This window comes from Neoarius graeffei, chromosome 1, assembly GCF_027579695.1.
Source record: "Neoarius graeffei isolate fNeoGra1 chromosome 1, fNeoGra1.pri, whole genome shotgun sequence".
Taxonomy (NCBI): Eukaryota; Metazoa; Chordata; class Actinopteri; order Siluriformes; family Ariidae; genus Neoarius; species Neoarius graeffei.
This window is the reverse complement of record NC_083569.1, coordinates 117258307-117330395: the sequence shown is the minus strand read 5'-3', so window position 1 is coordinate 117330395 and position 72089 is coordinate 117258307. Positions and strand designations below refer to the sequence as shown.

Genomic DNA, 72089 nt, shown 5'->3' with positions numbered 1-72089 from the left:
GTTGTGTTTGTAGAAGATCCTCCTGAGTTTCTCAGATAGGCCAGAAATGTAGGGAATGACAATGTTCTTGCATTTGTTCCTGTAATCCTTCTTGTCCGTTCTATTCCTTTTTCTGCTCTTTCTGATGATGGGAAGCCTTCTCTAAGCACATCAATGCAGTGGATATTAACATCAACTTCACTCGGGAGGACGTCAGTGGGAATAAGCTAGCCTTCTTGGATTGTGATGTACACATTAGACAAGACAGAAGCCTGAGCATCGAGGTCTACTGGAAACCCACACACACAGACCAGTACCTACTCTTTGACTCTCACCACCCACTGGAACACAAATTGGGGGTCATTAGGACATTGCAACACAGGGCTCAGAATATCCCTACAACGATAGAGGGAAAAGAGAAGGAGCAGAATCACATCAAGAAAGCACTTCAGAACTGCGGGTATCATTCCCTACATTTCTGGTCTATCTGAGAAACTCAGGAGGATCTTCTACAAACACAACATTCCGGTACATTTCGGACTCCGTAACACTCTGAAGCAGAAACTGGTCCACCCTAAGGACAGAATACCCAGACACAAACAGGACAACATAGTGTATGCCATTCAGTGCAGTGAAGAATGCACAGACTCGTATATTCGGGTGACAAAACAACCGCTTCACAGGTGCATGGCTCAACACAGGAGAGCCAGTTCCTCAGGCCAGGACTCTGCTGTCTACCTTCATCTTAACAACAAAGGACACTCATTTCAGGATTGCAACCTATGCATTTTAGCCAGAGAGGATCGTTGGTATGAGTGAGGAGTTAAAGAAGCCATTTTTGTCAACCTGGAACAGCCATCACTGAACAGAGGTGGGGGTCTAAGACATCATTTATCAGCCACCTACAATGCAGTCCTTGGCACACTTCCAAGACAACTGAATGCACACCAAAACCCAGCTGTTTTCAGTGACGCACAGGAGGACAGAGAGAATCAGCATTCCATTGATCACCCTAATGGGCAATCCATTGATCATCCTAACGACTCTTGAGGCCGTGCACAACCAGCCCCCAGTGACCCACACCAACAGGATAACTCAATGACACCTTAGATGAGCTTTTCATCCATGAGAGGATAAATACCTGATGCTCCCTACCAGTCAGACAGAACTGAAGAGGCCTTTCAGATGAGAGGTGAAACGTCTTCAAGAATCTTCAAGCAAGTCCAGTTGCTCTCTTTTACCACCCACAGTTTACCATGACCTGGATGACTGAGAATCTTCACAGACAGTTTTATCATTGCACAGTGTGGAACAATGAAGAAATATATATTTAGTCATGTGATCAATAAGAGCTCACAAACTTGCATATTGTTGAATTCTCTTCAGTTCTGTCAGGAAAATAATTTTGGACAACGTTATTTGCTGTTACAGTTTTATTTGGTGAGATTAAATGCTTGATTAATGCTTTTTCTCCATGCTTTCACGGAAGGCGGTTGCATTTCTCTGCCTCTCCCTCCCCTAATCTTTTCTGCTTCTGCTGTCTCGTCTTGTCTATTGTCTGCTTTTTGAGAGACCCTTTCCGCATTGGTCTTCAAACCAAAATTATGGATTTGATAAACTGGTCTCTTCACGCAATTGACACTATCTTCCTGACGAGAAGCCTGGGTTTGGGGGAACCAGCCTGTTCTGCCGGAACGTTCGCAGCTGGCTATACGATGGACGCATGGGAGCGGTGGCGGGTCGTGTGCCTGGCGACTCTTTCTGTGGAGGACATTGAGGATATCTACCTATTCGGAACCATGATAACAGGGCTTTTGCTGATTAGATTAGGCATTGCCCTGATGTATCGAGGAAATCAGGAAACGGTAACAGCTGTTCAAAGCCCCATAAAGCTGCCCGACATGATTGAAATGGTGGGCAGAGCTGTCGGCACTCAGACTGTGGCTATTCAGAACTTGAACCACACTGTGGATTCCATCTTGGAGAAGTTGATGGCTTTGCAAAGGGAAATGGATCAATTCGGGGGCCAGCATGGACAGGCAGGGTAGTCAGAAAAAGAACACATCTACCCGTCTGAAGTCTAAACAAATTACAATTTTATCTTCGGCTCTCTTAGCCAGCAATGCCTTGGCCAAGGCCGTTGCTGTGGAAACAACTCCCCCTGAAGATCACTGCAGTCAGACTCTCTCTGTATTTCCCCCTCCCCCCTTCCCACAGTCGCCATTCTTACCCCTAGTGTGTCAAGTCGGTAAGCACCGTCTGGCTGCAGGACCGGACTGCTTGTTTGCGCTGGGTTACCTATACCTACAGTGGGGCAAAAAAGTATTTAGTCAGTCACCAATGGAGCACTTGCATGTGACGTCACATCCGCTCCAGATTGTAGACAAACGCCATCTTGGCGGTCAAGCGCCATATTTCCGCCGCCTTCCCGACGCTGACTTTCTTTTTTTTTTTGCCGAAATATTCAAAAATTACCGTGCCACAATGCCGGATACTTGCATGGCATATAAATGCCACAACAGGAGAGGTCAGAAAACAGGAAGAAAGTTTCATAGGCTGCCACGGGACCCTGACAGGCGCGCAAAATGGATTGCTGCTATCGGAAGTTTGTGTGGATTTATATGTAAATCCACACAAACATATGTTTTTGTTAGAATTGTGGATGTATCGTAAAGGTATTCTATGATGGCTCTCTGTTTTTTTTTTTTTTTATGTCGTGGTCATGAAAACTCCGTCCGGTAAGCCATAAGGGTCACAAATCTGTAGACCGTTTATTTTAGACATATCTAATTATCTGATCCAAACAACAAGAACAAGGCATGGGTACCGACTGGAAGGAGCGATCACTGGCGCCTGTGCAGTGACCATTTCATCTCAGGTTCGTCATGTTTTTATTTCAGTATATCCATGTGGTTATTTGCAACATAAGTTTATGACTTGCTCTAATAAAAAAATTCCGGGAAGTGGGAGCCTGAGAAAAGAGGGTTGGGGCGGGGGGGGGGGGTGGATTGGGTCTTTAGCGGTGTGGTACGAAAAAAAACAGTAAAGAACTTATAAGAATTTACCACTGTCTTAGTAGTAAATCCTTATAAATATAAGGATCAATCCTTATAAGGACTTAAATATATATGCCATGTATGATTTACTCCTGAAAGTGGCGCTTTTTGCATTATCCTCATACAAATTTATGAAAATCTAGCGTGTATGAAGTGAACATTGTGCATGGTTTTTACAGATAATGTGTATGATGAATTACACCGTCTTTGTATGCTTCATGTAATGTTTGTAGTTTTAAATTATATTTTACAGTTTAAAATATATATGCCTTTTATATGTAAATCCACACAAACATATATGTTTTTGTTAGAATTGTGGATGTATCGTAAAGGTATTCTATGATGGCTTTCTGGTTTTTTTTATGTCGCGGTCGTGAAAACTCCGTCCGGTAAGCCATAAGGGTCACAAATCTGTAGACCGTTTATTTTAGACATGTATCTAATTATCTGTGCATTAGAAAAATGAGCCGTGTAGTCCGTCGGTTGAAATTGATCCATTCTGTACAAGAGTGCAGCAGTATTCAGCTGTGTTGTTGCCCGACAAGATGGCGTCTGTGTACTTTCCGGTCACGTGACTGCAAGATCTCTATTGTGCAAGTTCTCCCACTTAAAAAGATGAGAGAGGCCTGTAATTTTCATCATAGGTATACCTCAACTATGAGAAACAAAATGAGAAAAAAAAAATCCAGAAAATCACATTCTGATTTTTAATGAATTTATTTGCAAATTATGGTGGAAAATAAGTATTTGGTCAATAACAAAAATTCATCTCAATACTTTGTTATATACCCTTTGTTGGCAATGACAGAGGTCAAATGTTTTCTGTAAGTCTTCACAAGGTTTTCACACACTGTTACTGGTATTTTGGCCCATTCCTCCATGCAGATCTCCTCTAGAGCAGTGATGTTTTGGGGTTGTCGCTGGGCAACACGGACTTTCAACTCCCTCCAAAGATTTTTTTATGGGGTTGAGATCTGGAGACTGGCTAGGCCACTCCAGGACCTTGAAATGCTTCTTACGAAGCCACTCCTTCGTTGCCCGGGCAGTGTGTTTGGGATCATTGTCATGCTGAAAGACCCAGCCACGTTTCATCTTCAATGCCCTTGCTGATGGAAGGAGGTTTTCACTCAAAATTTCACGATACATGGCCCCATTCATTCTTTCCTTTACACAGATCAGTCGTCCTGGTCCCTTTGCAGAAAAACAGCCCCAAAGCATGATGTTTCCACCCCCATGCTTCACAGTAGGTATGGTGTTCTTTGGATGCAACTCAGCATTCTTTCTCCTACAAGCACGACAAGTTGAGTTTTTACCAAAAAGTTCTATTTTGGTTTCATCTGACCATATGACATTCTCCCAATCCTCTTCTGGATCATCCAAATGCTCTCCAGCAAACTTCTGATGGGCCTGGACATGTACTGGGTTAAGCAGGGGGACATGTCTGGCACTGCAGGATTTGAGTCCCTGGAGGCGTAGTGTGTTACTGATGGTAGCCTTTGTTACTTTGGTCCCAGCTCTCTGCAGGTCATTCACTAGGTCCCCCCGTGTGGTTCTGGGATTTTTGCTCACTGTTCTTGTGATCATTTTGACCCCACGGGGTGAGATCTTGCGTGGAGCCCCAGATCGAGGGAGATTATCAGTGGTCTTGTATGTCTTCCATTTTCTAATAATTGCTCCCACAGTTGATTTCTTCACACCAAGCTGCTTACCTATTGCAGATTCAGTCTTCCCAGCCTGGTGCAGGTCTACAATTTTGTTTCTGGTGTCCTTTGACAGCTCTTTGGTCTTGGCCATAGTGGAGTTTGGAGTGTGACTGTTTGAGGTTGTGGACAGGTGTCTTTTATACTGATAACGAGTTCAAACAGGTGCCATTAATACAGGTAACGAGTGGAGAACAGAGGAGCCTCTTAGGCCCACTTTACACGGGGACGGTATAAAACAAAAACGCAAAAGTCCGTTTTTGTTCTCACTTTTTTCCGCGTCTACACGACCGTTTTCAAGGAGGAAATCTGCGTCTATACGGTGACGCATAAATGTCTCCGCTATGTCTGCACGCATGCGCAACGTCTTCTGTCTTGTCTGATCTGCACATCTGCGCCGCTGTTCTGTCAAGTTATCCTACCAAGCCTACTACGCATGCGCGAAATCCAGGAGGGTAGGAAAATTCAACAGTAGTTTTGTCCCACCGATCAGCTGGGCTGATAGAAAATTGGTGAGAATTTCACGCATTTGCCGATTTTTATGTTTTGTGCGTATTGGTCGAGTCTTTGGCTGAGTCAAATAATTTGTAATGACTTGTTTTGAATAATAAAACGGTCTGTATGAGAACTTGCTAGGATAACTTTACAGAACACCGGTCCGGCTGAGGTACTTACTTCCTTACTTCCCGGGCTGGCATGTACAGTATATGACATGTATGACGTAAACGCGTACCCGACGTGAGCAGATCCGAGCAGAGTTTCGCGTATTGGGTAGTTTAGACGGATACGCAATGGGGGCCGTTTTTAAACTTATCCACTTTGGAAGGCGTTTTCAATTTTATCCGTTTTTCAGCCTCGGAAATGCCGTCCTCGTGTAAACGAAAGGCACTTCTGATAAAATATTTAGTCGTTTTTACCCGACAGCGTCCTCGTGTAAACGGGCCCTTAGAGAAGTTGTTACAGGTCTGTGAGAGCCAGAAATCTTGCTTGTTTGTAGGTGACCAAATACTTATTTTACAGAGGAATTTAACAATTAATTCATTAAAAATCCTACAATGTGATTTCCTGGATTCTTTCTCCCCATTCTGTCTCTCATAGTTGAAGTGTACCTATGATGAAAATTACAGGCCTCTCATCTTTTTAAGTGGGAGAACTTGCACAATTGGTGGCTGACTAAATACTTTTTTGCCCCACTGTATCTGCCCCCTCCCCCCTTACCCCCCTTCCATGATTGCCCCCCCCCCACTCCCTTCCCCCCCTCGGGTCCTGAGTTTTTATGTTGTAAAGTGTACTGAGTGTGTGGAATTTGTGCTTTTGTGCTGAGGTGTTCTTTTAATGTTCCCACACTGTGTGTCCCTAGAAGCATAGTGTGGGGCTCGTTTTTTTTCCTCCTCTTCCCTCATGTCATTCTGTATTTTTCATCCCTGTCTTCCTGTACTGTCTACCCTATGTCAATTGTATGTTTGTATATGTAAGGACAGGTTGATGGCTAATTTCGCTGGTACATGTGACTAGTGACAATACTGACTGACTCACTCACTCACACACACACACTGACTCACACACACACACTGACTCACTCACACACACAGAGAAACACTCACTCACACACAAACACACACAATCATGTACATAGTTTTATTTATAGAATGTTTGAAATGTTCTGATCTTTAAAAAAAAATAAACAGTGCTGGTTTTCCTGGCATTTTGGCAAAGACAGATGTTATCTGAAATCTTGTTCTCTGTTGGGTTCCATCATGACTATTAGTTTGTGTAGTGCTACACTTTGTGTTTTCTGCTTTCCATCTTCATTTTGGAGTAAAGAAGTGTATGCAGGGTTTAAAGGGGAATGGGTTTTTTTCTCCTCTCCAACCTTTACTTCCCTATAGATTAGCTTTACCTGCCTATCCACCATGCAGTCGGTACATTGTTTTTGTTTTTTTTTTGTTTCGGATCGGATGGGGGGGGCCCATACATACCTTTGCCTGGGGCTCCCAATTTGCTAAATCCGCCACTGGAGGCATGCGTGAGTCGAGTTCTCGACGGCGCATTCTGTGCAGCGTAGAATATGCGCACTGCGACTTTGTGAAGCATTCTGAATTGAAATTGTGTCCACGATCGCTGTTTATGGGATTGACTTCTGCTCCGCATTGATCTCACATCAAGTCATAGCGGGAACAGCTTTCTTCTGTGCTGTTATGCAGCAGCTCTCGCCTCGGTGCACTGGCATGGGGCATCCTCCATGTCATCAGTAATGTGCCCTGATATGCAGCCATCTAGCTGAATCTGCTGCCCGGTTGCAAACAATCCTAGTCTTGAGTGTCTGACACTCTGGCGCCATGACCGCAGCGCGTGACCGATGATTGACAGCTTTTTGCCGAGTGAGCATTCAGCGATCAGCGCTGTTGCCCGAATTCTGAACACTGTGGGATATGGCGGCTTCTTTGCTTGCTAGTGTTATAGGTCTGTGTGATTCATTCAAATCGTTTACGTACTGGTTACATTAAAACAGCAATATCCTTTATATTCAAAACTTATTGCCAAGCTTACAGTTATCACTTGGAGATCCAGGTGCGAACATGCCAGTCCGTGTAGCCTACTTTTTCATTCATTAGGGGCCAAGCAGCGAAGCTGGCGAAGGCCCCTAATGTGTTTATAGGTTTTCTTATTATTTTTCACAATTCAACTTTCTCCTTAGGGATGTCTATGGCAGCCCATAGAACCGTACGTAGGAAAATGCTCAAATTTGGCACACACATTCTAGACAGTCTCATGATTCTCCACAACAAGTTTTAGGTCCCCACCCCCAACGCTCTAGCACCACCAGCAGGTCAAAGTTGCAGGTACATTTCTGCTTGTAACTTTTGAACCGTACGTCCAATTTTCAAAAACTTGGTATCCCTGGAATCCTTGTGCCAAGACGAATCCAACTATGACATCATTTTCCGCCAGGATAGTTTTCCCGCCATTTTGAATTTTGTCAAAAACACTAAAAATGTTACTCCTCCCTCTATTCTTGACCAATCTTTCTCTAATTTGGTATATAACATCTTTGGACTGAGCCTCACACAAGACATGAAAAGATTTTTGATATCTCTTATCGTTTGGCCGTGACAGCCAATCAAACGCGTCCTAAAAGTCGCCAAACAGGAAGTGAGCTCATATCTCGGCAACCCTTCACAGGAATGTTTTCAAATTTTTCACACAGATTCTCGTCTATCCCAGGACTCCCCACAAAAAAATCCAGATCCCCAGCTCAAACCCTCTAGCGCCATCAACAGGTCAAAATTTGAGGTACATTTCTGCTTGTAACTTTTGAACCATACGCCCGATTGTCAAAAACTTGGTATCCCTAGAATCCTTGGGCCAAGACGAATCCAACATGACCTCATGTCCACCAGAATAGAATGTCCGCCATTTTGGATTTTGTGAAAATCAATAAAATGCTTCTCCTTCTGCAAATTTAGTCGGATTTTCCCAAAAAGTGGTTTGCACCCACATTCTAGACAGTCTCATGATTGCCTTCAAGAAATTTTAGGTCCCCACCCCAACCCTCTAGCGCCACCAGCAGGTGAAAGTTTCAAGTACATTTCTGCTTGTAACTTTTGAACCGTACGTCCGATTTTCAAAAACTTGGTATCACTGGAATCTTTGGGCCATGACGAATCCAACACACCCTATGATGTCATTTTCTGCCAGAATAGTTTCCCGCCATTTTGAACTTTGTGAAAAACAATAAAAATGCTACTCCTCCCTCAATTTTTGACCCATTTTTCTCCAATTCAGTATATAGCATCTTTGGACTGAGCCTCACAAAAAACATGAATGGATTTTTGATATCTTTCATTGTTTGGCCGTGACAGCCAATCAAACGCGTCTTAAAAGTCACCAAACAGGAAGTGTGCTCATATCTCGGCCGCCCTTTGGCGTATCTTAACGAAACTTGGTGGCATTATGCCACACCCCTCCAAAAAGGCCCACAAAACATTTGGAACAAATTGACCACTAGGGGGCGCTATAACTAGGGAAAATGACTTTTGGCTCATATCTCATGATGCTTTTTGGATAGAAACAAAATTCCACTATCTCTGGAATCCTTGGGTCAAGACGAATCCGTCGCACCTATTCTGCTTGGCCCCCACACTGCTGCTTGCAGCTATATTTAAATTTATTATTGTGTGAGAAAGTGCCAAAAATAATGATTTTTGCTGCCCATTGCAGATATCTGTGGCTGTCCTTGTCTGCTGTTCTTGCATGGGTTGTTTGTTTATATTTTTGATATCTATAACTAGGTCAGTCTAGGAGCCCTTATCTCAATGTTGGCTGAGAAAAGAGACAGAGACTGTAGAGACGGAACAATTATTCAAAATATTATATTTATAATAGGACAACAATTATTCAAAAAAATGCCAAAAATGAAGTAAAGAGCGGGTTGGCTTGCTGTTGATCTAATTGCATGTTTCCCAGACAAGTCCACGTCTCGCTAAAATGTGTCAGAAACAGGAGTATATAGGATATTTAAAGGTTAGAATTTTCAGCATGACCGTTACATATGATTAATAAAAAAATACCACTACACGATCAGTTTTAAAATGGATCAACATTAGGTCGTTGTTAAACTTTTCGGCATTTCCATTCACAAGTAGGGTAAATATATTTGATGCCTTTTATTATGTCTTTTGAACAGGAAGTGGTATACTACTCAATATTTTAAAAATGATTCCTGATAAATATCTTCAAATCTGAAAGTGATATTTGATTTGGCTGAATTAATCAAACTCTAAGCCTTAAATATATTTTTTCTGTTTTTTACCATGTCTGTTTAATTTAAGTGAATGTTTAAAAAATGGCTTTTGTGTTGTATTTGCTTGTACAGTTATTTTATTGTAGATGTTATTTAAGGTCTGAACGTGTAGAATTACTGCCCAAATCTGATGAGACGAGAGTTTTGTCCTAAAGAGCTGCTTTTTACATCTTTAAAGCAGCTAAGTGAGAAGGGGAAAGGGGGGACGACCTCAAACCTCAAAATATCAAACAAATATAGAAAAAAAATCAACAAGTAATCATTGGTCAGTATGAAAGTATACAGCAGGGGCAATTTCTCAGAGACAACAAGGGAAGCTGAGCTTCCCCTAAAATTCTCTCCCCAAACTGCGGCGTCTACAACGTTGAATTCTCATTAAAACAATAACTTGCATAACATAATATATGCCCAAGATTGTATTTATGTTCATAACTATCCTGTAACTTATTTGAGTGATGTCTGACGAACTTGCAGTTCGCTACGAGAATCACCTTTGCTGCCAGGCTGTAACCTCTCTTATTTCAACGGGCTCTATGGACTGGCAGCAGTGTTGCCACATTGGGCGGTTTTAAGTGCATTTTGGTTTTGAACATATTTTGGGATGGAAAATGTCAGCAGTATCTGGCAACACTGACTGGCAGCCGGGTATCCGTTGCAGTCTACGAGACGGCTCTGAACAGCCAATTTCGGCTAGTTGTTATTGGTTAAAATCAACAAAATCGTCACTTCCAGGGAAGCCGGGCTTCTCTGGGACTAAACGAGACAGTGGGAGGGACAAGAAGCCGGGCTGATAAAGGATTATTGGAGGTAGTGTTTGAAAGACATGAGGAGGGTGGTACTTCGGCGAGGAACACGGAAGTATGATCAGTCAGTCCCTAGCGGATGTCGAGAAAGTGTAGTCGTGTGCTAAAGTGCTGTCCGAATTTCTTTTCATATAAACGGTTCTTCTCATTGATGTCTCTGTACATTACTCTGTAAATAAATGTAAATATTACTCGTTGTGCTCCGTTAACTTTCATCCATTCTATCAGTTTGATCATTCGTGAATTCACTCATTTATTAGGGGCCAAGCAGCGGAGCTGCAGGCACCTCTAGTGTTTCTATGGTTTATTATTATTATTATTATTATTATTATTATTATTTCAAGCATCTTTCTTCGGTATAGGATGTCTATGGCAGCCTATAGAACCGTATGGTAAAAAGTTATGAAATTTAGCACACTGATTCTGGACAGTTTCATGATTCTTCTCAGTAAATTTCATGTTGCCACCTCAAACTCGCTAGCGCCACCAACTGGTCAAAGTTTGACATACATTTTTGCTCATAACTTTTGAACCGTACATCTGATTCTCAAAACCTTGGTATCCCTGGAATTCTTGGGCCAAGCCGATTCCAATGCAGCCTATGATGTCATTTTCCACCTGGGCAGATTTTCCGCCATTTTGGATTTTGTTAAACTTGAATAAAATTCTACTTCTACATTTTTTGACCGTTTTTCATGAAAATTGACATGGACCATCTTCAGACTATGGTGTATATAGGGTCTATTTTTTGGAGTGATTGACAAAACTGTCACTGCACAGCAGCCAATCAAATTTAGTGGCGAAGACGCCAAACAGGAAGTGAGCTCATATCTCGGCAGCCCTTTGACATATCTCAACCAAACTTAACGACATAAGGCCACACCCCTCCAGAAGGGTCCACACCAAATTTGGTGCAAATTGACCAATAGGGTGCGCTATAATTTGTAAAAATGTGTTTTGGCTAATATCTCGTGTTTTGGTTAGAAACAAAATTCCAATGCCTGATCACACTGTTGGATGCCCCATTGAAGGTCATTTAAAAATTTCAAGGTCAGCACAAGTTATGACCATCTCTCCAACATAACATCAATCTCTTAGCATGTGGCTGCTTGGCCCCGCATTGCTGCTTGCAGCTATATTTTCATTTGTAGTTCAATCTGGTTGTAGGCTAGCTTGAGCCTTATTGGGATCTGCAGTGCTAGCTGCTAACAGAAATTGGTAAAGTCTCTGGAAAGCACAACCAGCTGGTATGACAGGGTCACAGACCATTTTCTGGAAAAGGAGCAGAGGGCAGAATTTGTGTATAAATAGTGTTCATGAATCTGAAGTGTGTATATTGTTCAGTAATGTTAAGAGAATGGTGGGCTCTGTGTTATAGGTTATACCTGGGTATAATATTCAAGGTTGTGTGTGTTGCATAGCCTACCTGGTTATGAATTTCCAGACTGTGTTGCAGAAGATGTTCAAGGATGTGTTGCACAGCTGGGTGTTGTGTTAAAGACTCTGTGTTGCATATCAGGGTATGATGTTCAAGGCTCTTCGTTGAATAGCCAGTGATTTTTGGATGTTTGATATTTCTGATTAAGGATATGAGGCACTAGCCTGGCAAGCCAGACTATAACATGAAATGTACAAGCAAAAATACTTTTTGCCACTAGGTAGGGTTGTCTAGTTCACTATGCTAATGGGGCACACCTTTCTATGCTTTGATATCCGGCCTACAGGTTTTATGATGAATGCGTAAAATGGGCTTCCCCTGTTTTAAAAACCAGCAGCCGCCACTGCTATACAGTTAATTCAGATTAACAAATATGTTTTGCACATACTGAACGTTTTCAAAGGTTCCACCAAAGAAGTCAGAAACTTTGAAGTGAGTTCAGCCTTCTCCTGTTTACAATTAGTAACCTGTGAAAGATCACAGTTAGCCTGCTGTCGTGAGAGCAGATAATGCATCTTTAATTCACTCATGGCTTTACTAGAATCTTTCCAGTTACAAGTTTCGGACTATCGGCACACAGTGAATATAAAATACAGATGATCTACTCACCAAACGCTGAAACTAATTGATTAAGAAGCAGATTTTTCCTCTGATGATTCCCCTCTGTGCTGAGGGAGGAGGATCCCTCTCTCTCTCTCCTTCAGTAACAGTGATGAGATTCACAAACGATTCGGATCTTTTTCGAAACGAAACATAAAAATGACTCGATCGAGCGAATCGATACAGACACATACGAGTTTGTTCTAAAGAATCGATTCAGTGAAGCTTTCGTTGAGATTAAAATACACACCAGGCCCGGCGCCAGGAACAGTTTACTAAGGGGGCAATTAGAAATCGCAAGGGGGCAAATATTTTTTCATATAGTGTGTAGTAGTGATGGTGGTCTGACAACGTGTTTCAAACAATTAACTGTGCCAACCACAAAACCACCACAGCCCCGAAGGTTGCTTTAGTCCGGGAAAATCATGTGGCATATTACCAGGGCAGTTGCGCTTTATCAGCACCCGTGCCCACCTGTTAACCCTCCCCTCCGATTTTCTCACAGACACGCGTTACAACCGGAAAGATGCCAAACATAAAACAACACACACAAACCTACAGGCAAGTCCTTTACATTTAAAATACATACAAATAGCTCCGCGGCATGAAAACAAAACGTCAATGCAAGTCTAAGGTACTTGGCTCGGCGGCCAAAATCATAATTTAAAAAAAATCAACAGACCCCGCGGCTGCACCAGTAATAGCCTTCCTGACTCGCACCGAGTCAACACTAACCACTTAATCCGCGATCCCAGTTTAGGCGTGTAGGGAACAAAACACTCTGAAGTGATGAATTTTCACCCCCGCTGCATGGGGGGTGACGTCAACGACACATATTCTTATGCTATTTGCGCACAAAGCGGACCATATATGAACACATGCACCAACATAAACAGAGATAAACTTAGCCTACAAAGAAAGAAAATGGATTCACAATATTGTGATTGAATTCGTTTAATTCGGTGGGGGAAAGACTACTCCCGTAAACTGACTGCATATTGCAGGATATTGCAGCATAGGCGGTTTTAAACGGGGGCCAGGGGGGGCCAGTGCCCCTGTAAAATTGCTCCTGGCCCCTGTTATGGCCCCTGTGCTGAACAGATAATAAGCTTTATTAATTTCGACGTGCGCTGGCTCGAAGATCGGAACTGACATGACGGAGTGTTCTACACGGACTCCTTAAAGCGCTACACGCACACTGTTACCTGCAGCAGAAAGACCAGCAGCAGCGTGAATTGTAAACTTCGGACGTGAGAGATAACAGCTGCAGCCCTGCAAGAACTAGGCTATTGCAAAGGGGCGAAGGTAAGGAAAATTATTCAATTTTGTAACATCAGTGTTTGCACATATCCGTGTTTTACTGTTGTTGTTCACTACAATAATAAATACGTTTTATTGCGCTTTCTTAAAAGTGCGTTGCACAGCAATAAGTAGCCTAACTTTTAATATTTTTGGGAAATGGGTAAAATAACCGACAGTGTTTAACCTTCTTGTAAAACTCGAATGGCCTTGTGATATGTAGAGGCTACATTCCTCTCCGTTTACTTTACCCTGGGTGCCCACTACGTCGATCGCGATCGACCGGTCGATCTCGAAGGCAGGGATGGTAGATCTCATGATTGATATGTAAATATTAATATATTTGTTATGAAAATAAAAAAAAAAACGTCGTGGTCATTTTTACATGTAAACAAATTCGCTTTTTCCCTGAAGCGAAATGTCAGCCAAGCGCTGTGTCAAAAAAATTGTTACATTGGGTTACCATGACAACCAGCAAAATGAAACTGCTGGTTTCAAAGATGCAGCGCCGTGATTTAGGAAACTTCCGAAACCTCGCCTCGGAGCTGGAGATGCAAGGGAGGGCGTTTGCGCAACTTAACAGTGCGCGCTACACTGAGCAGATTGAAATTCTCCAGTCAGAGTTTGAGAAGCGATTTCAAGGCTTTGCTTTGCTCGAGCCACTAGCTACATTCATGTGCCACCCATTCGGGGAAGATACTGAGGTGGATTCCCTCGCCTCAAAAGTTGCGGCACTGTTTCAGCTGAACACGTCTGCCGTGCAAGACGAGATGCTGATGCTGCAGTCTGACATCGAGTTGAAGTCCACGGCGCATGGGCCGTTTTGGAATTTACTCACGGAGGCGAAGTACCCGAACATGCGGCAATGGCACCTCCTTAACCGCATTGTTCGGCTCCACTTATTTGTGCGAGTCGGCCTTTTCGCATATGAAGATCATTAAGTCTAAATACCGCTCCAGTATGTCCGACGATCATCTCGAGGCCTGCTTGAGGCTCGCTACCAGCAGCTACTGTCCGGACTATGCAACCCTCTCTGACTCCCTCCAGTGCCGATCATCATCGGATTAAGATCTGATTTAGGGCCTACATCAGTATGCTATGTATTAAAGTTGTGCTGTTGCTAAGTTCCACGGTAAAAAAAAAAAAGAAAGAAAGAAAAGAAAGAAGGAAAAAAATATAAAAGAAGGAAAAATGTTTTTATATAAAATTGTTGTAAATGTCAAATCTCTGTCTAGCAGGCTATACAAAAGTCAGTTGATGTGAACAAAAATGTTTTGGGGTTTACAATGCCTGTCTGGATGCATTTAACTTTTTTTTCTAAACATAGCCCTTTTTTTTTTTTTTACAGTGGGCTTGTTTCATGTTTACATATTAGTAGTTTGCGGTTTATAAAAGTTAACAGTGATTTGAACAAAAATACGTTTAGGAGTACAAAGCTTATGCATTTAACATAATTTGAATGTAAATTTCAGTCACCTTTTTGTATGCATGTTTGCATATTATTAAACAAATTGCATATGAATGTTTATAAATCAAAACAAGTGTCATTATTGTTATTATTATTATTAGTAGTAGTAGTAGTAGGCATAGGCGCCAACTTCATGTCAACATTGGGGGGTCAGAATTATGTTCTTGCACCGTGACGTCATGACATCGGCAGTGTATGTAGTTGAATATCAAAGACTCAGTTGTAAGTCATTTTCATTCATTACTATTCACCATTGCAAGTGGGAAGCGCCCATTTTAACGATAACTTATTATGATGCATTAAAAAAATCACACGACTTTAAACATTGTATGAAACACAATTTATTCAATAAACAAATTTAGTTTCATGCAATTTTCTTTGAGATGAATTCGGCAGACAACTGTACATGAATGTAGTTTCTGTTAAGAGTTAATGGATATGACAAAGTTAATTTTAATCTTACTTACAAACTTTAACAACACATCTCTTTCATGGCCATGGAAATTAACAAGTAGGCAGTGAGAAAATCATATTCATGAACATGAGAAAATCATATTCACCCTAATAGCCCATCAGCCCTAAAACTTCGCAAAAACATCACTCCTTCTGTCACAAGCGCTGAACTCATTGGTAATTTTTTTCAAATCAATGTGGTCTGTATGTTCCTTGTGTGTGTCAAGAACAGCCAAGTAATTCAGTCTCGGAGCAGTCATGGTGCTCCGCAGGTAGGTCTTAAGTCTGCGCAAAGCACTAAAGGACGTGTAAATTTTGTGTAGTGCAACCTGTCAATCACTCACTGCCAACCATTGGAATATTGCAAGCGGAAAAGAGGGCGGGTCATGTCCGATCATAACATTTTAGGTGACGTTTCTATAGATTACTTATTTTGCATTCAAAGCTAGGCTATTATTTGTTTAGGTGGTTTCAATCGTCAGTTAACATGAGTTCATCTGTACTGTTTACTACTTTTTTCATTATTGGGGTGTTTTTGCCCCCCCAACTTTATCTTTGGGGGGTCAAAAAGGTCCGTGCCCCCCGCAGATGGCGCCAGTGGTAGTAGGCCTAGTAGTAGTAGCAGTACTAGTAGTCATAGTAGGCCTAGTAGTGGTAACAACCTAGTCCGAGTAGATCATATTAACATGGTCATTTTAAAAGTAGCTCGCGAATCAAAATATTATGGGCACCCCTGGTATAGGCCTACTGTAGGCTATCATCATGAAAAGGAGCAAGAAGGACATTATGTCCTTTTTTGCCCCTGTTGGCAAAAAGCAACATAGAGAGAGTAAGGAAGATGAAGATTATGAAAGAGGAGAGAGAGCCAGAGGTGGAGAGAGAGCCAGAGGTGGTGGTTGGAGAGGTGGAAAGTGAGGCATCTGAAAGGCAATCTGAGAGTGAGGATGAAGACATTCAGGATCAGATTGAGGGACAGAATGAGGGACAACCCAACGAGTCATTGGGACAACCAGATTCACCATGCATATCAAGTACAGCACCATCAGGTTTGTGATGTTGAACAAATGCATGTGTGTGAGCAGTGTTGGCCTACAATTCATATAGCCTACCCTGAAAGTGTGAAGTCTGAATAATAAGTAATAAATATAAAATATAAATAATAATAAATTAATAAATGAATAATGATAAATAAATGTTGTTCTCAGTAGCACTCTCATATTTACTGTATTCATCTTTCTCCAGATATCAGCAAGTGCTTGGACGACACTCCAGTGCAGCCACATCTGAAGAAAAGATTCATTGTATGCAAAAATAGAAATCTTATTTTACAAAAAAGAGAAACATGGTTTTAAGATTTATTGAGCACAATTTATTTTATGTTTAGGCTATTGAGACAGAATGTTTATCTCATTGTATTTATGCTCAATGTATTTTGTTTTGGTTTTAAATAAACTAAACTAAACATTTTGAACGCTTAAATATTGCCATGTTTTGTCCATATGTGCCCCCCTGAAAAAACACTGGCCCCACCTTGGCCCCCCTAGTAATTTTGGTCTAGAACCGCCACTGTATTGCAGAGACAGTGCACTTGTAAGTGTGCATGTAAAACCCCCGCCCGCACGACCCTTGTCCTTATCACAGGTCTGTGTGTGTGCGGCTGTGTCAGCATTTCACACATACACCCACAATAACTAGTAGTCCCCAGTAGTTAGGATTGATACATATGTCTAAAACAGGGTTAATATTAAATTCAGGCTTTTTGAAATAATCCTACCTTAATACAGTTGAATTCTACGATTGCAACGTAAGAATCATAACAACCAATCAGATTTGTTCTACTATGCCAGTTTTAGTAGTGATTTATCTCATCTCATCTCATTATCTCTAGCCGCTTTATCCTTCTACAGGGTCGCAGGCAAGCTGGAGCCTATCCCAGCTGACTATGGGCGAAAGGCGGGGTACACCCTGGACAAGTTGCCAGGTCATCACAGGGCTGACACATAGACACAGACAACCATTCACACTCACATTCACACCTACGGTCAATTTAGAGTCACCAGTTAACCTAACCTGCATGTCTTTGGACTGTGGGGGAAACCGGAGCACCCGGAGGAAACCCACACGGACACGGGGAGAACATGCAAACTCCACACAGAAAGGCCCTCGCCGGCCCCGGGGCTCGAACCCAAGACCTTCTTGCTGTGAGGCGACAGCGCTAACCACTAGTAGTGATTTATGTGAAATGTATTTTTGTGCAATGCGCAACCACTTAATATTTCGTATTTGAAAATGCAAATTATTAATACGTCTATAATACATTATATTTTCATAAGAAAACAATTAAGTGATCTGATTCTCCATTGAGGGGGCGGGGCTGTAGCCACGAGGGGGCGACGCCCCCTTTCGCCCCCCCATGGCGCCGGGCCTGATACACACCCATGTCAACCTATACAGAATGTCCGTATTTTATACGGATTTGATTCAATAAACATAGTATACGGGCGTACAAATAAAGTTATACGGATTCTAAAAAAAACTTCAATATTTATTTAGAGATATAATCAATTCCCACGATGATAAAAGAGCGCATAACATTTACACTTTGTGTTTTTTGTCAAACATTGGAGCTTTGTATTCATTCTGAAGTATTGAATAAAAAGTAACTGGGATATATCATTGTTAATTATCATTCAAATTTTAGGTAAATTATTTTAATTTGCATCTTATAAGGATTTTATAAGGGAAATAAGGATTTTGGAAGTTGGTTATACAGGTTTGATTGACCAAAGGTTGACATGTACAGTATGCACACCAGAAACATAGTTCTGACTGTTCATGTCCAGAGTACTGATTTGTTGTTTCATTATTTTGTGCATATCCAGTAATGCCATATATAAATGCTGAAACAATTAAAAAATAAAATATACATTACACAGCTCCTAGAGATTGCAAATGCCTGCACGAGGATAAATCAAAACTGAGTCTGGGATTCAATCCAGCCGGCCAAATTGTCTAGAATTTGTGTAGAATCTTCCCATGAAACAAATCTTCCCATGAAACCATTCATGAGGATAAACAAATCGTCCCATGAAACCATTCATGAGGATAAACAAATCTTCCCATGAAACCATTCATGAGGATAAACAAATCTTCCCATGAAACCATTCATGAGGATAAACAAATCTTCCCATGAAACCATTCATGAGGATAAACAAATCATCCCGTGACGACTATTTCACGGGGATAAACAAATCACAAGTCATCCCGTGACAACTATGTCATGGGGATAAACAAATCTGGTTTTTCGGATACTACCAACCAGGCGGAAGTCCCTTAAACTTACCTGGTCAGTAGATCCCCATACGGGCCACCAAACTGTTAGGTTTTCTTCATCTCTTGCCCTCACCATCTCGAGATCAGTCCCCCCGTGTCACCCAGACGTCTGGGGTGAGTAGCAGAAAAAAGACAGGAATCCCATGAGTTCACAATCCTTTATTCGCAAGTCCCCAATGAGACGAGAGAATACAGGGGATTTTATACGTGTGTGTTATCTGTGTGGATGAAGTGACATCACTGTTTGTGTGTGTCTATGTGTGGATATGCAGCTGTGGGTGTGTGTGGGTGAAACCTTGGATCAATCATGTCATAATGTTCTGTATACATTTCATATCAGCAGATGTTCTAAAAGATATCAACGTTTATGCACAACCTTAGATAGAATGTTCCAAAAGATATCAGTATGAATGAATGAATGAATGAATGATTCTTTAATGACCACACTGCAAGCAGGTGGAATTTTTTTTCAGTACGGCATGGTACAGGTTCCAACATATAAAGACTAGGGACACAAAACATATATAAGACACATACATACAAAGAGACACAGACAATTCCAACATCAAACAATTTTCAGTCCATGATCAATGTTTATCTGCAAGAGTTCAGAAGTTGTATGGCAGTAGGGATAAAACTATTTTTGAAGCGTGTTGTTTTGGTGGCAATTGACCTGTAGCGCCTTCCAGAGGGCAGAAGCTGAAATGCATAGTGTGCAGGGTGAGTGGGGTCTGAGATGATTTTGTGGGCTCTGCATACTGTTCTTTTGTAATGTAGTGATTCCAAGGATGGAAGGGGAGAGCCAATGATTTTTGAGGCTCTATTGATTATGCGCTGCATAATTTTTTTCTTTCTGTATTACGTCTCGAGCAATGTGTCTAGCTTAGACAGAAGGTCACTTCTTGAATGCCAGAGACAGAAGAATGCCTTCTTGGTCATTTTAAACAAAACAGAGGGTCACATACTAAATCCTTTACAATTAAGAATAAATCCTTACAATTATTTATCCTTACAAAGGAATAAAGCCTTACAGAGTTATAGCTGCCAGAAGTTGGAGCCATCTGCGTGTGACATAGCGTTCCTCGACGATGCAGCCTCTCGGGATATCACTATATATATATATATATATATATATATATATATATATATATATATATATTATGGTTTTGTGGATTTATAATAATTATGCTGCTTCACCTATATAAAAAAATTCAACTGCATTCTGTCCTCTCCAAAATAAAATAAAGCTCTGGGCAAGTGGAATTCTTTTTCTGGCAAGTATGTTTTGGGTGCTGCTTGCCCATTGAGCAAGTAAGATTGGAAGATTTTTTTTTCGAGGACTGGTCCTGTACATATGGCAGAATTGATAAAGTTTACTTGGCTTACGAAACCTGCATTTCAGGAACGTTCATGCCAAACATTACAGCTCAACTAAATCCAGCAGCTGAACACATCACACCTAACAGAAAATTGCAAAAATGAGACACTCTTGGACTGGATTGGTCTGTTGGATTAGTCTTTGCTTGATGACATTTTATAATAATTTTATTCAAGTGAGGATTTGATCAGCAAAATCAGGCAGAAGGGCCCACTGCCTCATCAGAATTATTATTAAATTGTTTAATTCCCAAACAAAACAGCAGCAAAAACATCAGATTTTGACTGATAACAATGAAACCAGACCTACTGTTATTCCTGTGATTATAGATAACGTGCAGTCAGCTACCCAACCATACTTTTGGGAATGGTTTTATTCCAGTTAAAAAGGACCTTATTTTAGCATTGCACCATGATTTTCTCAACAAAATGTAGTTCTGTTCTTCAGAACTCTGATAGCAGGTTCCAGTAAATGAAATACATTTCATGTTATTATATCCTCCAGTGGCAATGCAGGGAGTGAATGGGGTAGGGCGGGGGCTGAATGGACCTGGATCACATGTAGAGGTTACAGCATAAAACCCAGTTCATTATTCACAAAACCCAGATCTTCATGTTTAGCCTCTTGTAGTGAGAGCTCAGTGACCGATAAACAAGAAACTAATTACTGAATGTCAGTACATACACATTATAATGAATGCTAATAGTGAAAATAATTACAGATTATTTATATGAATATCTAAAACTGCTAATAAAAACCCAAGCAAATCACACAGCATTTCACAGGTGAAAGTTCAAACCTTGTTTTAATAAGAGGGTGGGACAGAAAAAGCCTAAATCTTGATCACCTAGGTACACAATATGGAAGCCCATTTCTGGCACACTGGGGATTTTTTTCCTTTATTTATTCATTTTTTCTGCATGTCAATAGAACGGTATATGAAATTTAACTTCTGAGCTCAAAGTTCTGACTTATGTTCACAAAGTCTGACTTTATCTCAAAATTATTTCCATAGACCCATCATCATATGTCCAAAGTTTGAGGTAAGAAGTCAAAACATTGAGATAATAAAAGTTAGACATACTGCTCTGGCCAGAAAACAATGGGGGTGGGAGGTCTCGGTTGTTATTCAGATGTACATTTTTTTTAAAAACATTGGCTTTATTAAAATAGGACATTACAATTTTATATGCAACTGATGCAATTATGATGGTTTCAACTTCAACCCAAAGACATAATCACTAGCTCATTATATGGGCAACTGTATAACAATAAATAAAAGGAGGACAACCTCTGATCTTTCAAACTATTACTCTACAACAAGAAAATCACACAGTTTCTTCACCTGATGTTGTGTTAGGTTCACACACACACACACACACACACACGTATTTCTGGGTGTTTGTTTTAAGATAAGATATTCCTTTACTGATCCCCATTAGGGGAAATTCAGGTATTGCAGCAGCTCAAGTATCATTTTGAATCATTTTTCAATCTGCTTCTCTCTCTCTCTCTCTCTAATCCAGTAGCTTCACCTCATGCTATAATTCTTTAGAATAGAAGCCCCCTGACAGCACTGAGGCTGAATTCTGAAGTGTCCTGTTTATTACTAAACACGCTCACTACATATGGAAGAACAATGGTGTGCATGTTTTCACAAATAGGTTAATTTTTATGATTTCTGGAAAATGAGGGAAAAATGCTATTCCTCTCATGGGAAATTCACATATATTTCACATGTAGATATCTTCTCTCTCTTCAGCCATCCATCATTTCGATGATGACTAGTTGTTAGGTGATGCAGGAATGCATGTGGGCCATGAGACCTGCCTTTGATTGGCACGGCCTCTGGCAACTGGGGCAGATGAAGTCTGAATTAGTCGCAACGGTATGCCGTCTCTCATGAGCCCGGATGTAGCCTTTTCTTCTTTTTTCTTCCAATGCATTCTTTGCCTTCTTGATGGTGCAACGCCATTTTCCTTGGTCAAGGGCCTGCCTTTCCCAGGTGAAGTCATCCCTCCAGCACTCTTCATGTGTCTTTTGAGGACATCCTTGTATCTCAGTTTCTGACCTCCACATTTCCTCTTGCCAGTACTCAGTTCTCCATACAGGACTGTTTTGGAGAGTCAGTAGTCAGGCATTCGCCATACATGACCAGCCCAGTGCAGTTGAGAGGCAGTAATAAGGGCTTCAACACTGACAGTCTTGGCTGTCTTGAGCACTTCCACATCAGGAATTTTGTCCCACCATTTGATGCCAAGAATCTGGCACAGGTGTCTCAGCTGTACACTGGTCAGTTTCCATATGTGGTGTCTGTACAATGTCTTGCACTCTGTGGAGTACAGCAATACTGAGAGTACTGAAGCTGGCACGGTAGTGTAGTGGTTAGCACGGTCGCCTCACAGCAAGAAGGTTCTGGGTTCAAACCCAGTGGCCAGCGAGGGCCTTTCTGTGTGGAGTTTGCATGTTCTCCCTGTGTCTGCGTGGGTTTCCTCCGGGTGCTCCGGATTCCCCCACAGTCCAAAGACATGCGGTTAGGTTAACGTGGGGCGGCCTTGGGCTGAAGTGCCCTTGAGCAAGGTACTTAACCCCTGACTGCTCCCCGGGCAGTCTAGTGTGGCTGCCCACTGCTCTGGGTGTGTGCGCGCATGTGTTCACTGCTTCAGATGGGTTAAATGCAGAGGATGAATTTCACTGTGCTTGAAGTGTGCATGTGACAAAGGTTTCTTCTTCTTCGTATTGTACACCTTCACTTTTGTGGATCGGCTTATCTCATGGTGAGACCAGAGCCTCTTTTGGAGGGCTCCAAAGGACTTGGTTGCAGCCTGCACCCTGTGCTCAACTTCCAGATCTGAGGAGTTATTCTTCCTGACTGAGCTGCCTAAGTAAGTGAAGGATTCACACTTCTACAAGGCTTCACCTTTCACAAGAATGTCACATGGATGTAGCTCATGCGCTGGGGCAGTCTGGACCAAGAGCTCTGTTTTGGACACATTGATCTTCAGCCCAAAGAGGGTTGCCACTGCACTGAATCTGTCCACAATTTCCTGAAGATCACCTTGATCAGTAGCCACCAGCGCAGAGTCATCAGCATAGAGTAACTCACAAATGCAGATTTCTCTTGTTTTTTGTAGGCACCTTCAGTCTTCCAAGGTTGAAGAGCTTGCCATCTGACCGAGTCCTGATGTACACTCCTTTGTTGAGGTTGATGGACGTGGTTTCTAATACTGCCCCAAGGTACAAGGTGAAGAGAGTGAGGGCAAGGACACACCCTTGCTTAACACCATGGTTAACTGAAAAAGCCTCACTTGTACCTCCTCCAATGGTGACCTGTCCTACCATGCCATCGTGGAACATCCTGATGATGTTCACAAGTCTCTCAGGACAACCGTACAGATTCAGCACTTTCTAGAGAGTCTGCCGGTCCACTGTATCAAAGGCCTTTGAGAAATTAATGAAGACCACATATAGGGGCTGACATTGCTCAGTAACCTTCTCCGGCAACTGTCTTAGGGTAAAGATCATGTCAGTAGTTGATCTTCCAGCTCGAAAACCACATTGACTCTCTGGCAACACATCTTCTGAAATGGACTTGATACGATTCAACACAACCTTTGCCAGAATTCTGCCAGCAATGGATAAGAGGGATATTCCATGATGGTTCCCACATTCACTCTTCTCTCCCTTCTTCTTGTAGATTGTCACAATGAGGGCATCTTTGAAATCTTGTGGAAGGGCCATCTCCTCCAGGCATGCATTGTACAGCTCGAGAAGCTTTGCTCTCAGGCTTGGACCACCGTGTTTTAGCACTTTGGCAGCAATGCCATCCTGGCCAGGTGCCTTGCCATTCCTTGTGCTCTGCATGGCTTTCTCAAGCCATTGTGATGGGTTTGCAGAGTTCATCCCTCATTGGTCTTCTATTCAGCCATTGACAGGCATTTGGATCTGCTGTCCCTTCCTGGTTGAGCAGCTTTTGGAAGTGCTCTTTCAAACTCCCTTGGAATTCATCCAGATTTGTATGGAGTTTGGTGCCATCAGCACTAAATACTAAGTAAATATCTTGTTTGATGAAGCCAACTGGCTTCATCCAGTTGGCTCGCTTCATTCCTGTAGTTGGCTTCATCATTGTTAGTGATGAGGCCCACCACAGTCGTGTCATCTGCAAACTTGATGATGTGGTTGGTGCTGTAGATTGGTACACAGTCATGGGTCAGCAGGGTGAAGAGCAGCGGGCTGAGCACACACCCTTGTGGGGCCCCTGTGCTCAGCATGATGGTCCTGGAGGTGTTACTGCCGACCCAAACATTCTGTGGCCTCCCTGTAAGAACGTCCAGCACCCAATTACAAAGAGAGGTGTTGAGTCCCAAATGTCTGAGTTTTTGTATTAGCTGCTGGGGAATGATATTGTTAAATGCCAAACTGTAATCCAAGAACAGCATTCGCACATAGGTGTTCTTTGAGTCCAGGTGAGTGAGGTCTGGGTGGAGAGCAGCAGAGATAGTGTCCTCTATGGACCTGTTTGACCTATATGCAAACTGGAATGGGTCATGAGAGGGAGGGAGAATGGACTTGATGTTCTGCATGACCAGTTGCTCAAAGCACTTCATGATGATGGAAGTTAGTGCTATGGGCCAATAGTCATTATAGCTGGATGGGAGGGGCTTCTTTGGCACTGGTATTATGGTTGTAGCTTTGAAACATGTGGGTACAACAGTTTGGTTCAGGGAGATGTTAAAGATGTCAGCGAGGACATCCCTGAGCTCCATGGCACAGTCCTTCAGAACACGACCAGGTATGTTGTTTGGTCCAGCTGCCTTACGTGGGTTGATCCTGCAGAGGGTTCTCTCCATGCTGGCTGGATCCAGACATACGGCCTGTTCATCCGGGGGAGGAGTGGTCTTCTGTGCTGGTGTGCTGTTTTGTGTTTCAAAGCGTCCAAAGAAGTCATTTAGGCAGTTTAGCAATGTGATGTCTCTCTCACAGGTCTGTGGTGGGGGTTTGTAGTTTGTGAGGGTTTGAATGCATTTGTGCATCTCTGGTGTTGCTGAAGTGTCCAGATATTTTATTGCTGTACTGACGTTTTGCCTCCCTGATGCCGCAGGACAGGTTGGCTCTGGCTGTTGTTAGACCTGTGGTGTCACCGGCCCTAAAGGCTGCGTCCTGAGCCTGCAGGAGCCTGTGAACCTCTCCTATCAGCCAAGGCTTCTGGTTAGCATGAACAATGATGGTTTTGCAGTGAGTGACATCAGTGCATTTAGCGATGTATGACGTGACGACCTCAGTGTATTCCTCCAAGTCCATGTGGTCATTGTAAGTGGCTGCTTCTTTGAAAATGTCCCAGTGTGTAGTGCTAAAACAGTCTTTCAAAGCACACACACATACCTCCTTTTGTGTTGGTCTGATGGCTCTCACTCTGGGTCTATATGCAGGTCTCAGCATGATAGTGATGTGATCAGAGAGACCCATGTGGGGGAGGCCTTGTAAGCTCTTTTGTGAGTTGTGTACACCAAGTCCAGTAAGTTGTCACCTCTTGTTGGAAAGTCCACATCCTGATATAATTTGGGCAGCAAAACCTTTAAATCTGCATGATTGAAGTCACCTGCTATGATGAGGAATCTGTCTGGGTGCACTGTCTGTTGTTCACTGATGGCCTGGTAGAGTTCACAGAGTGCCTCGCTCCTAACATTGGTGTTAGCAGTGGAGGGATGTAAACAGCGACGAGCAGAATCGATGTAAACTCCCTCGGTAGGTAGAAGGGTCAGCACTTGATAATAAATCATCATCATCAAGTGCCCACATTCACTCTTCTGCAAAGATGCCCTCATTGTGACAATCTACCATCGATGGTGCTGCAGTGGAGAGGGTGAGCAGCACCAAATTCCTAGGGGTGCACATCGCTGAGGACCTCTCCTGGTCCAATAACACCACATCGCTGGCCAAGAAGGCTCAAACTCGCCTCTACTTCCTCCACAAACTGAGGAGTGCACAAGTCCTACCCCCCATCATGTGCTCATTCTGCAGGGGCACCATTGAGAGTGTCCTCACTGGCTGCATCGCTGCATGGTATGGAAGCTGCAGTGATTTTTTGCATGTTTTTGCTGCAGTTTGTTACAAGGTGAGAGAAAAACGGCATTTTGATTCTCCTATATGTCCTGAATATATGGTGAATTGACAATCTTGGAATCTTTGTAAGGATGTGAACTAATATGTGGAAAATAAATAACTCAGGTATAAAATCACGTGAAAATAAAACCACAGGCACTGCATGTAAAAATTCAACTCACTGTGTGAAACGTGATGTTCATGTGAATTTTCCGTTAGAGTCATGGGTGTTATGGTCATTAAAAAAAAAAAAAAAGTTATTGTTGGTTAATAATGGACACAAACTGATAAAATGTCAGTTCTTTATTAAGGGCTTTGTTATAACAGCAATATTGTCAAAAGTGCACACAATCAGTTCAGATCAAATTTACTCATTGTATGATTATTTTTATCATTGTTATAATTAGACAAATTAAATCCACAAGAGATTGAGATTTGCCAATTTTTTTGAAGGAAAAAGAGTGAAAGTAAAAATGTTTAAGTGGTGATAATCAGAGGCTTTGAATTTTTACCTCCATCATTGAGACAGGGACTGAAGTATGGATAAAGTTTCTCAGTGAAATTCTGACCAGTGAAAGAGTAGATGTGAGATTTTGCATCAGCATCACAGAAGTAGATCAGACCCTCCTCATAATCCACAAACACCCCCACCTTCTGAGGAGCCTGTTTCAAGAAGATGGGGACAGAAGGAGAGTCCAGAGCCTCATATTCATTCTCATTCCTCAGCCACACACTCCATTGTCCATATTCAGGACTGGCTGTAATCTCCCCTTTCCTGTTAATGGACTCACTGGCCACTCCTAAATTCCACTTAGTCTTCCCTCTGACCTGCACCTCAAAGTAAAATCTCCCTGAGGAGAATCCCTCCTTTCCCAGCACACAGGGACAATGATCAAACCTCTTTGGGTTATCAGGGAGATTCTGTCTCTTGTCTCCATGTTTCACTTGTTTCCCATCATCAGACAGGATGAGTTCAGGATGAGCTGTATCAGGATCCAGAGTCACATCCACTGAGAGACAGAAACACAGTGAACATCAGTTTTATCACTACACAGTATGGAACAGCGATATAGTCATGTGATCAATAAGAGCTCACAAACCTGCATATTGTTGAATTCTCTTCAGTTCTGTTTGGAAAATAATTTTGGACAACATTATTTGCCATTACAGTTTAATTTGGTGAGATTAAATACTTGATTATTGTAAATTACAGCAAATCCTTATGAATGAGAATTTTATTTTGTTTTTTAATTAATTGTCTCAACCAAAGAAATGTCTTTCAGATCAGTAAATACTGACCAGGTGCATCAATCTTCTCCATTTCCTCACTGAGAGTTTCCTGAAGCTGAGATAGAGCTCTCCTCAGAGTCTCCCCACTCAGATGAGAGTTAATTGTGATGTCAGTCCAGTCCTGGGTGTGTGCAGGGCTACACAGTGATGGGTAAATCTACAGTACAGCAGGAGAGAAGAGAAATCCCTCAGCATGGGGACTGCTGTCCAGTCATGTGCCGCACTGCTATTGAGAAACAGAGGGACTCTGACCTGTAGGAAGTGGAGGTGATCCTCAGTGTGTGAGAGCTGCTCCAGCTCAGTGTTTCTCCTCTTCAGCTCAGTGATTTCCTGCTCCAGCTCTTTAATGAACTCTTCAGCCTGCATCTCTGCTGCTTTCTGCTTCTCCTCCATCACCTTAAGCAGCTCAGCCTGGCTTCTCTCAATGCAGCACATCAGAGCACTGAAGACCTTCACAGCGTCTGCTTTCTCCTTCTCTGTGTTTTTCTAACAGGATAAAAATTAATTTTGCATCAACTTTTTATACATATGGGTTAGATTAAGAACTCAAGGCTTAACAGTAATTAATTATTTTCATGAGGGAGAAGTACATTATTGAGTTCGACAGATTGTTTGAGTTCATGAATCTTCCTCAGTCGGTCTTGAATCATCTTCTGAAAATCCACCTGTTTCTTCCCCAAGTGATTCTAACGAAAAAGAGAAATGTAAGGTTACAAATTACAGTAAACTATTTGATTAACTGTCGGTTGTAAAAATTATATGTAAATGTTAATGTATCTAAATGTCCCTCACCTTCTTGTCTCCACTCTCCTCCTCTATAGGAACAGCATTGTGAGTTTTGTGCTCTCCTTCAGTACAGAACTGACACACACACATCTGGTCGTCTCTACAGAACAGTTCCAGGGGTCTGTCATGTTTCTGGCAGATGTAGTCCTCCAGGTTCTCCACAGGATCAATCAGTTTGTGCTTCATGAGTTTGGGTGTAGTTTTATGGAGCATCAGATGAGTCTTACAGAAAGAAACCCCACAGTGCAGACAGGACTTCAGAGCCTCCAGCTTTTCCTCAGTGCAGGAGTCACACAGAACCTTCTTCGTCTTAGAGGGAACCTGACCTGCAGCACTGCTGGATTTCTTAAACTCAGCAACCATTCCAGAGATTAATGTATTCACACAAAGCTCAGGTCTTTTGGGGAAATCCTCTTTACACACTGGACACTGCCAGTGTGAAATGTTGTCCCAGTTGAGACAGATCTTACAGAAGTTGTGTCCACATGGAGTCGTGACTGGATCCGTGAACACATTCAGACAGATGGAGCACTGGAGCTGGTCTTCAGATAGGAAACTGCTGGAGGAAGCCATGACTGATACAAGAGACTGAGATGTTATGAGAACTATCTGACACTGTAAAAATGCAAAAAACCTATCAGTAAATTTAACATTTTAAAGCTGCACATAAACATATTTGGTAGAATATATTTATTTGTAAAATCACTGAGACATCCTCCAGATGATAGTTGTATACATGCCAACATGTTTTCTGGCATGAGCAACAATTTTATTTTATTCAGGAAAGGTTCATTTAGTGGGCGGCACGGTGGTGTAGTGGTTAGCGCTGTCGCCTCACGGCAAGAAGGTCCTGGGTTCGAGCCCCATGGCCGGCGAGGGCCTTTCTGTGTGGAGTTTGCATGTTCTCCCTGTGTCCGCGTGGGTTTCCTCCGGGTGCTCCGGTTTCCCCCACAGTCCAAAGACATGCAGGTTAGGTTAACTGGTGACTCTAAATTGACCGTAGGTGTGAATGTGAGTGTGAATGGTTGTCTGTGTCTATGTGTCAGCCCTGTGATGACCTGGCGACTTGTCCAGGGTGTACCCCGCCTTTCGCCCATAGTCAGCTGGGATAGGCTCCAGCTTGCCTGCGACCCTGTAGAAGGATAAAGCGGCTAGAGATGATGAGATGAGATGAGAGGTTCATTTAGTTAATTCCTATCACTTGGATTCATCTTACATTTTATACAAAAAAAAGAATTATTTTAAATAAACAGCACATTTTTGTATTAAAGAAATTATTGCCCAACAAACCTTTTCCCCATGTCTGTATTATGCACGCAAATTTATCCATACTCAAATCGCCTTGTCTCATTTGCATAAATTATGTATTTTTTATGAACTTCAAATCCAAAAAATACTTGTAAGCATATCAGTAATAAACTGGCTAAGACTGATTATGAGAGCTACTGTTTTAACAAAACGACCCTGTTCACCTGAGTGTCTCACTTTAACAACCATTCACCAGTAATGGAGGAAATAAAACACCTTACCTGCTTTAATTTTCTCTCCTTTCCTGTTTTTCCAGTTTTCTCCTCCCTTATAATTTACCTGCTGTAGCTTTAGTTCCTTAAATAAACACTGGAGAAGTTTCACAGTGAATAAAAATAGTTTCAGAGGATTTGTAGTGGACTTTCTGAAACGTTTTCACTTTAATTTCGTTTCACCTGAACTACAACAGGAAGTCCGGCTCAGCATGCACGTGTGGGAGAAAGTGACGTCATCAGGTTTATTATTTTTTTTATTTTTTATTTTTTTAAGGGCAGAGTGATCTTCGCAAACGATTCAACGGTTTCATTTCATGAGGCTTAAAATAATATTTGGACAAGTTGAATTATTTTTCCTGTCTTTTGATCATGTGGAGATATATAACTTTAAATCCTCTAGCTCTTCCTGTGTTTTCCTTTTATGGACTACATTTCCGTAACGGGGAACATTTGGACCAATCAGAGAGCGCCTTCACATCCGGGTATCTGTGGTGAAGGCAGAAATCACTGCTCTGAGGTAAAAACAGCTTCTTCAGGTGAGTTAGCCACATAGCTCGGCTGCACAGGGACTGATTCAATCATTTAGACCGCGCTCGGACTGAAAATAGAGGAATTAACTGTTTATATCACAACATAGATTGTAAAATGTGAATCTTATATCATTACTAATTTTTAATCTTTGTTCTAGTTTCCTTCAGTTATTTGTTAAACTGCTCTGGCTTCAGTTTGACCGTTAAATATTTTAGTTTACAAGACTAAACCTAAATTACCTGCTGATTTCAGCCGACAAATATATTTAATTTAACAACATCTTAAGAGCTTTTCCCTAAAGTTTACCTTCATAGTTCTTAAAAATGACAGTGAATTAAATATATCTGAAAACATCGCACAGTACACGGGGAAATTTACTTCTTTCATAATTTAATTCAAAAAGATAAACTTTCATATATTCTATATTTCTCACAGGTATAATGAAATATTTCAAGCCTTTGTCTGTTTTAATTTTGATGATTAGGACTTATAGCGGGCGGCACAGTGGTGTAGTGGTTAGCACTGTCGCCTCCCAGCAAGAAGGTCCGGGTTCGAGCCCAGTGGCCGGTGAGGGCCTTTCTGTGTGGAGTTTGCATGTTCTCCCTGTGTCCGCGTGCATGGCCGTAACTACCATTGAGGACACCGAGGTCATGTCCTCGGTATTTTTTTTTTTTTCAGAAATTTAAAATTGGTCTACGCTGAATTCGAGCAGTGATCAATGTAAAACGCAGTGTCCACATCCACGTCATCTGTATTTCCCCCCAATAAAATTCACATTTGTCTAATGTCATCTGAAATCTCTCAGCCTCTGTCTCTATCGTTGCCGTGTCTAACGCAGCGTCATGCGACGTAGCCTATACTAGTGTCGGCCGGGGAAGTTGGGTTTTGGATAAAACAGGCAGGGTGTAGTCTACGCTCTATCACATATGCCTACCTAACCTAACGTAGGCTAATAGTAGGGCTGCACAATTAATCGAATTTAATCGAAAATCGTGATTTTGGCTGCCACTATTAAATTAAATGAAAATCGCGATTTATTTCCATTTAAAATGCGAGCTCTGCTGCATATCTGATCAAGCACTTTTTGACCAGTACTCCACCAAACCATTAGGGGGCGAACCAACGCATGTAAGGTTTCATTACTCTGCCTAAATAAGCAAGCAAGCCAAGTGCGCAGAGCTTCAGTGCAGTGGTATCTTCAAGGGGTGATAGCGTGAGAGTAGGTAACAGATTGAGGTGAGAGAGAAAAGCTAACTATGTCGGAACAACAGACTATTTAGCACTGGAGGCAATGTTGTGACTTGCCTTCGCTCATGTTTAAAGCCAGAGCATGTTGATAAGCTGGTCTTTCTAGCTAAAAACTTGTAGGCCTCAGTATAATGCTATGTAATTGTTGCAATTGAGTTTTCAGTTCCTTCATCCTTTGGTAATTTCTTGGATAAATTTCATTTATTTGTCATTTGGAAATCAGAATTTCTCTTTTAAATTTCATTCTGCACTGAAAGCTGTTCATATTGTTTGTTTGAATATAGTGAAATAAAATTTAAGTGATTTCCCTAACATCAAGAATAATCGTGATTAATAATCGTGATTACAATTTTGATCAAGATAATCGTGATTATCATTTTTTCCATAATCGTGCAGCCCTAGCTAATAGTCACATCGCATTATAGAGCTTTACCCAACTGCAAAATGAAAACGTTGCAACAACAAACTAAATTAAGGTTCGGACAGCCAACAGAAGAGCAGGGAAAGAGAAGGAAGGAAGGTGAGAAAATATTGTCAGTGCAGTGGCAGACCGTTCAGCGGTATCATGCCAACTTTCCAAGGGGAAACGTTTCATTGTCATTGCCTATTACATTTTAGTTAGCATTTCGAGAAACATTCAAAACTACATTGTCACAGGCAGCCCTGTGCAGGGCTGACTAAACGGGCTTGTTTGAGTAACTCTCTCTCTTTCTCTCATAACTCTTTCTCTCTCACTCACTCACACAGACACACACACACAAATAATACACTCTCACACACTCTCTCTAATACATAGTCTTCACACAGAACTAATAGCCCTACATTCTAACGTAATTTAAGATAATGAAATGTAAATAATGCCAATACTTCAGGTAGCTGAGCAATACACTCAGTTCAGTTTTGACTTTTATGTCAGACAAAACTCCACAGTTATGATGGCACAGTTTTAGAATTGTTGAAGTAAATGTGTTATGAGCCAAACTTACATTACAGGCAATGGTGAGAACACTGTGTTTCAGAGAATGCATGCAAATGGATCTCAATTCAAGACAGCCAGATAGACTGATGCCTTTACATTACTGCTCAGAATGTCTCTACACATACAGACACCCACAAATAACACACAAACTCTCTCACTCTCTCTCTCACACACACACTCACTCACACTATTATTATAAGGTGTAATACTAAAGCTTACAATTCAGCAGTTCACACCCTTTCTGTCATGTGTATGCTGCAATGTAAATAATGCCAATACTTTAGGTAACTGGTACTTTAGGTATGTATACTCAGTTCAAGAGTTCACTACCTTTCTACTTTTATGTCAGATAAAACACCACAATTATGGTGCCACAGTTGTAGAATTGTTAAAATAAATGTGTCCACCACCAAATCTATCCTTGGTTTGTTATTTATTTATTTAAGTTGTGCCGGGGGGGCCTTTGGTGCTGTCAGCCATGCTTGACCTCGGTATTTGAAAAATCCTGGTTACGGCCCTGTCCGTGTGGGTTTCCTCTGGGTGCTCCGGTTTCCCCCACAGTCCAAAGACATGCAGGTTAGGTTAACTGGTGACTCTAAATTGACCGTAGGTGTGAATGTGAGTGTGAATGGTTGTCTGTGTCTATGTGTTAGCCCTGTGATGACCTGGCGACTTGTCCAGGGTGTACCCTGCCTTTCGCCCGTAGCCAGCTGGGATAGGCTCCAGCTTGCCTGTGACCCTGTAGAACAGGATAAAGCGGCTACAGATGATGAGATGACTTATAGCTCATGAAAATCAGAAATCCAGTATCCCAGATTATTAGAGTATTTCCTCAGATGAGTCAAAAAAGGATTTACAAAACAGAAACGTCCAACTTCTGAAAAGTATGTTTATTTATACACTCAATACTTGGTTGAGGCTCCTTTATCACGAATTACTGCATCAGTGGGGCGTGGCATGGAGCCGATCAGCCTGTGGCACTGCTGAGGCACTCTTGAAGTCCACGTTGCTTTGATTGTAGCCTTCACCTCGTCTGTATTTTTGGGTCGGATGTTCCCATCTTCCTCTTGACAATAGCCCTTAGATTCTGTCTGGAGTTCAGGTCAGATGACTTGGCTGGCCAATCAAGCACAGTAATATTATGATGAGCAAACCATTTGGTAGGAGTTTTGGCACTGTGGGCAGGTGCTACTTCCTGCTGGAAAAAGAAATCAGCATCTCCCTCAAGCTTGTCAGCAGATGAAAGCATGAAGTGCTCAAAAGTCTCCTGGTCAACAGCTGTATTGACTTTGGACTTGATAAAACACAATGGACCAACACCAGTCGATGACATGGCACCCCAAATCATCACAGACTGTGGACACTTCACACTGGACTTCAAACACCTTGGATTCTGTGCCTCTCCATTCTTCCTCCAGACTCTCAGACCTTGATTTCCAAAGGAAATGCAAAATTTACTTTCATCTGAAAAGAGGAGTTTGGACCACTGAGCAACAGTCCAGTTATTTCTCTCAGGGGGTTTCTCTAACCTACAGCTTGGGTATAAATGAATACATATTGTAAGGTCATTATGGAGAACTTAAGCAATATTTAAACAAGACATCTGAGAGAAATTCTGTATGTCCAGACAAATGTGTGGTGGTGCTTTTGTGCTCACTTTGTGGACCCATGGCATGGTGTTCCTAATGATGTTGCCCAGTGGCATCATGGTGGCTGTGCAGGCGATGTGGGATGTACCTTCATGTGCCTTTTGGTGGAATTGTGGGCAGCTGTGCCACTGGAGTTATGTCCTTTTGTTGAACTATTTTGTAATTGTAAAGTGACCTTGGGTGTGAGAAAGGTGCTATATTCTTCCTTCATATTATTATTATTATTATTATTATTATTATTATTAATATCAGATCAAGTCACAATGTGTAAGGTCATGTTTTTTCACACATTCCAACAGTTCTAAAACTGATTTTTACAACAGCTTCATTTATCTGGTATTCGACTTTATTTTGGTATTTGACTCTATTCAGTGTGTCTTGAAATTAACTCTTGTACTATTTTACTCCATTCAGAGCCATAACCAACTCTGTTACACAATTACTCTGTTATTTTGCTCCCACTCCAACTCCAAATTTCACTCTCTAAACTCAAAATAGAGCAAAATTAACTATTTTGAGGAAAATACTTTTAACTCTGGGGGGGGACAACCCTGCTCAGTCATTTTTCCTATGTCTGCACAACAGCGCACATGTCAACCGATCTGCTCATCAGGAATAGAAGAAAGAAATTGTGTTTTCACATATAGTCTCTTGCACTTGAATGTACACTGGCCAGTTTTACATTACATTTTATGTTAATAATATGTGTTATGTTCTGTGAATACTTCCTGTCTTTTTGTCTCCCTCTAGTGGTGTGAATGTTTTATACAAGCTAGTCTGAGAGAAAGTAATCATCATGAGTTTTATGGCCTCTCCTCTTCTGTTTATGATTTTCGCCCTGTGTAGCAGCATCTTCGGTAGGGTTTTTGAAGTTGATGAGTTTATTGTGATAACAAGTAACATACTGTATAGGCTAAATCCATGTTCATGCGGATTAATGTTTCACTCGGTTTAATGACTTTCTAACATGAGGGAAGTGTTAGCTACGAGGATTTCTAGCCCTCGCTGAGCTCCGTTAGCTATTTTGAATGAGCTGTATTGCTTACTTTACTTTTAGAATGATCTCATGTAAGATGTTATCTCTCCCTTTGCAGTTTTACCCTTTCTGACAATAAAACAACGATCTGAAGTTATGAATCCATGTCTTGTTGATTGGGAAGGAGTTTAGCTGCCTGTCAATCATGTGTGACAGAGGACAGAACAATATGTGACAAAATACATAATGAAAAATTATAATAAATGTTGCAAGTTAAACTAACATTCTTGTTCTTGGTTGTTTTTTCTTTCTTTTCATCATTTGATTCATTGAATAGTATTGCTCATAAGTGCCCAAATTTGTCCCCAAATAGGTCAAAAGCACTTGTCCATAACAGAATTTGGCAGAGTATTTGCTGTAATTGTAATTGTGCTCAAGTAATCCTAATAGTAATCATGGTACATGTGATGTAGTTGTAATCTAAACTTTAGAACTAATCATAGTTGAATTTCACATATTCGCCCCAAGTCTTCTTGGGAGACCCAGCCGGGAGCATTTAGCTCCAGACAACATAGCCCTGAGGACCATAAGGAGGGACATACAACCCCGATTCCAAAAAAGTTGGGACAAAGTACAAATTGTAAATAAAAACGGAATGCAATGATGTGGAAGTTTCAAAATTCCATATTTTATTCAGAATAGAACATAGATGACATATCAAATGTTTAAACTGAGAAAATGTATAATTTAAAGAGAAAAATTGGGTGATTTTAAATTTCATGACAACAACACATCTCAAAGTTGGGACAAGGCCATGTTTACCACTGTGAGACATCCCCTTTTCTCTTTACAACAAACGTCTGGGGACTGAGGAGACAAGTTGCTCAAGTTTAGGGATAGGAATGTTAACCCATTCTTGTCTAATGTAGGATTCTAGTTGCTCAACTGTCTTAGGTCTTTTTTGTCGCATCTTCCGTTTTATGATGCGCCAAATGTTTTCTATGGGTGAAAGATCTGGACTGCAGACTGGCCAGTTCAGTACCCGGACCCTTCTTCTACGCAGCCATGATGCTGTAATTGATGCAGTATGTGGTTTGGCATTGTCATGTTGGAAAATACAAGGTCTTCCCTGAAAGAGACGTCATCTGGATGGGAGCATATGTTGCTCTAGAACCTGGATATACCTTTCAGCATTGATGGTGTCTTTCCAGATGTGTAAGCTGCCCATGCCACACGCACTAATGCAACCCCATACCATCAGAGATGCAGGCTTCTGAACTGAGCGCTGATAACAACTTGGGTCGTCCTTCTCCTCTTTAATCCGAATGACACGGCGTCCCTGATTTCCATAAAGAACTTCAAATTTTGATTCATCTGATCACAGAACAGTTTTCCACTTTGCCACAGTCCATTTTAAATGAGCCTTGGCCCAGAGAAGACGTCTGCGCTTGTGGATCACGTTTAGATACGGCTTCTTCTTTGAACTATAGAGTTTTAGCTGGCAACAGCGGATGGCACGGTGAATTGTGTTCACAGATAATGTTCTCTGGAAATATTCCTGAGCCCATTTTGTGATTTCCAATACAAAAGCATGCCTGTATGTGATGCAGCACCGTCTAAGGGCCCGAAGATCACAGGCACCCAGTATGGTTTTCCGGCCTTGACCCTTACGCACAGAGATTCTTCCAGATTTTCTGAATCTTTTGATGATATTATGCACTGTAGATGATATGTTCAAACTCTTTGCAATTTTACACTGTCGAACTCCTTTCTGATATTGCTCCACTATTTGTCGGCGCAGAATTAGGGGGATTGGTGATCCTCTTCCCATCTTTACTTCTGAGAGCCGCTGCCACTCCAAGATGCTCTTTTTATACCCAGTCATGTTAATGACCTATTGCCAATTGACCTAATGAGTTGCAATTTGGTCCTCCAGCTGTTCCTTTTTTGTACCTTTAACTTTTCCAGCCTCTTATTGCCCCTGTCCCAACTTTTTTGAGATGTGTTGCTGTCATGAAATTTCAAATGAGCCAACATTTGGCATGAAATTTCAAAATGTCTTACTTTTGACATTTGATATGTTGTCTATGTTCTATTGTGAATACAATATCAGTTTTTGAGATTTGTAAATTATTGCATTCCATTTTTATTTACAATTTGTACTTTGTCCCAACTTTTTTGGAATCGGGGTTGTAGTAATATTGAGTGAAATTATTACTTTTCCTAAGGTGAAAGCATTTTTCCTGAACTAAGTTCGTATTCTTGTTTTGTGAAACAGAGACATACTGAAGGAGTTCTTACCTCAAGCTCTGTACCATTTGACCAGCAAAATGATGGTTGCCAGCAGATACAGTACGGAGAGGCCGTCATAACGTTACTGATCAGTATGAGCGCTGAGAATGGATCTTCTCCATGTGATGGACCTGATGCTGAATAAGATAATGATATTTTATTCATGCTGAATGGATGTTTAAGCTCAATCTGCAGTATAAATAAATCTGATTTTACTTGTGCACACATGAACAACAGCTTGTGCACAAGTAGCATATTTTACACAGGCCTACTGTATATGAATAAATCATTCACAAGTTGCAGTGGTAGAAACCTTCATCTGACTTTGATACTTTATGGATGATCATCTCTCCTGTAGTCTGTGTCTGGAGAACTGTGCCGTCTTTATAGAAATCAGCTCGGAGGTTTGATGGCTTTGTGTAGCAATAAAGTGTGCATGCGCCAGCTTGCGTGCAGCCTGCAACAAATGCTCCTGATCATTTTTCTCTATTTTTCTCAACTTTTTTTTTTAATCATTACCGTAACACTGTCATCAAGCCACTTTGAGGGTAGCAAGAGTTTTGGTGTTTTTGCTCGCAGTCGCAAAACTTTTTTTTCAGCGCAGCCACGCAACAACTCCACACCGCCCGCATTGTTTACACCAGGGACCAGCTGATTGAACTGAAGCCGGCCGCTCTAGCAACAAGACTGGAAGAGATCCCTGCGGAAATTTGGCGGAAAACACACAGAGGATGCAGAGGAAATAAGAAGCTACGGAGGAAGAGGGTAGCTTTGAGACAACGGAAGCTTATTGAAAAACCTTATAAGCTGTGTGTCCCCTCTATCATCATGGGGAACGTGAGGTCCCTCGGGAATAAAATGGATGAGCTGACGGCACTGGCCCAGAGTCAGACGGAGTATCGGGAGTGCAGTTTAATGTGCTTCGTGGAGACATGGCTGCACAGGGATGTTCCTGATGACAGTGCTACAGTCAAGGGCTTTCACACGGTGCGTGCGGACAAGGACTATGCCAGGAGCGGTAAGCGCAAAGGGGGTGGGCTTGCCATTCTTATCAATAACCGGTGGTCTAACCCAGCTCACATCACCGTGAAGGAGCGCATCTGCAGCCCGGATGTTGAACTGTGTGTTGTCGGACTTCATCCATATTATCTGCCCAGGGAGTTTTCCAATGTTGTCATGGTGGCTGTTTATGTTCCCCCCCCTCTGCAAACCCGCGCACTGCTTATGACACTATTCACTCTGCAATAGCCCGGCTACAGACTCAACACCAGAGTGCATTCATTGCTATCTCAGGTGACTTTAATCATGTTAATTTCGACAAAACACTTTCCAATTTCACCCAATTTGTAAACTGTCCTACCAGAGAGGGAAGAACAATAGACCTGCTGTATGCTAATGTTAAAGAGGCTTACAGCTCTTCCCCCCTCCCCACACTGGGCAGGTCAGACCACAACCTGATTCATCTCTCCCCCTGCTATGTGCCTCTGGTGAAGAGACTGCCCACCACATCAAAGATAGTGAGGAGATGGACAGACGAGGCCAACGAGACACTGCAGGGATGCTTCGAGGTGACAGACTGGCAGACACTGTGTGAGCCCCATGGTGACGACATTGATGGGCTCACAGAGTGCATCACGGGATACATCAACTTCTGTGTGGACACCATTGTCCCAGCTAGGACTGTCAGCTGTTACCCCAACAACAAGCTGTGGGTAACGAAGGACATCAAAGCCCTCTTAAATGAGAAGAAGAGGGCTTTCAGAGCCGGCAACAAGGAGGAGGTGCGAGGAGTACAGTGTGAACTGAAAGCAACGATCAGGGAGGCCAAGAATAAGTACAGGAGGAAATTGGAGTGGAAACTCCAATAGAACAACATGAGAGAGGTGTGGAGTGGAATGAAGACAATCACTGATTACAAACCAACCAACAGTGAAGGAGTGGGTGGCAATGTGGAAAGGGCGAATATCTACTTAACAGATTTGATGGCGTGACCCCAACCCACCACCACCACTCTTCTGCGGGATGGCTACAACCACACACTTTACATTCTCTCCCCTCCCCCGCCTCTTCTTGCCCAACCTCATCCCCATTTCATGACTTCACTCGCACCTCCTCAACAGACCCCCTGGCTGAGCACCCCCCCCAAGAAACACCTCCCCCACCCATCACCCCCACACTGATCATCAGTGAGGAGCAAGTGAGAAGACAGCTGAAGAGACTTCATGCAGGAAAATCAGCAGGCCTGGATGGTGTTAGCCCCAGGGCCCTGAAGACCTGTGCCCTCCAGCTAAGTGGAGTACTTCAGCATGTCTTCAACATGAGCCTGGGTCTTCAGAGGGTCCCCGTGCTGTGGAAGATGTCATGCCTTGTCCCTGTACTGAAGAAGCCGTGTCCCAGTGACCTCAAAGACTACAGGCGTCATTGACATCACACATTATGAAGACCCTGGAGAGATTCATCCTGGAGCAGATCCGGCCTATGGTCCAACCACTTCTTGACCCCCTTCAGTTCACCTACCAGCCCTGTCTTGGAGTAGAGGACGCAATCATCTACCTACTCAACAAAGTCTACGGACACCTGGATAAGCCAACCAGCACTGTGAGGATCATGTTTTTTTATTTCTCCAGTGCTTCTGACACCATCCGCCCAGCTCTGCTGGGTGAGAAGTTGACAGTGATGCAGGTGGATGCCGTACTGGTGTCCTGGATTGTAGATTATTTGACTGGCAGACCACAGTACGTGCGCTTGCAGGGCTGTGTGTCGGACAGAGTGATCAGCAATACCGGGGCTCCGCAAGGGACTGTCCTTTCTTTTTCACTCTCTACACCACTGATTTCAACTACTGCATGGAGACCTGCCACCTCCAAAAATTTTCTGATGACTCTGCAGTGGTCGGACATATTACCGGTGATGATGAGAGCAAGTACAGGATGGTGGTGGACAACTTTGTCACATGGAGCAGGAAGAACCACCTACAGCTCAACGTGACAAAGACGAAAGAACTGGTGATCGATCTGAAGAGAATCAGGGCTCCGGTGAACCCTGTTAACATCCAAGGGGTCAGTGTGGATGTGGTGGAGGAATATAAGTACCTGGGGGTGTACTTGGACAATAAACTGGACTGGTCCAAAAATGTTGACACTGTATACAAAAAGGGCCAGAGCCATCTCTATTTTCTGAGACGGCTAAGGTCCTTCAACATCTGCCGAATGATGTTGCGGATGTTCTATGAGTCTGTGGTGGCCAGTGCCATCCTGTACGCTGTCGTCTGCTGGGGCAGTGGCTTGAAGGTGAAGGACACTAACAGACTCAATAAGATCATCAGGAAGGCCGGCCATGTTGTAGGCGTGGAACTGGAGACTCTGACAGTGGTGTTGGAGAAGAGGACACTGTCCAAAATAAAAACAAACAATCTTAGACTGTCCTTCCCACCCTCTACATGAGGAGCTGATCAGCCACAGGAGCACATTCAGTAAACAGCTGATTCTTCCACGCTGCACAACTGAGAGACACAGGAAATCATTCCTACCTGTTGCTGTCAAGCTGTACAATGCTACTGTATAACTGTGGTACACTTCTTACCATGTATCCTTAACTGAGGTGCAATATATGTATATAGGAATCATTGTATATAAAATCACTTCATTTTGCTTTTACTTAAGATATTGAACTTATTTAAATGTATTTTATTTTTATTTATTCTTTTTTAAAGACTATTTTATCTTTTATTTTTAGACATGTTTACTTCTTCCTTGATTCAGGAGCCTGGTTGCAAATTTGAATTTCCCTCCGGGGATTAATAAAGTGATTCTGATTCTGAATAAGAGGATGTACCTCAGTCACAGGATGGACAGGACTCTCCAGGATCACATCACCATCTAGAACACAGAAAATCACCTTTACAGCAAAAAGGATTAAAGCATTAATATTTATTTTCTACAGCCATGAAGACTCACCATGCACTGTCATGCTGACAGGATTACTTTTGTCACCAGATCCAGATTCACACCAGTATACTCCAGTATCAGATGGAGAAAGGAGAATGCTGATTTTACTTGTAGGTCCTGCAGCAGATCCTGAACTTGAGGACCAATATGACAATGTGCCACTGTATGTGTATTGTCCCACGATCTGGTCCTCGCAGCTGAGTGAGAGAGAGTCATTAGTAAAGTGTTGAGTTCTTTTAGGATTGATAATCAAAGAAACTGCAGAAGATTCACCTTGAACACAGAATATTATAATTCATGTGCATTATTATGATTGCATTTTCATGATATAACTTGAACTGAACACATTTATACCTCATTAAATTAAACAATGCTATTTGAATGAGAATAATCTGGGCATTTCCTCTCCTCACCAGAGGAGGTCACTCTCACCAGGGTGTTGGGGTTAATTTTGGAGTATGTTTTGGATGCACATTTTATTAATCTTCAGCACATAGTTCCTCATGACTTGTCTGAGTCTGCTGTGCTACATACAAATGAAAATCTGCCTATTCATGAAATACAGTAGGTTGTGTGAATTTAATGTTTCATTTTCAAAAGAGTATTCAACACTTCCAGCATACACTGTTGTTATTTCTCTCACCAGTGATTCATAGTGGCTGTTGATTGCTGTAATCTGTGTAATGGGCTGGTTCTCCTCTCTCTGCAATGCACTGATAAACTCATGTGTGATTAAGAGCAGCATGACTGAGAGTGTAGGAGTCTCCATACACAATAGAGATACTGTAGGGAAGAACTGTGTACCAGCTGAAATTCTAGACTGTAAAGCAGACCCTCCAGGATTTCGCGATGTTGCGATTTGCAAATTCAACCAATCCCTGCGAATTCAGGGCGGTGTTGCAGTTATATCCAATCACTGCAACTTTCCTGCAAATTTGACCAATCGTTGGCGTCGTCTTGAGGTGACGTTGACAAACTACCTTCCGCCTTACTTCCAGTGTTGCCAGATTGGGCAGTTTCCTGCCCAGTTGGGAGGTTTCAAGTGCATTTTGGCAGGTTTTGAACATATTTTGGGCTGGAAAACGTCAGCAGTATCTGGCAACACTGCTTACTTCTGTGTTTCTGTTCAAGAGAAGCAGCATGTGCAAGTCAGTGTTTATATAGGCTTAAATTCTGTTACTGAAAGTGTGTTATGTTTACAGTGAAGGACAGTGCGCACTTTACATTATTTTTTTACTTAATACAATAAATTAATGGATGCCAACATTTTTGCCAAAATGGTATTTTATTTTCCATTGTTTAGGCAGCTTCAGCATCATACTGTGAGATTCTGTTCAAATTGTTTTTTTTCCTTCTATGAAGCCTGAGCCATTTATTTTATTAGTTTATAATTATTGTTTAATTTAGTCTTCAGGAGAGACTGTCTGCACACAGTACTAGTATTAATAGTTTTTTTTTTCTTACATGAAAGCTGAGGCATTTATATTATATTTTAAGGTAACTTCATGTTGTGCTGTGAGGTTCTATGCACTTTAACTTTTGAACCAACAGGTGCATTTGGATAAGTAAAGCCTATTTTTCTGCATTTCTGTAGTCCTGGTAATCTTTTATATTGGTAAAGTTGTTTATAGGACCATTTCTCAGTGTCTTTGTTTTTTAATCAATAGTTTTTCAGTAATAACTTAATATTTAACATATCACTCAATTTTAATCACAAAAAGAGAAAATCGCAACAATTTCTTGCAACTTTCACCTCCTCCCACAATGTAATCGCAACAAAAACCTAAAAAACACCGCAACTTTCATCGCAATTTTTTGGAAACCCCCCCACAACATCAGACATTTTAGCCCGCAACAATCACAAAAAAGGCCTGTGAAATCCTGGGGGGACTGGTAAAGGAGGAGTCTGGAACCTCACAGTTTAGCATCACTGAGTCTCCTTCAGTCAGCCAGCTTTGTGGAGATACACTGAGTACTGCTCATGGTCTGTCACACAGGAAATACAAATTTATAAATCTGTTCATTTACTTTTTAAAACTTTTTAAAGAATTTCATGAAACAGTTTTCATTCAATGATATTCAATATGAATTTGTAAGTATTTGCAACAGTTTACTGACATGATTACAGCTTGGGACATGTTTTGGTGTGCTGTTTATTTATATGCATGAAATATATTTTTTCATTCTAGTGTATTTGTGCTTAACCTTCACCTCTTCTACCATACTTATTTACATACATATATTCCCTATCCACAACCTTCCTGAACTCTGACCTTTCCCATGATTCATTGTTGCATCACAGCAGAAGCCAGGATCTATCTTCCACTCCACTGTGTTGATGTTTGTAGCTAATGCTAAGTGCTAGGTAGGTAAAATCAAAGATGTCTAAAAGATGGTTACACTGGTCCAATTTTCTGATGTGCTCTGGGGATAATATGATCAAAGTGCCTCATCCGTCCACCCTCACAGAATGGATAGATGACGAAGTTGTGGCCCGATTTCAGCTATGTTGACATTGTCAGTTATTTTATTCTTAGTGAGCACGCAGATGGCTAGGAGTTAAGGAACTACAAAAGCACAGAGGCATACAATTATCTACACAGTAATAAAATTGGCAAAATTATGTATAAAAGAGAGGGTGAGTTTGTTTTCTTAAAGGCTGAGGTTGAGCCTAGCCAGAGCACGAACAAACCCAAACACCTGGCTTGGGTAATGATGAGAGCCAGTGGAGTGATAGAAACAGTCAGCTGTTCCTGCATTGCAGGGTTCGAGAAATCCTGCAGTCATGCAGCAGCTCTCCTCTGGAAGGTAAGCTATGTCAGAATAGAGTGGTTGTATTACTGTATTGGTTTACTAATAATGCATCTGCTAAATACCATAACCATAACTATAACCATATACCAGCCAACTGTACCGTGATATAGGCTCAAGAAGCAAAAGCTCAGTCAGAGAAGCACAGAAGTAAACTAACATTAGTGTGGCATCTTTATACTAAATGCATTGATAATGGCAATCAAAAACCTGACTTGTTTTCCACTGTTTATCTAGATTTTTATTCAAAGTGACTAACAATAAGTTCATGTAGCCTAGGTAGCCAAGAGAATCTGAGAGTGATAAGTGCTGAAGTACTACTGTAAACAAATACCCTACAAATACTATCCAGTATCTGGAATGATCAGGGTAGTTAAGAAGTTGAAGAAGGCTCGTCTTTGCCAAGGTCTTTGCGGGTTGAAGTCGATGTAGAACGAACATTGACCTTGCGCCTAGTTAGCTTTCTGATGGTTATTGTCAGAATAAAGAAACAGTCAGAATAAAGAAAACCTTAAGAATGAGTAGATGTGTCCGAATCTTTGACTGGTACTCTCAAAGGTAATATACAGTGGGGCAAAAAAGTATTTAGTCAGCCACCAATTGTGCAAGTTCTCCCACTTAAAAAGATGAGAGAGGCCTGTAATTTTCATCATAGGTACACTTCAACTATGAGAGACAGAATGGGGGGAAAGAATCCAGGAAATCATATTGTAGGATTTTTAATGAATTAATTGGTAAATTCCTCGGTAAAATAAGTATTTGGTCACCTACAAACAAGCAAGATTTCTGGCTCTCACAGACCTGTAACTTCTTCTTTAAGAGGCTCCGCTGTCCTCCACTCGTTACCTGTATTAATGGCACCTGTTTGAACTCATTATCAGTATAAAAGACACCTGTCCACAACCTCAAACAGTCCCACTCCAAACTCCACTATGGCCAAGACCAAAGAGCTGTCAAAGGACACCAGAAACAAAATTGTAGACCTGCACCAGGCTGGGAAGACTGAATCTGCAATAGGTAAGCAGCTTGGTGTGAAGAAATCAACTGTGGGAGCAATTATTAGAAAATGGAAGACATACAAGACCACTGATAATCTCCCTCGATCTGGGGCTCCACCCAAGATCTCACCCCGTGTGGTCAAAATGATCACAAGAACGGTGAGCAAAAATCCCAGAACCACACGGGGGGACCTAGTGAATGACCTGCAGAGAGCTGGGACCAAAGTAACAAAGGCTACCATCAGTAACACACTACGCCGCCAGGGACTCAAATCCTGTAGTGCCAGACGTGTCCCCCTGCTTAAGCCAGTACATGTCCAGGCCCGTCTGAAGCTTGCTAGAGAGCATTTGGATGATTCAGAAGAGTATTGGGAGAATGTCATATGGTCAGATGAAACCAAAATAGAACTTTTTGGTAAAAACTCAACTTGTCGTGTTTGGAGGAGAAAGAATGCTGAGTTGCATCCAAAGAACACCATACCTACTGTGAAGCATGGGGGTGGCAACATCATGCTTTGGGGCTGTTTTTCTGCAAAGGGACCAGGACGACTGATCCGTGTACAGGAAAGAATGAATGGGGCCATTTATCGTGAGATTTTGAGTGAAAACTTCCTTCTATCAGCAAGGGCATTGAAGATGAAACGTGGCTGGGTCTTTCAGCATGACAATGATCCCAAACACACCGCCTGGGGAACGAAGGAGTGGCTTCGTAAGAAGCATTTCAAGGTCCTGGAGTGGCCTAGCCAGTCTCCAGATCTCAGCCCCATAGAAAATCTTTGGAGGGAGTTGAAAGTCCGTGTTGCCCAGCGACAGCCCCAAAACATCACTGCTCTAGAGGAGATCTGCATGGAGGAATGGGCCAAAATACCAGCAACAGTGTGTGAAAACCTTGTGAAAACTTACAGAAAACATTTGACCTCTGTCATTGCCAACAAAGGATATATAACAAAGTATTGAGATGAACTTTTGTTATTGACCAAATACTTATTTTCCACCATAATTTGCAAATAAATTCTTTAAAAATCAGACAATGTGATTTTCTGGATTTTTTTTCTCATTTTGTCTCTCATAGTTGAGGTATACCTATGATGAAAATTACAGGCCTCTCTCATCTTTTTAAGTGGGAGAACTTGCACAATTGGTGACTAAATACTTTTTTGCCCCACTGTGTGTGTGTGTGTGTGTGTGTGTGTATATATATATATATATATATATATATATATATATATATATATATATATATATAACCGTTACCTTGAGCAGCTGCTCAAGGTAACAGTTATATATACTGTGTATATATACAGTATATATAACCATTACCTTGAGCAGCTGCCACTTGCATAAGTGAACTCATCACTTACAAAAAGAACAGAACCAGAGAACGTGATGTAAAAATGGAAAAGACTTCGTGTCTGATTGAACAGCATATTCAGTAGTGTATGACAGGACATTTTAGATTCACTGAAGTCATCTGAAATTAATACAATCTATTGTGCTACCTCATTGATAAGTTCATTTCAAAAATAAAATCAAAAGAAGTGAACAAAATTGACCTCATTCCTCTTCTGTGTGTTGAAGTAAATAAACAAATATGTATCATCGGGTATTATTACTGAAATATGGGCTCAGTGGACACCTCAAAAACACACAATCTAACCAGCAGGACATAAAAGGAAATCTGAAAATATAATATAAAATAAATATAAACTGAAATATCACAGACAGTAACACCTTTTAGTATAGACAATGTCCGAATGACACAATAAACTCATCACTCAGGACATTCAGACTGCAGATGAACAACTTTATACCCCACCACTCACTCTAATGAAGGTACAAAGAGAACATTTACTCACAGAGCATCACAGGGAGTGGACTGAGCTCCATCCTCTAACTCTAATGACTGACAAAGCAGAGGTGTATTTCAACGCTTCCTGAGGTCTCACAAATGTGGGTGAGAGAGGGGATATCCTTTCTATTTTAGTTGATATAATATGGAAATATCTGAGATGGTCATCTACTCAACATGATTTTATTCCATTCATGGTGTGAAGTCGCTATAGCATATTGATAGCATCACACAAACACTTTGTGTGTGTGTTTTAGCACAAAGGAATATGGTTATAAATCCTGCATCATACATCAGTTGTTCAAAGGAAATAACCTGTTCAGCTGTGCCTCCATAACACTCCCTCAGAGACAAATAAAAATAAAACCAATTCAGTACTTTTTGCCAGAAAGTGTCAGCAAATCTGACAAGTCAGTGTCACTAAGCATCTGGGTTCTATCCTCTGAGCTGCTCCCAGTAAATGAAATCTAGAGAAGTAAAAGAACAAAAACAATTTAAACACTAGAAGGTACACTGCCTGGCTAAAAAAAGTTGCATGTGCTAATATTTCTTTGGACCACCTTTCACTTCAATTATGAAGCACATTTGCCATGGCACTGTTTCAAAAACCTTATGCAATGTCACAAGATTTATTTCCATCCAGAGTTGCATTTATGTTTTGGGTTTCCCCCCCTGAGATGATGTCTTGATTACGGGAGCGTCGAACCACCCTGTAAAGCCTTCTCCAGAATCCCAAAGACTTTCAGTGGGGTTAAGGTCAAGATTCTGTGGTGGCCAATTCATGTGTAAAAATGATTCCTCATGGTCTCTGAACCACTCTTTCATAATTTGAGCCCTAATTTTATGCCCGTGTCATCAGAGAAGAAAATATCTATTGATGTGATTGCCTGGTCATTCAATATATTCAGGGAGTCAGCTGACTTCATTTTATTGCCCCATTATGTTGCTGAGCCTCAACCTGACCTCAACCTGAAATGAAGCAAAACGAGATCAGAACACTGCCTCCAGAGGCTTATACACTGGCCACTATGTATGATGGGTGCATCGCTTAATGAGCTTCCCTCCTTACCCTGACACACCCATCACTCAGGAATAGGGCCAATCTGGACTTGTCAGACCACATGACCTTTTTCTATTGTTCCAGAGTCCAATCTTTATGCTCCCGAGCAAATGTAAGCCTTTTCTTCCAGTTAGGTTCACTAACAAATGGTTTTCTTATGGCCACAAAGCTGTTTAGTCCCAATCCTGTGAGTTCCCATCATGTTATAAATGCTCTTGCATTCAGTATTAAAAATAGTCACAAGTTCTACTGTCAATTTTTTTTATGATTCAACTTCACTAACAGTTTAAGTGATCTCTGATCACAATCAGTCAAGAGGATTTTTTAAAACCACATTTCTTCCATGAAGTTGATGGTTCATCACTATACTTTGAGGTTCTAATAATCCATTGGACAGTTCACCAAATTTTAGTCATTTCAGCAAGTTCTTTGGCTGTTTTTGTTGCTTGATGCTGTACTCTCTTTCTTGCCCCCCAACCTCCAAATAATTCAGACTTGTCAGTAAACCCGCTGGTGAAGAGCTGACTACATACATGGATAGCTCAAACTTCCCTGAGGGAACCCGCCCAAAGGGATCAATAATGTTCAGTTCAATCCAATCCAATCCAATCCAATCCAATCCAATCCAATCTAATCTAATCTAATCTAATCTAATCTAATCTAATCTAATCTAACTACAACTCCCAGAACTCACAGCACCCTCTGTCCCCCACCTTCTGAACTCAAAGCTGTCATCCATTTCCTCATCACCCATCTCAGTATATAAGCACTAGTCTCACAAGCATTCATTGCGAAGTATCGTTCCAGTTCACCAATCATACCAAGCCTTGTTATCTCTCTGACTGCCTATCTACCTTTTGACCTCTTGCTAGTGTTTCTCATTTCCTTGATTCCTGATTTCCTCTGACACTCTGTTTGCCGATCGCCCAACCCTAGCATGTTTACTTACCTTGATTCCTGTCTCTCGATTTGGCTTGGTTCACTATTCTAAAGCTGTCTTTCGCCGCACATACATCCGTTAGTGCCTGCGTACTCACAGGATACTTCGCTGCTATGGATGTAGCGGAGGATCCAAAACAGATGGCTCTCAACGCACAGGGGCAACTGCTAGGAGAACACCAACAAATGCTCGCTGATCTCAACACCAGGATGGCGCAGCTAATGACGATTATGTTGCAGGCCCTTCTAGTGCACACCAAATCTCCTCCTCGCCCGGCGTTGCAACTCCCCACACCGGAGAAGTTCGATGGTGACCCCGCCTCATGTAAGGGCTTCTTGCTACAATGTTCTTTGTATTTCTCCACAATGCCGGAAATCCCAGAAGAGCACAAAATCACTAAGTTTCTGTCTTTCCTCACTGGCAAAGCACTTCTCCGCTGGGCTATGGCAGTTTGGAGTAAAGGTGGAGAGCCAACGGGGTCATATGAACTGTTTCTCTCCCTGTTCAAGGTTTTCGACCATGAACCTGAGGGAATCAAAGTCTAAGAAAGCCTTCTTACCAGCTCTCAGGGCACTAGAAGCGTCGCTGAATATGCCCTGAATTTTAGGACCCTTGCAGCCTCCAGTGGATGGAACGACCCAGCACTCAAGGTGGTCTTTCATCAGGGACTGCGCCCTGAAATCCTCAGTGAGCTGGCATGCGGGGATGAGAATCTCTCACTGGACACCCTGACCAAGCTGGCTATTTGGCTGGACCAGCTGCTGAAACACCGGCCCTTGCTCCAGACAGATAAGAAACCAAACCCACCTCCAGAGGACCACGGACCTATGGAATTCTCTTGCTCCTGGTTGTTCTGCGCTGAGTGTGCCAGATGACTTAAAGAGGGTTTGTGTTTGTACTGTGGGAGCGCTGATCATGACCTCCAGTGCTGTCCAGTTCGGCCTGTCCGGAGAATCTCCACCGAGAGATCCACTTCCTCCTCAAGTCCAGTGAGAAAGCTCCACTTTAAGTCCTTCAAACTTCCCATATTATTGAAGTTGTCATCTGTCCGCCCTCATAGATTCAGGAGCAGAGGGGAACTTCATCAGCAAAGCTCTCATACAGGAGCTCCACCTGCCAGTCACCTCTCTGCAGAGTGCGCTTAGCATCTGGGCCATCTATGGCAGACCCATAGGTGACGGCCTAGTTACTTCCAGGACACAGCCACTTCAAATACAAGTGGGAGCACTCCATCACGAATCGATCTCCTTGTACGTCACGACTACTGAGCATCATGATATCATTCTTGGTTACCCCTGGTTACAACTGCATGACCCCCTCATCTCCTGGCAGAACAAGGAAATGCTCCAGTGGTCACCAACATGCTTCCAGAGCTGCCTCTCTCATCCTCAAATCATCATCTCCTCCACCTCAGTAGAGAGCCCACTTCTAGCCTCCATGGACAACATTCCTGAAGGCTACCAAGATCTTTCTGAGGTCTTCAGTAAGGGGGAGGCCTGTGGACTACCCCTGCATAGAACCTATGATTGTGCCATCAACCTGGTAGTGGGCACAGCACCACCATGAGGGCACATTTATCCCCTTTCTCAGAAGGAACATGCTGCCATGGAGGAATACATCCCAGAAGCTCTCAAACAGGGTTACATCTGGCCGTCGAAACCTCCTGCCTCGGCTGGATTCTTCTTTGTAGAGAAACAAGGAGGTGGACTTTGACCCCGCACTGACTATCGAGGTCTCAATGAGGTCACGATCAAGTATCCATATCCTCTCCCACTGGTGGCAGCAGCTCTGGAACAACTCAGATCAGCCAAAATATTTTCCAAATTAGATCTCAGAAGCACCTACAACTTGATCTGGATCAAATGAGGTGACAAGTGGAAGACAGCATTCAGCACAACTACTGGTCACTTCGAATACTGGATCATGCCATATGGCCTGTCTTCAGCTCCCAGCATGTTCCAGAACTTCATTAACGATGTACTATGGGACATGCTGGGAAAGTATGTTATTGCATACATAGACAACATCCTGATTTACTCCTCAGATTTCCACAGTCATCGAGACCATGTCAGAGCTGTACTGAAATGGCTGCTTGAAAAATCATCTCTACGTCAAAGCCGAGAAGTGCAAATTCCACCTAGACAAAATCTCCTTCTTGGGCTACACCATCAGCCCAGAAGGAGTCCGTATGGATTCTGCCAAAGTCTCGGCCATCACCTCATGGCCTCAACCCAAGTCAGTCAAGGACCTCCAGAGGTTCCTAGGTTTCGCTAACTTCTACCACCATTTCATCAGGAACTTCAGCAGTCTCACCTCTGACCACCCTCCTGAAAAAAGGTCCCAAGTGCCTTAGGTGGAATCCTCAGGCGGAAGAAGCCTTCAACCAGCTCAAGGCCGCATTCACGTCAGCTCCCATTCCCAACATCCAGACCCCCACAAAGCCATTTGTCATTGAGGTGGACGCCTCTGACATGGGAGTTGGAGGCATCCTTTCCCAACGGTTCGGAGAAAGGCCCAAACTACACCCAGTGGCCTTTTTCTCCAAAAAGCTTACCCCAGCTGAAAGGAACTATGACGTGGGCAATCGTGAACTGCTGGCCATCAAGCTAGCCCTAGAAGAGTGGTGACACTGGCTGGTGGGATCAACTCACCCGTTCACCATCTTAACTGACCACAAGAACCTGGAGTATCTAAAAAAGGCCAAGAGGTTTAATCCAGGACAGGCCATGTGGACACTATTCTTTACCCGGTTTAACTTCTTGATCTCCTGTCCAGGGTCCAAGAATACCAAGGTGGATGCTCTGTCCCGGGCTGTGGATCCATCTCCCAGAGACACAGAACCCCAACCCATCATCCCACCCCAACACTTCATCCAATCCATCACATGGGATCTGGATAGTGAGATTTGTAAGTCACAACCTTAATCCACTCCTAACAACATCCCTAATGTTTTGATTTTACAAAGAAAGAAACAATAACACAAAAGCAGTCACTGAGAAAAATATATTCCTCTTTTGTTTCACTGATCTATTCATGAACATCAACCACAAATTACATCCCTGTGACTCAAAACTATCCGAGGTCGATGCAGAGTCACAATGTTTTCCGTGCGTCATGATCTTGGTGTGACACAGTTCCATACTTACACTAATTAGTTAAAGCTCCTCACATTCGGCTATTTCTGTAGGGCTGTAGTATTTATCTCAAGAGAGGGAAATGGTCCCAAAATGGAGGAAAATGACCCTCAGCAGATCAAAATGATCACATCCCATTTGTCCACATGATATTGTTCTTGCGAGACATAGGAAAATCTCATCTCATCTCATCTCATTATCTCTAGCCGCTTTATCCTTCTACAGGGTCGCAGGCAAGCTGGAGCCTATCCCAGCTGACTACGGGCGAAAGGCGGGGTACACCCTGGACAAGTCGCCAGGTCATCACAGGGCTGACATATAGACACAGACAACCATTCACACTCACATTCACACCTACGGTCAATTTAGAGTCACCAGTTAACCTAACCTGCATGTCTTTGGACTGTGGGGGAAACCGGAGCACCCGGAGGAAACCCACGCGGACACGGGGAGAACATGCAAACTCCACACAGAAAGGCCCTCGCCGGCCACGGGGCTCGAACCCAGGACCTTCTTGCTGTGAGGCGACAGCGCTAACCACTACACCACCGTGCCGCCCCACATAGGAAAATGCCATGCATAATAAAAAAATTGAAAATTTCAGATGACTTTGCAGTCAACACCTTTAATTACCATAAAGATCTCTTTTCTGGTCTACTGTACCTAAGAGAACTATAAGTAAGCTAAAGATCATTCAGATCGCAGAAACACAGGTACAGAACAATGGAGCAATGGAAGAAGGTGGCCTGGTCTGATGAATCACACTTTCTTTTACATCAAATGGATGGCTGGGTATGTATGTGCATTGCTTTCCTGGCAATTATTACCTTTTCTTCATGTCAATGGTATTCCCTAAGGGCAGTGGCCTCTTTCAGCAGGATAATGCACCCAGCTGCACTGCAAAAATTGTTCAGGAATGGTTTGAGGAGCATGACAGTGTAAATATTGAATCTGCCTCCAAATTCCCCAAATCTAAATCTGATTGAGCATTTGTGGGATGTGTTGGACAAACAAATCCGAACCATGGAGGCCCCATCTTGCAACTTACAGGACTTAAAGGATCTAATGCTAATGTTCTGGTGCCAGATACCATAGCACACTTTCAGAGGTCTTGTGGAGTCCATGCCTCAAAGGTTCAGGGTGGTTTTGGTGGCACAAGGGGGAAATACACAATATTAGATGGCTCATTTTAATGTTATGTCTCCTTTGTGTATGTCTATCAGAATTTAATTGGGGTTGAAATTAAAATAATAAATGAGCTTGTAAGGGTAAAACTATAAAATCCAGATGTTGTTGCCACAGACTCACCTGATACAGTCAGTCAGTGTAACAACATTACTGATCTCTGAGAATCACTTCTTTGTCTTCTGCAGGTGTAGTGACTACAGCCAGAGTAACTGACCAACCTGAAACTGAACTCCTGCTTTGTGCTGTCTGTATAGACTCTATATTCTGCCTATTGTGTAGAATTTATTATTCTTATACCAGCTGTATGTCCATTCAGGGTCTCTTCATCCCTGTATCTGATGTCTAAGACTAACTTTCTTTCCTCTAAGAGTTAATAAGAGTAACTTTCTTTCCTCTGGGTGGCATGGTGGTGTAGTAGTTAGCACTGTTGCCTCACTAGTTAGCACTGTTGCCTCACAGCAAGACGGTTCTGGGTTCGAGTCCAGTGGCCTTCCAGTGTGGAGTTTGCATATTCTCACATGAGTCTAGTACTTTAAAAAAAAATCTGCTTACTACTAAACTTGTAAATGGAACATTATTTTGCACATTGTAGATACTCCCATATCTGTTAAGCCATTTGCAATATTTCTTCCATTTGTACTATTTCTACTTGTGTGGGTTTTGGATGTGAATGCCTTTTTTATACCCATGTATAAAAAAATGTGTGTGTGATTCTTTTTCCCCTCCCCCCTCTAAATACTGTTTTTATGTGTATTTATGTTTACACTACAGGTCTGGGAGAAACGATATTTCAATCCCATCTACGTCCTGTACATATGGCAGAATTGACAAAGTATACTTGACTTAAGAAACCTGCATTTCAGGAACGTCCATGCCAAACATTACAGCTCAACTAAATCCATCAGATGAACAAATCACACCTCACAGAAAATCACAAAAATGAAACACTATTGGACTGGATTGGTCTATTGGATTAATCTTTGCTTGATGATGTTTTATAATAATTTTATTCAAGTGAGGATTTTATCAGAGGAATCAGGCAGAAGGGTCCACTGCCTCATCAGAATTATTATTAAATTGTTTCATTCCCAAACAAAACTGCATCAAAAACCTCAGATTTTGAGTGATAATGAAACCAGACCTACTGTTATTCCTGTGATTATAGATAACGTGCAGTCGGCTACACAGCCATACTTTTGGGAACATTTTTATGAAAGTTAAAAAGGACTTTATTTTATTATAATATCATAATATTATTGCACCATGAATTCTGCAACAAAATGTAGTTCTATTCTTCAGAACTCTAACAGCAGGTTCCAGTAAATGAATTTTGTTTCATGTTATTATATCCTCCAGTGGCAATGCAGGGGGTGAAAGGGGTAGGGAGGGGGCTGAATGGACCTGTGCCTGTCAGTCGTGCATGCTGTGGCGCGAGCACCAAAAGGCACACCTCAGGCTGTGTGCGCAGCAATTGAGCTTCAGCACATGCGCTGTAAACAAGGCACACCTGTTCTCAATTAGTGAACTAAGTGTTGGGCTATTTAAAGACTGTGCCAATGCAAAGATGATGCGAAGTATTATGCCACATTCAGTGTGCATTACTGAACCTTGTTTCCCGTGTTTGTGGTTTTCCTGGTTTCTCAACTGCTATTCTTGTTTCTAGTTCTCATTCTGACTCCGATATCCTGTTTGCGCCTCAACTGACCATTTGCCTGTTTTCTAGTTTATGACCTTGCCTGCCATTTTGGACTGTTTGCCATTGTGCGTTTCATGTGCTTCATGTATATACTGTATTGCACTGTGTTAAAAGAAACACTTCTGCACTTACATCCACCTCTCTCACGCACCTGACAGAATATTTCGCCCAAAATGGATGGAGTGGAAGCTTTTCAATATACGATCCCACACTGCTTCCGGGTTTCCCTGTCCCTGCCACTCACCTCGTATTTTCATCTTAAGACTGACTGGAGTACCCCAGCAGTCTACTACGGGATATATCACCATATGGGATTCAAGCTGCAGTGTGATCTTTTCTATAAGAACCTCCAAGAGCCCAAGCCACCTGAACCCATCTGGGTAAGCTTTGTACTGACATTCATTTCAGGACAAGCACGCAAATGGGTTGACTACCTGATTCAGGTGGAACACCCGTGCCTTCGTAACTCTCAGACTTACTTTGCCATGCTTAAGTTTATTTTTGAATTATTAGTAGAGGAGGAACCCCTTGAAAATTTTAGGGGAGGGGCAATTGAGCCTGAGGCCAACCCAGCTGAGCAGGCCGGTGCTCCACAGCTCCCTCTTGTGGTTGATGCAGTCGAGGAGGCTGCTGCTGTAGAGTGCCTCCTAAAGGCAACCACTCCAGTCGCGAACTCAGATGAGGAGGCCGTCATTCCAGAGCTCCCCCCAGGGGCTGAAGTAGAGACAGCAGAGGAGGCTGTCTCTTTTGAGCTGGTTCCTCAGCCAGTGCCAGCTGCTGTTCCTGTTTCTATGCCAGCACCTGTTCCCGGGCCAGTGGCGGAGCCAGAGTCAGTGCCAGCACCTGCACCTGAGCCAGAGGCGGAGCCAGAGCCAGCATCCGCTCCCGTGCCAGAGCCAGCGTCTGCTCCAGAGCCTGAGCCCAGTCCAGAGCCCTCTATGGAGCCTGAGCCCAGTCCAGAGCCCTCTACAGAGCCTGAGCCTGAGCCAGAGCCCAAGCCGTCCACAGATCCCGAGCCAGAGCCAGAGCCATCTACAGATCCCGAGCCCGAGTCCTCGTCGTCCACAGAACCCGAGCCCAAGTCCTCATTGTCCACAGAACCCAAGCCCAAGTCCAGTCCTGAGACAAGTTATCTACAACCCTGATTCCAAAAAAGTTGGGACAAAGTACAAATTGTAAATAAAAACAGAATGCAATAATTTACAAATCTCAAAAACTGATATCGTATTCACAATAGAACATAGACAACATATCAAATGTCGAAAGTGAGACATTTTGAAATTTCATGCCAAATATTGGCTCATTTGAAATTTCATGACAGCAACACCTCTCAAAAAAGTTGCGACAGGGGCAATCAGAGGCTGGAAAAGTTGAAGGTACAAAAAAGGAACAGCTGGAGGAACAAATTGCAACTCATTAGGTCAATTGGCAATAGGTCATTAACATGACTGGGTATAAAAAGAGCATCTTGGAGTGACCGCGGCTCTCAGAAGTAAAGATGGGAAGAGGATCACCAATCCCCCTAATTCTCATCTCATCTCATTATCTCTAGCCGCTTTATCCTTCTACAGGGTCGCAGGCAAGCTGGAGCCTATCCCAGCTGACTACGGGCGAAAGGCAGGGTACACCCTGGACAAGTCGCCAGGTCATCACAGGGCTGACACATAGACACAGACAACCATTCACACTCACATTTACACCTACGGTCAATTTAGAGTCACCAGTTAACCTAACCTGCATGTCTTTGGACTGTGGGGGAAACCGGAGCACCCGGAGGAAACCCACGCGGACACGGGGAGAACATGCAAACTCCACACAGAAAGGCCCTCGCTGGGGCTCGAACCCAGGACCTTCTTGCTGTGAGGCGACAGCGCTAACCACTACACCACCGTGCCGCCCCCCCCAATTCTGCGCCGACAAATAGTGGAGCAATATCAGAAAGGAGTTCGACAGTGTAAAATTGCAAAGAGTTTGAACATATCATCTACAGTGCATAATATCATCAAAAGATTCAGAGAATCTGGAAGAATCTCTGTGCGTAAGGGTCAAGGCCGGAAAACCATACTGGGTGCCCATGATCTTCAGGCCCTTAGACGGCACTGCATCACATACAGGCATGCTTCTGTATCGGAAATCACAAAATGGGCTCAGGAATATTTCCAGAGAACATTATCTGTGAACACAATTCACTGTGCCATCCACCGTTGCCAGCCAAAACTCTATAGTTCAAAGAAGAAGCCGTATCTAAACATGATCCAGAAGCGCAGACGTCTTCTCTGGGCCAAGGCTCATTTAAAATGGACTGTGGCAAAGTGGAAAACTGTTCTGTGGTCAGAAGAATCAAAATTTGAAGTTCTTTATGGAAATCAGGGACGCCGTGTCATTCGGACTAAAGAGGAGAAGGACGACCCAAGTTGTGATCAGCGCTCAGTTCAGAAGCCTGCATCTCTGATGGTATGGGGTTGCATTAGTGCGTGTGGCATGGGCAGCTTACACATCTGGAAAGACACCATCAATGCTGAAAGGTATATCCAGGTTCTAGAGCAACATATGCTCCCATCCAGACGATGTCTCTTTCAGGGAAGACCTTGCATTTTCCAACATGACAATGCCAAACCACATACTGCATCAATTACAGCATCATGGCTGGATAGAAGAAGGGTCTGGGTACTGAACTGGCCAGCCTGCTGTCCAGATCTTTCACCCATAGAAAACATTTGGCGCATCATAAAACGGAAGATACGACAAAAAAAGACCTAAGACAGTTGAGCAACTAGAATCCTACATTAGACAAGAATGGGTTAACATTCCTATCCCTAAACTTGAGCAACTTGTCTCCTCAGTCCCCAGATGTTTACAGACTGTTGTAAAGAGAAAAGGGGATGTCTCACAGTGGTAAACATGGCCTTGTCCCAACTTTTTGAGATGTGGTGTTGTCATGAAATTTAAAATCACCTAATTTTTCTCTTTAAAGGATACATTTTCTCAGTTTAAACATTTGATATGTCATCTATGTTCTATTCTGAATAAAATATGGAATTTTGAAACTTCCACATCATTGCATTCCGTTTTTATTTACAATTTGTACTTTGTCCCAACTTTTTTGGAATCGGGGTTGTACAAAACCCGAGCCCTCGTCATCTTCAGAGCACAAGCCCAAGTCCAGTCCTGAGATGGAGTTGTCTACAGAACCTGAGCCTGAGTCCTCCTTATCTTCAGAGCTCGAACCCAGTCCAGAATTGTCTACAGAGCTCGAACCCAAATCCAATCTTGAGTCCCCGTCAGCTTCAGAGCCCGAGCCCAGTCCAGAGTACATGTTGTATTCAGAGCCCAAGTGCAGTCCAGAGTCCACGTCAAGTCCTGAGTCCACATCAAGTCCTGAGGTCAAGCTTACTCCTAGCCAAGAACCCAAGTCGTGCCCAGAGCCTGAGCCCGAACCCCCACCAGGGCCAAGTATTATGGATTTTCACTCCTGGAGGGAGCTCTTTGGGAGGGGGTTCTGTAAGTCCTGTGCGCTGTGGCACATGCACCAAAAGGCACGTCTCAGGCTGTGCACGCACTGAGTGAGCTTCAGCACGTGTGCCGTAAACAAGGTGCAACCTGTTCTCAATTAGTGAACTAAGTGTTGGGCTATCTAAGGACTGCGTTGATGCAAAGATGATGCAAAGTACTACGCCACATTCAGTGTGCATTACCAAGCCTTGTTTCCCGTGTTTCTGGTTGTCTTGGTTTCTGGACTCCTATTTCTAGTTCTCATTTTCGTTCTTGTTTTGACTCCGATATCCTGTTTGTGCCTCGACTGACCATTCACCTGTTTTCTCATTTATGACCGTGCCTACCATTTTGGACTGTTTGCCGTTGTGTGTTTCATGCACTTCATGTATATATCGCACTGTGTTAAAAGAAACACTTCTACACTTACATCCACCTCTCTCGCGCACCTGACAGTGCCACGTGTAGAGGTTACAGCACAAAACACAGTTCTTCATGTTTAGCTTCTTGTAGTAGGAACTGTGACCGATAAACAAGAAACTATTTACTGAATGTCAGTGCATAAACATTACAATAAACGCTAATTGTGAAAATAATTACAGACAATTTTATATGAATATCTAAAACTTAGTAAAAACCAAACCAAATCATACGGCATTTCACATGTGAAAGTTCAAACCTTGTTTTAAAAAGAGGGTGGGGCAGAAAAAACATAAATCTTGATCACCTAGGTGCACAATATAGAAGCCCATTTCTGGCACATTGGGGAATTTTATTTATTTATTTATTGCATGTCAATAGCACAGAATATCAAATGTAACGAGTGAGCTCAAAGTTCTGACTTTATCTCAAAATTACTTCCATAGACCCATCATCATATGCCCAAAGTTTGAGGTAAGAAGTCAAAATATTGAGATCATAAAATTTAGACATACTGCTGTTGCAAAAAAAAAAGACAATGGGGGTGGGTCACATTTGTTCATCAGATGTACTTTTTTTTAAATAATGGTTTTATTAAAACAGGACGTTACAATTTTACATGCAACTGATGCAATCATGATGGTTTCTGGTTACTGATAACTTCAACCCAAAGACATAATAACAAGCTCGTTACATGGGCAGCTGTATAACAATAAATAAAAGGAGGACGACCTCTTATCTTTCAGTCTATTCCTCTACAACAAGAAAATCAAAAAATTTATTCACCCGATGCTGTGGTAGGTTCTTTCTCTCTCTCTCTCTCTCTCTCTCTCTCTCACACACACACACTTTTGGGTGTTTGTTTTGAGATAAGATTTTCCTTTATTGATCCCCATGAGGAGAAATTCAGGTGTTGCAGCAGCTCAAGTATCATTTTCAATCATTTTTCAATCTGCTACTCTCTCTCTCTCTCTCTCTCTGTAATCCAGTGGCTTCACCTCATCCTATAATTCTTTCGAACAGAACCCCCCCGACAGCACTGAGGCTGAATTCTGAAGTGTCCTGTTAGTTACTAAACATGCTCACTACATATGGGAGAACAATGGGATGCACTTTATACAAAATAGATAAATTTTTTATTCTATGAAGAAAATGAAGGGGGAAAATGCTGTTCTTCTCAGGGGAAATTCACATATTTCACATGTAAATATCTTGTTCGGATGTGAACTAATATGTGGAAAATAAGTGAATCAGGTATGAAATCACGTGAAAATAAAATCACAGGCACTACATGTAAAAATTCAACTCATTGGGTGAAATATGTGATGTTCATGTGACTTTTCTGTCAGAGTTTTGGGTGTTATGGTTTAAAAAAAAATAAAATAAAAAATATTGGTTAATAATGGACACAAACTGGTCAAAAAAGTTTCCCCACAGGGAGTTCTTTATTAAGGGCTTCATAAATGGTAGCAATATTTCCCAAGTAAGTGCACAAAAAATAATCAGTTCAGATCAGATTTACTCTGTGTGAACATAATAATAATAAAATAATAATAATTAATTAATAATAATAATAATATAATAATAATAATAATAATAATTATTATTATTATTATAGATTAGATAAAACTTTATTGATCCCTTTGGGTGGGTTCCCTCAGGGAAATTAAGATTCCAGCAGCATTATTACAGATAAACAGAGAAAATAAATAGAGAAAACTTCTAGATAAATTAAAAAAAAAAAAAATATATATATATATATATATATATATATATATATATATATATATATACACAAATATAAAAAGAATAAGATATGGGGAAGGGGGGAAGGAGGGAAAAAAGGGGGGGGCGGTGGCAGGAGAGATATTGCACATTGTCTGGTATTGCTTATTGTTAGGCTAGGCTACTGCTCCTTCCCATTCTCTGTCCTCCTGTTACCCCTCCTCCCCAGAGAGGAGTTGTACAGTCTAATGGCGTGAGGGACAAAGATGTTTTTGAGTCTGTTCATCCTGCACTTGGGAAGGAGCATTCTGTCACTGAACAGGCTCCTCTGATTGCTGATGACGGTGTGCAGAGGGTGACTGGCATCGTCCATGATGTTCAATAGTTTGTCCATAGACCTCTTCTCTGACACCGTCACCAGAGTCTCCAGCTTCATGCCGACCACAGAGCCGGCCCGCCTGATCAGTTTGTTCAGCCTGGATGTGTCCTCCTTGGATGTGCTGCCCCCCCAGCACACCACGGTGTAAAACAGAACACTGGCGACCACAGACTGATAGAACATCCACAGGCGTTTCCTGCAGATGTTAAAGGGCTGCAGCCTCCTAAAGGCCCGGTCCCACTGCACTTACGGATGCAAAGAGGATGTAAAACGTAAAAAAATCTTTGCCATCCGTTGGAAAATGCTATGCATCCGTTGTGTACTCATTGCATACGTGCTTCATACGCTCTATCCATCGAGCATCCGTCCACTGTAATTTCATCCACGCAAAAAGTTTTGAGCTGCACAAAACTTTTAGAACGGATGAACTTTCCGCCGTGTACGATGTAAATCAGCGACATATACGAGCAACAAACGTTCTATGTCCGTCATCATCCGTTAAACGTCTGCTGTATCCTCTCTGCATCCTCTGGGCATCCTCGCAACTCACATCCACTGCAGCTAAAAACGGAAAGAGGGAGGAAAGATAAGGTACATGAAACATCTATTCATCGTTAGTAGCACGGAAATAGAATGGATGTAAGCGTATGCATCTCGTATATAAAGTATTCAAAACGGACAAAGCGTTTATATCTGGGATGTATCTCGTATATTTAGGATGTCTGGAGTATGTCTAGAGTATGTAGAAGGACACCTAGCGGACAATCGATATTTTGTATAAAAAGGGGGAGAAAATCATCTAGTAGTAGAGATGTATCGATGTAGCCGCCAGCACGTCTTTCCGCTTTATGCTGACGGCATGCGTGCTGCATCCCTTTATATCCGCGGAGCAGACGCAATTCATACCCCCCGCATGCGCAGTGAACGGTCTGCATCCGATATACATCCGCGCAACATCCCCTTTGTTTCCGTTAGGCGTACGTGATGCATCCCCTTCATCTGCTATGCATCCGCTCTTTCTGCTATGCATCCGCTTCTCAGTTATCACCGGTAACCCCTTCGGAGCTGTCATCCACTTCCATCCGCTTTCATCCGCTAGGCTTCCTATGAACATGCGTTTAACATCCCCGCTATATACTACCCACGTCCGTTCTTTTCCGTTCTGTTTTCGCAAATTTTCGCCAGTTTGTCCATTTCTGAAGCGGATGAAAACGGATAGAGCCACCCCCGAAATTTTGCTCGTCCGCTGTGTCCTTTTTGCATACGTTTTGTGTCCATCGGCCAGTGGGACCGGGCCTTAAGGAAGTATAGCCTGCTCTGTCCCTGTATAAGTGTTTGGTGTTGCAAGTCCAGTCCAGCTTGCTGTCCAGCCACAACTCGAGGTACTTGTAGGAATCCACAGCCTCCACCTCGACTCCCTCAATCAGAACTGGTCGTGACCTTGGTCTGGACCTCCCAAAGTCAATGATCAGCTCCTTGGTCTTCAAGGTGTTGAGCTGCAGATGGTTCCTGTTGCACCACACAGCAAAGTCCCTCACCAGGCTCCTATACTCCTCCTCTCTGTCATCACTGATACACCCAACGATGGCTGTATCATCGGCAAACTTCTGAATGTGACACAGCTCCGAGTTGTAGCAGAAGTCCATGGTGTACAGGGTGAAAAGAAGAGGGGCCAGCACCGTGCCCTGGGGTGCTCCGGTGCTGCTAATCACAGTGTCAGACGTGATGTCCTTCAGCCTGATGTACTGCAGCCTTTCAGTGAGGTAGCTGGAGATCCAGGTGACCAGGCAGGAGTCCACTCGCATCCTGTTGAGTTTGTCCTGAAGCAATAGGGGCTGGATGGTGTTGAAGGCACTCGAGAAGTCCAAGAAGAGGATCCTCACTGTGCCATTTCCCTTATCCAGATGCGAGTGGGCTCGGTGTAGCAGGTAGAGGATGACGTCTTCCACACCGACACCTGCCCGGTATGCAAACTGCAGACAGTCCTGGGCACATTGTACCTGGAGTCTGAGGAGGCTGAGGAAGAGCCGCTCCAATGTCTTCATCAGATGTGAAGTAAGAGTCACCGGTCGGAAGTTGGTCAGCTCGCTGGGCCGATTCTTTTTGGGAACTGGAACGATACATGATGTCTTCCAGAGGGTTGGCACTCTCCCCAGCTGCAGGCTGAGGTTGAAGATGCATTGGAGTGGTTCACCCAGTTCAGCAGCACAGGTCTTCAGTAGTCGGGGACACACCTTGTCCAGGCCTGCTGCTTTCCTGGGGTGAAGCTTCCTCAGTTGACCTCTGACCTGGTCTGCAGTAATGCATGGAGGAGTCTGAGTTGAGGTGGGGGAGGAGGGGGCTGCTGTGATGACTGGGGGGAGGTGTGTTGAGGGAAGAAGGAGAGATGGCTGCAGTGAGGGGGAGGGTGGGGGGCGTAGCTGGTTGAACCAATTTGAAAAAGTCATTCAACTCATTCGCCCTCTCCACTGTCCCCTCAATGACTCTGGTCTTTGTATTGTGGCCTGTGATGGTTTTCACACCTTCCCAGACCTCCCTCATGCTGTTCTCCTTCAGCTTCTGCTCCACCTTTCTCCTGTAGCTGTCCTTAGCTTCCCTCATACACCGTTTTACCTCCTGCTGTGCTGCTTTCATTGCCTCCCTATCCCTGCTCCTGAAGGCGGCCTTCTTCCTGTTGAGGACAGCTTTGACTTCTTGTGTTACCCATGGCTTGTTATTAGGGTAACACCGTACAGTCTTAGCAGGGGAGACCACGTCTGCACAGAAGTTAAGGTAATCCATCAGACAGTGTGTCAGCCCCTCTATATCCTCACAGTGTGGGCCAAGCAGCACATCCCAGTCTGCGATGTCATAACAGTCCCTGAGGGCATCTTGCATTTCAGGGGACCACCTCCTGATGGAGCTAGTTGTTGCAGGCTGCCTTTGAACCAGGGGGGTGTACTTCGGCTGTAGAAGAACCAGGTTGTGGTCAGACTTCCCTAGTGGGGGGAGGGGTGTGACTCTGTATGCATCCCTCACATTAGCATACAGCAAGTCAATTGTCCTCTTGTTCCTTGTTGGACAATCCACAGCCTGGTAAAAAGCAGCCAAAGTAGAGTCCAAAGTAGCATGATTGAAGTCCCCAGAAATGATGATAAATGCCTCAGGGTGCTGTGTCTGCAGCCTTGCTGTGAAAGAGTGAATCCTCTCACATGCAGCGGCTGCATCTGCCCTCAGAGAGATGTAAACACAGATGGTGATCACGTGACTGAACTCCCTCGGGAGATAATATGGCCGCAGGCTAACGGCTAGCAGCTCCAAGTCCTGGCAACATAAAACTGTCTTTACGGAGATATGTCCCGGGTTACACCAGCGGTTATTCACATAAGTCCCCCACCTTTACTTTTCCCACGTGTTAGTGTCTCTGTCAGCTCTCACAGCAGTCAATCCCCACAGGTCCACGCTGTGTTAGCCACGTCTCCGTAAAGATAAATAAGGTGCTCTCCCAGTAAATCCGCTGGTTGTTCAGAGCGGAAAGCTCGTTGACTTTATTCAGCAGAGTTTTCACATTCCCCATGATAACGGAGGGAATGGATGGTTTGTAGCACCGCCGGTTGTCCGCTAGCCTAGCCTTTAGCTTAGCTCCAGCCTTGCAGCCCCTGGGTTTCCTCCTCAGCTCGGCCGGGATGGGGTGTCGTATCCTGGCTTATCCCATTGTTTTCAGGGCCAGCAGCTCCTCTCTCGAATAAGTGAGAAAACTGGCTCCTGGTTGCGTGTTAAAGTTAAATATATACATGTTATATAGTAAAAACACACTATATCTTCGTAAGAAGAGCAGAAAAGTAAAAAAAAAAGTGGAAAAAAAGAGGTTTAAAGAGCTAAAAACTACAGAGCTACTGGAGAGGCAGCCATCTCACGCAGCGCCCATAAGTAATGATTATTTATTATTATTATTATTATTATTATTATGACAAATTAGATCCACAAATAAAGAGATTGGGATTTGCCAGTGTTCTTCTTGAGGAAAAATAGATTGTTGCTTACAGTGTTTAAGTGGTGATAATCAGAGGCTCTAAATTTTTACCTCCATCATTGACACAGGGGCTGAAGAATGGATAAAGTTTTTCAGTGAAATTCTGACCAGTGAAAGAGTAGATGTGAGATTTTGCACCAACATCATAGAAGGAGATCAGACCCTCCTCATAATCCACAAACACCCCCACCTTCTGAGGAGCCTGTTTCAAGGAGAGGGAGACAGAGGGAGAGTCCAGAGCCTCATATTCAGTCTCATTCCTCAGCCACACACTCCACTGCCCAAATTTAGGTCTGGCTGTAATCTCTCCTTTCCTGTTAATGGACTCTCTGGCCACTCCTAAATCCCACTCAGTGTTCCCTCTGACCTGCACCTCATAGTAAAATCTCCCTGAGGAGAATCCCTCCTTTCCCAGCACACAGGGGCAATGATCAAACCTCTCTGGGTTATCAGGGAGATTCTGTCTCTTGCCTCCATCTTTCACTTGTTTCCTATCATCAGACAGGATGAGATCAGGATGAGCTGTCTCAGGATCCAGAGTCACATCCACTGAGAGACAGAAACACAGTGAACATCAGTTTTATCATTGCACAGTGTGGAACAGTGAAGAAATACATGTTTAGTCATGTGATCAATAAGAGCTCACAAACCTGCATAGTGTTGAATTCTCTTCAGTTCTGTTGGGAAAATAATATTTGCCATTACAGTTTTATTTGGTGAGATTAAATGCTTGATTATTATAAATTACAGCAAATCCTTGTAAATTTGAAAATTTTATTTCATCTTTGAATTAATTTTCTCAAACCAAAGAAATGTCTTTCAGATCAGTAAATACTGACCAGTCGCATCAACCTTCTTCATTTTCTCACTGAGAGTTTCCTGAAGCTGAGACAGAGCTTTCCTCAGAGTCTCCATACTCAGATGAGAGTTAATTGTAACGTCAGTCCAGTCCTGGGTGTGTGGAGGGCTGCACAGTGACGGGTAAATCTACAGTACAGCAGGAGAGAGGAGAAATCCCTCAGCATGGGGACTGCTGTCCTGCAATGTGCTGCATTGCTATTGAGAAACAGAGGGACTCTGACCTGTAGGAGGTGGAGGTGATCCTCAGTGTGTGAGAGTTGCTCCAGCTCAGTGTTTCTCCTCTTCAGCTCAGTGATTTCCTGCTCCAGCTCTTTAATGAACTCTTCAGCCTGCATCTCTGCTGCTTTCTGCTTCTCCTCCATCACCTTAAGCAGCTCAGCCTGACTTCTCTTAATGCAGCGCATCAGAGCCGTGAAGACCTTCAGAGTGTTTGCTTTCTCCTTTTCTATGTTTTTCTAACAGGATAAAAAATAATTTCGCATCAAGTTTTTATACATACGAATTAGATTAAGGACTCAAGGCTGAACAGTAATAAATTATTTTCATGAGGGAGAATTACATTATTGAGTTTGACAGATTGTTGGAGTTCCTGAATCTTCCTCAGTCGGTCTTGAATCATCTTCTGAAAAGCCTCTTGTTTCTTCCCCAAATGATTCTAACAAAAAAAAGAGAGAGATGTGAGGATACAAATTACAGTAAATTATTTGATTAATTGTCGGATGCAAAAATTATAAGTAAATGTTATTCATGTATCTAAATGTCCCTCACCTTCTTGTTTCCACTCTCCTCCTCTATAGGAACAGTGTTGTGAGTTTTGTGGTCAGTCTCAGTACAGAACTGACACACACACGTCTGGTCATCTCTACAGAACAGCTCCAGGGGTCTCTCATGTTTCTGGCAGATGTAGTCCTCGAGGTTCTCCACAGGATCCAACAGTTTGTGCTTCATGAGTTTGGGTGTAGATTTATGGAGCATCAGATGAGTGTTACAGAAAGAAAGTCCACAATGCAGACAGGACTTCAGAGCCTCCAGCTTTTCCTCAGTGCAGGAGTCACACAGAACCTTCTTCATCTTAGAGGGAACCTGATCTGCAGCACTGCTGGATTTCACCTGAACTGACTTCTTAAACTGAGCAACCAGTCCAGAGATGAATGTATTCACACGGAGCTCAGATCTGTTAGGGAAATCCTGTTTACACACTGGACACTGGCCGTGTAAACTGTTGTCCCAACACTTTGTGAGACACATCTTACAGAAGTTGTGTCCACATGAAGTCGTGACTGGATCAGTGAACACATCCAGACAGATGGCGCACTGGAGCTGGTCTTCAAAAGGGAAACTGCTGGAGGAAGCCATAACTGATACAAGAAACAAACAGATGTCATGAGGATAATCTGACACCATAAAAATCCAAATCACTGAATTTAACATTTTAAAGCTGCATATTTGGTAGAATTTATTTATTTATAAAAAGTCACTGAGATGTCCTTCATACAATGGCTGTATACAGTAGTGCTTGAAAGTTTGTGAACCCTTTAGAATTTATGCAGAAATATAGAAAATATGACCTAAAACATCTTCAGATTTTCCCGCAAGTCCTAAAAGTCGATAAAGAGAACCCAGTTAAACAAATGAGACAAAAATATTATACTTGGTCATTTATTTATTGAGGAAAATGATCCAATATTACATATCTGTGAGTGACAAAAGGATGTGAACCTTTGCTTTCAGGATCTGGTATGACCCCCTTTTGCAGCAATAACTGCAACTAAACGTTTCCGGTAACTGTTGATCAGTTCTGCACACCAGCTTGGAGGAATTTTAGCCCATTCCTCCATACAGAACAGCTTCAACTCTGGGATGTTGGTGGGTTTCCTCAAATGAACTGCTCGCTTCAGGTCCTTCCACAACATTTCGATTGGATTAAGGTCAGGACTTTGACTTGGCCATTCCAAAACATTAACTTGATTCTTCTTTAATCATTCTTTGGTAGAACAACTTGTGTGCTTAGGGTTGTTTGCTTTGCTGCATGACCCACCTTCTCTTGAGATTCAGTTCATGGACAGATGTCCTGACGTTTTCCTTTAGAATTAGCTGGTATAATTCAGAATTCATTGTTCCATCAATGATGGCGGGGTGGCACGGTGGTGTAGTGGTTAGCGCTGTCACCTTAGAGCAAGAAGGTCCGGGTTTTAGCCCCGTGGCCGGCAAGGGCCTTTCTGTGCGGGTTTGCATGTTCTCCCCATGTCCACGTGGGTTTCCTCCGGGTGCTCCGGTTTCCCCCACAGTCCAAAGACATGCAGGTTAGGTTAACTGGTGACTCTAAATTGACCATAGGTGTGAATGTGAGTGTGAATGGTTGTCTGTGTCTATGTGTCAGCCCTGTGATGACCTGGCGACTTGTCCAGGGTGTACCCCGCCTTTCGCCCGTAGTCAGCTGGGATAGGCTCCAGCTTGCCTGCGACCCTGTAGAACAGGATAAAGCGGCTAGAGATAATGAGATGAGAAGTTCTATTTTGGTCTCATCCATCCACAAAACATTTTTCCAGTAGCCTTCTGGCTTGTCCATGTGATCTTTAGCAAACTGCAGATGAGCAGCAATGTTCTCTTTGGAGAGCAGTGGCTTTCTTCTTGCAACACTGCCATGCACACCATTGTTGTTCAGTGTTCTCCTGATGGGGGACTCATGAACTTTAGCCAAGGTGAGAGAGGCTTTTAGTTGGTTAGAAGTTACCCTGGGATCCTTTGTGACCTCGCCGACTATTACACACCTTGCTCTTGGAGTGATCTTTGTTGGTTGACTACTCCTGGGGAGGGTAACAATGGTCTTGAATTTCCTCCCTTTGTACACAATCTGTCTGACTGTGGATTGGTGGAGTCCAAACTCTTTAGAGATGGTTTTGTAACCTTTTCCATCCGGATGAGCATCAACAATGCTTTTTCTGAGATCTTCAGAAATCTCCTTTTTTCATGCCATGATGCACTTCCACAAACACGTGTTGTGGATATCAAACTTTGATATATCCCTGTTCTTTAAATAAAACAGGATGCCCACTCACACCTGATTGTCATCCCATTGATTGAAAACACTTGACTCTAATTTCACTTTCAAATTAACTGCTAATCCTAGAGGCTCACATACTTTTGCCACTCACAGATCTGTAATATTGGATCATTTTCCTCAATAATTAAATGATCAAGAATAATATTTTTTGTCTCATTTGTTTAACTGGGTTCTCTTTATCTACTTGAAGGACTTGTGTGAAAATGTCATGTTTTAGGTCATATTTATGCAGAAATATAAAAAATTCTAAAGGGTTCACAAACTTTCAGGCACCACTTTACATGCCAACGTATCGGTCATCATGAGTTACATATTTTCTTTTATGAACCATATAAACGACACTAACTAGAGTGCAAACACATTAAACTACTTCGTGTTTTGGTCACAGTCTGTTTTCTGGCATGAGCATTTCATGCTCATTTTATTCAGGTAAAGTTCATTTCGTTAATTCCTATCACTTGGATTCATATTACATTTTATACAAAAAAAAAGAATTATTTTAAATAAACAGCACATTTTTTTATTAAATAAATTATTGCCCAACAAACCTTTTCCCCATGTCTGTATTATGCAAGCAAATTTATCCCCATTCAAATATCCGTCTCATTTGCGTAAATAATGTATTTTTTTTATGAAATTCAAATCCAAAAATACTTATAAGCATATCAGTAATAAGCTGGTTAAGACTGATTGTTTTAACAATACGACCCTGTTCACCTGAGTGTCTCACTTTAACAACCATTCACCAGTAATGGAGGAAATAAAACACCTTACCTGCTTTAATTTTCTCTCCTTTCCTGTTTTTACAGTTTTCTCCTCCCTTATAATTTACCTGCTGTAGTTTTAGTTCCTTAAATTAACACTGGAGAAGTTTCACAGTGAATAAAAATAGTTTTAGAGGATTTGTAGTCGACTTTCTGAAACGTTTTCAATCTAATTTCGTTTCACCTGAACTACAACAGGAAGTCCGGCTCAGCATTCAAGTATGGAGAAAGTGACGTCATCAGGTTTCATTTTTCTCTCATCTCATTATCTCGAGCCGCTTTATCTTTTTATTTTATTCTTCTTATTATTTTTTTAAGGGCAGAGTGATCTTCGCAAACGATTCAACGGCTTCATTTCATGAGGTTTAAAATAATATTTGGACAAGTTGAATTATTTTTCCTGTCTTTTGATCATGTGGAGATATATAACTTTAAATCTTGTAGCTCTTCCTGTGTTTTCCTTTTATGGACTACATTTCCGTATCGGGGATCATTTGGACCAATCAGAGAGCGCCTTCACATCCGGGTATCTGTGGTGAAGGCAGAAATCACTGCTCTGAGGTAAAAACAGCTTCTTCAGGTGAGTTAGCCACATAGCTCGGCTGTACAGGGACTTATTCAATCATTTAGACCGCGCTCGGACTGAAAATAGAGGAATTAACTGTTTATATCACAACATGGATTGTAAAATGTGAATCTTATATCATTACTTATTTTTAATCTTTGTTCTAGTTTCCTTCAGTTATTTGTAAAACTCGGCATATCAGGTGAAAATTCAACTTCAACCCAAACTGCTTGAAACTGGTCTCATTGAATTCAGAATTGATGCAGAACAACAGATTTTTTTTTTTTACAGAATTAAAATATGTTTATATGTTCTTGAGAAATTACAAATCAAAGATTGAAAAAGGCGGCACGGTGGTGTAGTGGTTAGCGCTGTCGCCTCACAGCAAGAAGGTCCGGGTTCGAGCCCCGTGGCCGGCGAGGGCCTTTCTGTGTGGAGTTTGCATGTTCTCCCCATGTCCGCGTGGGTTTCCTCCGGGTGCTCCGGTTTCCCCCACAGTCCAAAGACATGCAGGTTAGGTTAACTGGTGACTCTAAATTGACCGTAGGTGTGAGTGTGGGTGTGAATGGTTGTCTGTGTCTATCTATGTGTCAGCCCTGTGATGACCTGGCGACTTGTCCAGGGTGTACCCCGCCTTTCGCCCGTAGTCAGCTGGGATAGGCTCCAGCTTGCCTGCGACCCTGTAGAACAGGATAAAGCGGCTAGAGATAATGAGACAAGATTGAAAAAACGGCTATGTTTTATATGACAGAATATTGATGATAATATTCACAGCTTTCAGTGCAAACCTCGAAAAAACTGTGTGAGCAACATCCATTAAACAATTCGCATGAATTGAATTGAAATTGACACCCACGTTTCTGACTTCTGGTTTTTATAAGTAAGTAAATTTAATTTATAAAGCACATTTAAAATAGTTTTCACTGACCAAAGTGCTGCACATAGGGTAGCTAAGAAATCAGAAGTAAAATGGACAAACACAAAAAGAAAAGATGCATAGGAGCAATTCCAGCGTTATGGACGTGACACTTGAACTCAAAATGGCAACAAATGACCCAGTGCATGTTTTATTGTCTCCCAGTATTTAAACAGGTGTTGCATATTTTAAGGCTGTACCATACTGGAGAAGTGATAGAACAAGAACAATTCCCATAGTACATCTAGGGCATGCCAGAAAATGCCAATAAAAGATGCGTTATGGATGTGACAGAAAAAGTATCACTTTTCTTGGGTGACTGTACATTTTTATCAAACTCTGTGAAATTGTAAACCTAATGTCGAAATGGAGATATCCATTTGATAGAGGGGTCCAAGGTGAATATTAAAAAATCTTTGTTTAAAATATTTTGTATTTCATGCAGAGTTTCAGAAGGAAAAGTCAGCGTTATGGATGTGACGAAATTCCGTTACGGATGTGACGCGTCTGAAATAGACATGGCATATGTTTAGAAAATCAGCAATTTAACCACCATAACCCTTTGAAAAACTCTCTAAATA

General features: G+C 42.5%; 1 protein-coding gene across 1 annotated transcript; it reads right to left on the bottom strand.

The window, feature by feature from the left end:
• Positions 1-26713: 26713 nt before the first annotated feature.
• On the bottom strand, positions 26714-70218 carry LOC132886067 (uncharacterized). Its single transcript, XM_060920620.1, is given in 20 exon segments — positions 26714-27423; positions 27514-27540; positions 27713-27860; positions 27956-28189; positions 28294-28389; positions 28496-29064; positions 30019-30157; positions 41522-41565; positions 49852-49984; positions 55880-55957; positions 56112-56225; positions 56281-56429; positions 65251-65363; positions 65365-65887; positions 65989-66015; positions 66178-66325; positions 66421-66654; positions 66759-66854; positions 66968-67557; positions 70038-70218. Coding segments are annotated over 19 exon segments (3993 nt in total). The 5' UTR covers positions 67556-67557; positions 70038-70218; the 3' UTR covers positions 26714-26890.
• Between the last annotated feature and the right edge of the window lie 1871 nt (positions 70219-72089).